Raw genomic sequence first — 72089 nt, 5'->3', positions numbered from 1 at the left:
AAAAGAATGGTAGATAGCTTGTGATGAAAATCCAAATACAAATCAACCGAAGTTTCCTAATCAAATTCAATTATAGTGGAAATCAAGCCTTGAAAGCACATGTCAATGAAAATTCATAGTTGTGACACAAGAGATTTGGCCATTTAAATTTTCATATCCTTAAAGTGTTTCAACAAAAAGGGATGGCATATGGCTTACCAAGAATTGAGGAGAAATATGAAGTTTGTGAAGGTTATGCACTTGGCAAACAACACCGGCAACCATTTCCTAAAGGAGTTGCATGGCGAGCCGAGAAGATTTTGGAATTGGTTCAAACGGATATTTATGGACCTATGAAGACAACTTCTCCAGGAAGTAACAAGTATTTCATCATTTTTATTAATAATTTGAAAAACAAAGTGGCTATAACATCAAGAAGTTGAGGAGTGATCATGGCAAGGACTATGCATTCCAAAAATTTTGTGAAGATGAAGGTTCGAAAAGGCAGCTGACCGTTGGCTACACACCACAACAAAATGGAGTCTCAGAAAGAAAAAAACAAAGCATGATGGAGATGACAAAATTTATGTTACATAACAAAGGCTTGCCAAAGGAATTTTGGGCTAAACCCATTTATACAGCTGTATATTTGCCCAATCGAAATCCTACAAAGGTCGTGTGGAATCAATCTCCAATTGAAGCATGGAGGGGAAGTGCAGACACCAAATTTTTATCAATTTTTGATATTTTCTTGAATTTTTGTCTATTTAGAGGGTCATTTATTTGTATGCATTTGAATGTCTATCTTTCTTGTTTTTGTAGGATTTTTTTGTCTAAAAAAAGAGAGAGAGAGAGAGAGAAAAGAAAGAAAGAAGAAAAAAAATCCATAACAAAATCTACACACTCCCTTCATTTCCTTTTCAACCAATACACTATTAACCCATTTTAACACTCAATCTCCCATTCCTCTTTCTTTTTATTTGGTACAAAATCCATCATTTACCAACCTAATCACACAACAACTCTCAGCCCCTCAACTCCCTCTTTTTCTTTTCCCCTCAAGACAAGACACAACACTAACTCACAAGAAAAAACTCTCCCTCGCCTCCCTTTCTTCTCACTTTCACAACACCCCATCACACACTAACACAAAATCATTCCCTCTCCTCTCTCTCAGACACACCCACACACACAAACACTCATACACACAATTCCACACCACAACTCTCCTCTCTCTGGACTCTCCCTCTTTCTCTCAAAAAAAAAAAGAAGAAAAAAATGTGGAAGAAAGCAAAAGAGAAGTGTTTCACTTCAGGACTTCTTTTCCTCCAAAACTTGGTCCTCACGATTGGAAGTCCCTCACCGTTTCATTGAGGTTTTTTTTCTTCTCTTATGTTCCCATTTTCATATTAAGTCATCTCTCATTGTTCAACTTTCATTTCGTTTGTTTGATAGTGTGTAATGGTTGGAATTTGATTTTATGTTTCTGTTATAAGGACATAAACTAATTGGCTTTTTTTTTCATGCACATGCTTCTATGACCTTGTCCGTTTCCTTTTCGTTTGTCTTTGTTTTTCCTTTTCCCTTTGTCGGCCACGAATATTTTCTGCTTCTTTTCAGCATTCATATTGTGCATGGGTTTTGGTTGAATGGCTTTAGGTTTTTGGAGATTAATTCTGACTAATTGTTTGAAATGGGTTCAAAATCTATTATGCTTAGCACATGTTTGAAAAAATGGCTCAATGAAAACTAAGTCAAAGAAGTGAATTTTGCGTGTATATTTTTGCTAAAATAAATGCTTATAACTGGTTCATGGTCTGAAGACATTTTTTTCTCCAAATTTTGATTTTTTTTAGCCTTAAAAGCACGAAATATTTTTCTTCATTTAGGGCTGTTTTGCCTTAATTTATTGTTTTTTTTGTTGTTTTTTTTTTTGATATACTAAGGCCATAGCTGCACTCTTGAATCCATGAGAAGTGTTTTGGTATAAATTTTATGATTTTTGATGAAGATTTGAGTGATTTAAAAAAAAAACCTGACTGTAATTTGCTATTTTGACCTCTTTTTGTTCTTTTTTTTTTTTGTAAAAAATAAGGGTAGGAATGGATTTTACGTGAAAAATCGAGTGGAGAGGTGTATGTTGGTGATTTTTTGTGAACGGAGAAGTCGCCAGCAACGGCGTTGCTGCCGACGTCCGCCATGGTCGCCGGTGAGAAGTTTGGTCTAGCCAGAGAAGGAGAAGAAGAGAGAAGGGAAGAAGAAGAAGAAAAAGAAAAGAAAGAAAGAAAAAAAAAAGAGAAGGAAGAAAAAGGAAAGAAAATGAGGGTGGCTTGGGAATTTATTTTTTCATTTGAACTTGTGTTGTTATTTCTTATTGGACTTGTGATTGGGCTTTCTTGTTAAACCCAACATTTTCACTATATTTAAGCTTTGCAATTTTATTGGGTTTGCTTGCTTTTTTATGAATTAGCTTGCGTTTTTTCTTGTGGACTAGAGTAGTCCAACCCAATGTACTAAAAATGATGACCCAATTTTGTTTCTTTATATTTTACCCAAATCAGAAATTGAATTTTGTAATTTAGCCCTTAATCTTTTGAGTAATTTTATTATGACTCAAAAATTTTAGATTTTTAATTTTGGTTCTTAATTTAATTGCATTTTGGTTGATAAACTTTATTTTTATTTAATTTTGACCTCCTAATTTTTTTAAAATTAGATTTTGGCCTCAAAAACTTTCTAATTTTTACAATTTAATCCCTAATAGTTTTTGATTCCTCAATTATAATTGTTCCCTTCTTTTAGTTGTTAATTATGCTTCTCTTGCATGCATTTAAATTGTAATTTTGAGTGTTTTGAGTTTGTTTATATTTTTTCAACATAATAATGTGAATCTAGTACATTTTTTATATTTTCAAATAAATTGATGCTCTGATCCTTTCATTGTTTTTGAGTATACATAAGGCATCTTTATCTCATTTAGTCACCACTTCAAAAGAGAACTACTCCTATTATCATTTAAATTTTGATTATGTATTCTTATGTGCTTGTACGTACTCCTATCTGTTTATATGTTTTTACATGATTTTGTTATTTATTTATTTAAAATTTTATTTAATTCTTTATTGTTCGTTTAGTTAATTTTATAATTATTTGAGAGGTATTTAATTACCTCAAGATGTAATAGATAGGTAATATTTTTGCAAAATACTGTAACTAGATAGGCTAATGTAATAGATAGGATAGATAGATTTATTTTATTGTATTTTTCTATTTAAATTGTAGTTAGGTCTCCCATTGTAATAGATAGATTTTGTGTGTTTATGTATCTTACATGCTTATGTGTTTTAACAGCTTTCTTGGGATTTGGCATTTAGATATTATGCTTACATGTAGAGGTGGCAATTTATCTCAAATCCCAATGGGCTACCCATACCCAAAGGGACTTTGGGCGGAATGGGTATTGTAATTTGATATTGGGTTTAAAATGAGACATATTCCAATTGTACCCATTAATTGATGGAAAATGTTAGGAAATACTTGGGTACCCATTGGGCCCAAATATCTTCCCAAAAAATTTTAAAATCCAAAAATTTTAAGCAAACTTCAATAGTCAGCACCCAATGAGCTTGTCCTTTGATGGAGTGGTCTCCAACCCCTCTCAACTTTTCCTTTTTCTTTTGTCATTTGGGCTACAAAATGTAGAAAAGATTAAAATATTCATTCTAAGCCCTCTCAACTTTTCTTTTGGTTTTGTCTAGGCAGAAGATATATTCATTCTTATCAAAATGTTACGTCCTTTTGAAGTAATTGTTGATCGTTCTAGAGTGTAAAATGAATTCATAAAAATAAAAATTCACAATAAGACTAAAAGAAATTTAAGAAATAAAAAATATTAAAGTTATTTAAAAAATAAAAAATGAATTAAAGGAAAAAAAAAATGTAGAAAATAGATTTGGGTATTGGGCGGGAAATCATTTTAGAGTGTAAAATGAATTCATGAAAATACAAATTCACAATAAGACTAAAAGAAATTTAATAAATCAAAAATATTAAAATTATTTTAAAATAAAAAATGAATTAAAGCAAAAAAATATGTAGAAAATAGATTTGGGTATTGGGCGGGATCAATCTAAACCCATCCCAAAGTGATCCGGTCCAAGTTAGTTCCAAAACACATATGGGTAAGGTTGGATCCAAACCCATATGACTCAGTTCAATCTCAAACCCAAGAAAATCCCGCCCATCCCGCCCATTTTGCCACCTCTACTTACATGTAATGTATTCTATATGCTTTTATGTGTTTACTTGCTTTAATTCATACTTTACATACTTTATTATAAATAATGAATGCATGATGTTTCCGCACTAGTCCAATCTTAGTTGTGATTTTTCCTTCCGCTTCCTTACTAGTCTAATGCTAGTGAGAATTTCTAGAAATGGGTTAGTCCAACGCTAGACTCTTAGGTCATCCATACGTTAGATTCATGTATTGTGTGCTTTTTATTCTATTTCATGCATATTTTTCTATTTTTAGGTTCTTTTCTCATTAACATGATATTTTCTCTTATATTATTCCTTTACCCTCTATATATATGAATCATATCATTTAGAATTGCATATCATTTAGGAAATTAGAAAACAAATTAGTTCATTTACTTGTTTAGATTAGAAGAGCCACTTTTCGGATATGGAAAATGGGTGATTATAACTCTTTAACTTAAATATCCCATTAACCTTTTTATAACAAAGAGAATTATATTATGAGTTTTTGTTTCCCATATCTATTATGTTGCATTCCCTTTTCTTTGACCACTTATATCTATGTATATAATTTAATTTTTTTTTCTTTGACTCTCATCTTTGCATACTGGTGACCCCTTCAAGGAATTATTTTGGACTTCGCAATTAATGCGATTAGTACCCATTAAATTTTGAATGGATATTTTGCTCATTTCGACATCTTATTTAAATTTAGGTTTGCATCCATATAAGAAACATTCGAATGTGATAAGTTAAGGGTTATATTAGGAAATTTTTGACTAAATCTCACAACTAACTTAGACTAAATTAAAAGGGTGCCTTAGGTTTGAGCCTATCAAACCTTTGTTTTTCCTTTCTTCAACTGTGATTCTCGAACTTATCTTCTCTCATTTCAAAGATCTGGAGTTGTCGAAAAGGGTTTTATTTTCATTTTATTTTATTTTAATTTTTGTAAAAATTATTTTGAATGACTTGGTACATTTAAACTAGATTCTAAGTAGCGACTCCCTTTTTCTAAAACCCTTTTAGACTAAATTTTGGGTTCAAAGTGTCACATTTTTAAAGTCTCATTTTAGGCCCTTTTCATTTACTTTACTTTTAAATGAAAAAACACATTATTTTGCAAAAACCATTTTCATCGCAAAAAATGGGATGCGACAGAAAAAAAGCCATCGGTGAAACACTTGAAAGTCTTTGGAAGCATTTGCTATGCTCAAATTAAAAAAAAAAAAAAAAGGTACAAGCTTGATAAAGTAAGTGAAAAATGTATTTTTGTTGGTTATCACTCCAAGTCTAAAGGTTATATATTATTTAATTTGAAACCTAACAAAATCATTATTAGTCGAGATGTTGTATTTGATGAAAATGCTACTTGGAATTGGGATGAGAAAAAGATTATGAAGCAGGTTGTTTGGCATCATGAAGAAGAGGAAAATTCAACAAATGAAGAAGAAAATGGTCATGATTCAACACCATCAAGCAGTCCACCATCATCTCTAAGTTCAAGTTCAATTTCTCCAAACTCAACTCCAAAGAAAATGAGGAGTTTGAATGATTGATGTGAACATATGATCCAATAATTCATGTTCAAATCATGCAAGTCGTGGATCCATTGGAGTTCATCAAATCCGGATCCCTTCCAACATTTTAGTTCATTTATGTTAGTTAGTCTTGTCATTGAATCTTGTTGTCGTGTGTTTAATTAATTCCAACAATGGTTTTGATTAACTAGAGTTAGTTGGAGTTAATTGAGTCATTATCTTTAATGGATTAACCGGCTAGGTCACATGGACCAATGTTGGAGCCGAATTAGTGTTAGGTTAGTTGAGCCGAGTTAGTATTTAGAAACTAGTTAATTGTTTCCTTGTTTGACTAGGATTTTTGAATCTTTGTAACGACTATATAAAACCTTCAAGTCCAAACGTTTTTTATGTGACATGATGAATTCTAGCAAACACTTTGTGTTTCGTGAGTCTCTTGTCCAAGAGTTTCAAATTTGAATACTTGAGAGGATTTTTGATTTTTCAATTGACTTATCAATCTAGAAACGCACTAGATTGCGGCATTATTCTATCCTTCTAACACGGTCTCGAGCTATCCTTGATCGTTTAGAATCTGCTATCTCAAACTTTGATACCATAATTTTAGATCCTTGGGCTTGTTTCTTACAGGTTTTATCACGAGGTTGGCGGGGTTCGTATCAGTTGGTATCAAGAGCTAGTCAATGTTTTGAAAATCGGACCGGACCGGCCGGTTCGACCGGTTGAACCGCGAACCGGCCATGGCTCCGGTCCGGTTCAATGACATAGTTGACTTTTTCAAAAAACCGGTCAAGAACCGGTCGAACCGTAAAAACCGGTTTTCAACCTTCCCTTTTTTTTTTCTTTTTTTTTTTTGCAAAATGTAGCTATCAAGATTCGAATTCAAGACCTTTGCAATAGAAAACCAATGTATTAACCGTTGCACCATCACATCTTATTAGTTTTTTTTGATAACTTATTTATATAAAGCAAACACTCATATTTCTTTTTGTCATTTTTACAAAATCTCATCTTCTCATGGCTCTTTCTTTTTAATTTTCAACTCTCTATCCTCTTTTCTTTTGTCACTCCCTTTTTAATCAAACCTCTTTATTTTTAATTTATTGATGTTTTCTTCCATCTTTTAATTTTGTTTTTGTCCATTAAATTGAAAAAAGTTAAAAAAGAATTATTTTTTTAACCCAAATTATTTAATGCCACAACCACTCACTTTTATCTCATTTTTTGTTTCTTATCAAGTTTACATTTTTATTTTCGATTTTCTTGACTTCCTTCGAACTCCAAACTTTCTTTTTTAAATTGCAATCTCTAAATTCCAAAACGTAAATTAAAATTTAAGTTCACAATATCTAAATTCTCATAGACGTGAATTTTGTATAATTTCAAAATATTGTGATATTTTTGGGTTGGATTTAGATATAATTGAAATTGAGATGAAATTTATTTGTTTTAACTTATAATTTAAAAAATTTATTTTTAAAAATCCAAGTTATTAAAAAATAGTAAACTTTTCATCATATAAAGTATTAAATTAGTCCATTACATGTCTTATTTTGTACATATATATATTTATATAAATTATTTTTAAAAAAATTCATTGAACCGAGGTTGAACCGGTCCGACCGGTTGAATCTCGACCCTTTCACTTCACCGATTCAATTAACGGTGCGGTTTTTAAAACATTGGAGCTAGTTGAAAGGTATCAATGTTATATCCTTGTTTTCTTTAAGCTTCTATGGTTTCTTGTTTCTTTGTATTCTTGATTGTTTGTTGTTTTAGGTCTTTCTTGATTCATGTCTTGTTTTCTAGTTTTGATTATTGTTAAAAAAAATTGCTACTGTTCATCGTACCATAGCGATTAATGTTCATTATACTGTAGCGATTACTTTTTATCGCTGCGGTAGCAACTATTATTCATCTCAAAATCACTGTTCATCCAATTCAATTTTCTGGTAGTTGATAATCTTCTTTTGTTCGCTGTTTGTGTTTTGAGTAAAAAAAAACTATTCGTACCTAGGGTTTTTAAGTCGTTGACATAATTTTCTTGAAGAAACCCAAAGCTGTCCTCCTGTGTTCTTGTTGTTCGAGTTGCAAAAGGGAAAAAGTGCACTGACCTTGTAAAAGTTCTTGGAATCTGAAATCAAAACTTGGGTTTCTTCTTCATTGTTCAAAGCCACAATCTTGAAGTTCTTGAAGCTTTATTTGAGAATTCTTGAAGCTTGTTCAACCCCAAATCTGTCTTTTTCAAAACCAAGAAACCGTGGGCTGTTTGGGATAAATCTTCAAACCTTTTTTTCGTCTCTTGAATTTTGGAACATACCTTCTTGAATTCTTGGGAGAATCATGAAGAATTTCTAGGTTTGGGGATCAAAATTTTGTTCAAAATCAAGCTGCAAAATTCCAGCCGCTAAACATCTAGTTCATCGAAATTCTTGGCTATTGTATACAATAAAAAAAATAACACAGCCACGATTTTAATCCATTAAGAGACTAGAATCACACCTTATTTGTTTTGATAGTCTCCAATTCGGCTGAACAAAAAAAGAAAAGGAAACAGCTGCATACACTAATCCAAATCCCATTCGGATTGTAAGTTGCTAAATCTGATAGCTTTTGAGCCAATTCCTTTTGGGAAAATTCATTGATTCCAGCCATATAATCCTTGTTATGTTGGAAAAAGGAGTTTAATTCCAGATTATTCCAAGAATTTCCACTGGTCACTTATTTCCTAATCGCTGCAACATGTTCAAGCGTTGGAAAATTCCTTTGCATTTGTTCTTGAGTCATAACTATTATAGTTTTTTGAGTCATTTGTTTCAACTCATTTTCCAGTAGCTCCAGCCATAAATTTTGTCCTTAAAGTCCAGAATTTAGTGTCCAAATTCCAGCCAAGTACATTCAGGTAGGAGTTTCTAGGTTCCAAAAAAAATTATGCTGAGTTGTGTCTTGCTGTTTCAGCTTCAAATTTGATTTGTCAAGCCATCTATAGCTTGTTTTTGAATCCTCTTTCCAGTTTATATTCGAGTTACATGGTCCAAACACAAGTCCAAATCAGTTTTGGATTACAAGAGCCAATAGGTTTCCTAATTTGAGTCAATAGTTACCTAATTGAGTCTTCCTTGTTCCACGTTGTTCTTGTCTGAATTAAACACCATCCAGACCAGGTTTTTTAGCTTCAATTTCCAGCAATGATTTATGTGTCATTTGTGTCTAAATCAGGTTCAAAACCCGCAACAAATTAGCATCAAATCAGTTCGGTCTTGACCAAATTGCTTAGAGACTCATCGAGTCTTACTAGAGTTATTCTTCCACAAGTGAATCTGTGAAATTTTAGCGTGCTTTTTGTACTTTTGAGTCACTAAAATCGGTTCAATTGGTGTTCAAATCTCAAATCAAAGTGAACCAGATTCATATACATCACTTCCTTGTGCGTTGTTGGCAATAAGTCATTGAACTGCTTGAGAAATTTCTTATTTCTTTAAGTAAGGAAATCAATGACTTAGAGATTTGCTTGGTGAGATTATTAGAGTGTCTCAAACACTTGAGCGATACATGAGTATGAGTGCATACACGTGAGAGTGTGTTATGAGGAAATCTTTTTTTCGTTTTGGTAACCATTTTGCAAGTTAAAGATGTCCACCAAAGGGAGTTTCCAACAAGTTGAATTCAATCTTAGTATGGAGGATATGATGGGTGAATTTAAGCAGATTTTGCATGAATCTTTCGAGCCTCTTCATAGACTCCTTGACCGAATGGTGAATAAGGATGTCAAGAGGAAGGGTTCTATGCAATTTAGTTCCAAAATCCAATCTACCTTTTCAAAGTCAGCATATTCAAGAAGAAAGGAGGAGATTCATTCGACAACTAAGCATGTAAATACATCATCCATAGATGAAGGATTTGGGAGCATATGGGAGACTTATCAACACCTCCTACAACAAAAACTTGAGAAAGAGCAAGTTGAGCGTGGTAATGAGATTGTGAGTGCATATGAGGTGAAAGTTGAAGGAAGTGAAACAGAAAAAACTTTCAAAGAAATTGAGTGAGGAAAGGTCCACGAATGGTTCGACCATAGCAGAAACACAAGAGGGAAAACAAACATCTATTGCAAAATCTGGATGTGAGGAGAGATTCTTATTATACTAACTATCTTAACTTTGCCTTGACTAGTGTTTCTTATTTTGTGCAGGTTAAGTAAAGTGCAATTGCATTGATCTTACATTGTTCCATTTCTACATCAATTGGAGAATTTAAGAGCTTTCAAAGAGTCTGTATCTTAAGTGTGGTACCTTGTTGCTATCAACATATAATCAATCTCTCATCTCAGGCTAGTTTACTTGTTGATAAGCCAAATGCTGTTTCAATGGGTGTAACTACACTTGAGCTTTGTTCTAACCTTCTTTGTTATTTCGCTAATGATATTCCATCTTTTCTTAGTCAATTTTCTGGTTCCTTGCCACCTGATTGTGTTGTTCAATTTGAAGGTTCTCAAGCTACCTATACCGATCTTGTTCCATCCATGCAAGATAGGTCATACCAACGACAACTTGTGGTGAATATTGTAACTTTGCGCAACTAGATTCGAGATTTTTCTAGTCTCATTGAGCATCACTATAAAGATCCTTATCTAGTGAATTCAAATGGTAAGTTGGTGAGTAGTTTTCTACCTATGCTTTCTAATTGTGTGATTTATTGTGTAGGTCTAAATTTGGCATTCCATGACAAAGGCCTGATTAGAAAGCTTTGGGCTACAACCTGGAATTTTCACAAGCTTTATACGATATGTTTCTTGTCTTGGAGGATGTCTTTGTTCAAGAGCATTATGAGGTTGTCCAAATGACATGCAATGTTGCTCGTGGCAATTCAACTACTTCCAACACTGTTGCATTTTCTCCAATCCATCGATTTGTGGGCAAATTGCTTTCAAGAGAAGAGGAATGATGCGAACATAGGATCCAATGATTTATGTTCAAATCATACAAGTGGTGGATCCATTGGAATTCATCAAATCATCCATTGGAGTTCATCAAATCCGGATCCCTTCCAACATTTTAGTTCATTTATGTTAGTTAGCCTTGTCATTGAATCTTGTTGTTATGTGTTTATTAATTCCAGCAATGGTTTTGATTAACTAGAGTTAGTTGGAGTTAATTGAGTCATTACTTGAATGGTTTAATCAGCTAGGTCATGTGGACCAATTTTGGAGCCAAATTAGTGTTAGGTTAGTTGAGCCGAGTTAGGATTTAGAAACTAGTTAATTGTTTCCTAGTTTGATTAGGATTTTTAAATCTTTGTAAAGGCTATATAAAGCCTTCAATTCCAAATATTTTTGATATGACACGATGAATTAAGAAAATTCTAGCAAATACTTTGTGTTTCGCGAGTCTCTTTTCCAAGAGCTCCAAACTTGAATACTTGAGAGAATTCTTAAATTTTTAATTGATTTATTAATCTAGAAACGCACTAGATTGTAACGTCATTCTACCCTTCTAACGCGTTCTCAAGCTATCCTTGATCATTTAGAATCCACTCTCTCAAACTTTGATACTATAATTCTAGATCCTTGGGCTTGTTTCTTACAGGTTTCGTCATGAGGTTGGTGGGGTTCGTATCAGTGATGTTTATGCAAGATGCAATTTTTGCATTCTTGAACCAGAAATTTTTGAAGAAGCACATATAGAAAAGGATTGGAGCAAGGCAAGAAAAGATGAAATTTTATGCAATTGAGAAGAACGAGATTTGGAAACTAGTTGAAAAGCCTCAAGACAAGGAGATCATTGGTCTCAAGTGGATTTACAAAGTCAGCTGAATCCGGATGGTTCAATCCAAAAGAAAAAGGCAAGACTTGTTGCTAAGAGTTATTCACAGTAGCCTGGAATTGACTAAATGAAACATTTGCATCGGTTGTAAGATTTGATACAATTAGAACTCTCATTGTCATGGCAGCCCAAAAAGGTTGGAATCTCTACAATTTGATGTTAAATTTGCCTTTTTGAATGAAGAATTAAAGAGGTATATGTTCAACAGCCTCAAGGTCTTGTCAAAGAAGGACAAGAAGACAAAGTGTATAAGTTGAAGAAAGTATTGTATGGATTGAAACAAGCTCCAAGGGTTTGGTATAGCCAAATTGATTCTTACTTCATGGAGCTAGGATTCAAGAAGAGTAAAAGTGAGCCAACCTTGTATGTGAAAACTCAAGGTAGCTCAAACATTATCATTGTTGCTTTATATGTTGATGATTTGCCTTGCACCAGTAACAATAAGAAGTTGATTGCTGATTTTAAGAAAGACATGATGAAAAGATATGAAATGAATGATATGGGATTGCTACATCATTTTCTTGGTATGGAGATTTGTCAATATGATGATGAAACCTTTATTTGTCAAAAGAGATATGCTGAAAATATTCTTGTAAAATTTGACATGGTTGATTGTAAACCTATGGCCACACCACTTGTTGTGAGTGAAAAACTTGTCAAAGAAGATGGTGAAAAGAAAGTTGATTCTACTTTGTTTAGAAACTTGGCGAGAAATTTGCTTTATCTCATAGCTACAAGGCCAGATATCATGTTTCTTTCAAATTTATTATCAACGTTTATGCACAATTCTAGTCAATTACATCTTGGAGCAGCCAAGAGAGTGTTAAAATACATCAAAGGGACATTCAACTCTGGCATCAAATTTAGCAAAGGCACTACTTTAAATTTGCATGCTTATTGTGATAGTGATTGGGGTGGATGTCTTGATGATATAAAGAGCACACCTCAGGCTATTGTTTTTCTCTTGGTTTTAGAGCATTTTTCTTAGGCATCAAAGAAGCAACAAAACATGACACAATCATCTGCTGAAGTTGAATACTGTCCGCAAATTTGGCAACATCACAAGCCATTTGGTTTAGGAGAATTCTTGAAGACATTTGTGAGAAGCAAAAAGAATCTACAGTGATGTTCTATGACAACAAATTAGCAATTGAAATTGTCAAAAATCCAGTTTATCATAGCAGAACTCACCATATTGCTATCAAGCACCATTTTATTCAAGATGCAATTGAAGATGGTGAAGTTAAGCTGAAATTTTGCAAGAGTGAAGACTAAGTTGCAGACATCTTTACCAAGACACTTCCAAAAGACAAGTTCAACTATTTTTGAGAGATGCTTGGAGTTCAAGAACAGCACATTAAGGGGCCGGGAATTTGTTGAATAATGTACTGAATCAATAAGTTGGGAAGCATGATTAATTACTTAGTAAATGAGATAGTAGGCAAGAGGAATCTTCTCTATGTATCTAGAAGGATGGAAATTAAGAAGGTTGTTGGTAAGTATGGCTGGAAATCTTTCCTATGTATCTAGAATGATCATTTAATACTATAAATTGATCTTGTAAGCTCCAAAGTAAAAGAAGAGTGAAAGAAATGAAAGAAAGAAACGATTGAAACCAGTCTTGTCTCCAAATATTCTTCTCAATTCTTGGCCTAATATCCAACAAAGTGTATCGTGATGAAGTAAGGCCATAGATCTCTTGGCCAATTTAGTGCGACAAAAACAAGTGTGAGATGGCACTTGCTTCTTGCCATGAAACTCAGCTAGATTAGAGTCTCATACTTTGTTCCTGTTTAGAGCTTATGTTTTCACTTCATAAACTTGTTTACTTGTATTGTTAAACGTTAAGTTGGGCTGAATGTTGCTTTTATGTTTCTTCCCCTTGGATTAATTGGTGAAGTTGATATAGTCTTTCTTTGGAAACAAAGAAATACAGATAGCAAAGTTCCAGGAGTTTTGCTTCTCTGATTAATGATATTTTCCTTTCAAAGATTAATGTGTTTGGATGAAAGCTTGTGAGGACAGATTATTTTTCACCTAATGGTCATAGCAATCAACTCATTATCTATTCAACTATTTTCTTTCTGAACAATTGCACTAGATATTCTGATAGTATTTCACCTTACTTTCTTGAGGCTTTGTAGGTAAAAAGCATCATATCATGTTTTAGGCATAACAGATACTTTACAAATCATAATAAACGTGGACTTTGAATTCCATCTACATCTTATGAGTTAAGCTTTACAAATCATAATAAATGTGGACTTTGAATTCCATTTAAATCTTATGAGTAAAGCAAGCAACAAGAAGAAGCGAAATATATACACATGTATACTCGCAAATTGAGAGCAAACAAAGAAACTTTAAGTGAAGGATTAAGACAAAGACGCTCTCCCTAAAACTTTTTAATGTTTGTTCATGTTGTTTAATGAGCAATTTATTAAGTGGTTTATTGTCTTTTGATGGATCATTTCTGAGAAAAGATATCAGAAAAATGCAATTGCCATTGCGAAAAATTCTGACAAGTTCAAGATTAGGTCGGAGAAACTCCTTCTCTCTTTTTTGGCGCAGATTATGGGAGGAGAGAGTTTGGGAAATAATAACTTCATGAGATACAAATTGATTTACCATTTATCATCTGAAGGAGCAATTGGAGAGTAGTCGTATATAGTTGAGCTTTTTCCCTGCATAGTAGCTTGCCATATGTAGATGACTTTTATATCTTGAGCTTTGGACTTGATTTGTGCAATGATGTGTATTGTTTTTGTGGAATTATATTCCCTTGCAATAGAAAAGTAGATATTCTGTATCATATTGCAGAATTGCAATCCGTCAGCCATTCCAATAATTTAGTCTTGATAGAAAGGACCATAACTAGACACCAAGAATATCTGCTGATGCTGACCAGCGTGGGGCATGTATACAAAATTAAGTTCAATCCACAGTCAAATTTTATATTTTTAAATTTCTAAATACCCCACATGTAATTTTCTACAAGTATACTAGTCGAAATTCAATATAGGGTATTAAGAATCGAACCCCCAGGGAAGAATGGATAACTATCGGCACTACTAAAACTCCACTATTATTTAAATAGTCAACAAATTGAAGAAAATAAAACGACACTAAAATTGCAAGAAAATAACAAATGAAAACTCTTTAGGTCATGATATCCCTAATTGCTCATAAAAATGCAATATTTGGATCATTGAACAATACTACCTTTGCTAGTTATAACGTAATTTCCTTATGCATGTGATACCTGCTATCGTAGTGAATCAACTATACTTATAACTAATCCATACATACTCTTGTGGTTATAAAATTAGTTACAAGTACATTACCTATATGAAATTACATGGAACAAAGCCACAAAAGTCACAAAGGTGCATCTCTACTCTCGTGAGCGTACTTTTTAGGTTTAATACTTCCTTGAATTAGTATTAAATTTCAATTATCATTACAAATCTAACACTTTAAAATTATCACAATTAATGGCCAGTTAATCATGATTAAAAAAAGCAAAAGTGTTAAATAATTTGCTCAACACAATACAATCATAGAAAGTTCAACCAAAACTCAAGGCATGAAACTTTAGAAAGACCTAATGAAACACAAATCCAAAACTTGCATACTAACCATACTTAAGAATTCAATACAAAAGATGAAGAATTAGAGAAGAGAGAACCCTTGTCACCTAAGCTTCATCTTCTTCTTTTTCATATCCATCTTTATCTAAATCTAACCAATATACAGAAGTGGATACCACACACATTACCACCTAAACTATACTATAGTATACTAACCTAAAACTAAGAAAGTGTAATAGCTACATTTTTGTGGTGTATTCTTGTACTCTCCAAACTCTCCAAAAAGAAAACACAAGCTCCTATTTATAGAGAAATCTTCACCCCCTTTGTGTCTTTCTTTCAAGTGTGAACATTGGCATCAAACGTCAACATTTTTTGCTTCAAACTAAATCACATCATTATTGAAGAAATAAAATCAAGAATTATTGCTAGAATCTCATCTTTACAGCTGCAAATAAGATGCCAATTGTCCCTCAGAATATGTGAAAAAATGGAGGTGAAAACAAGTTGCGCAAGTGAAAGTCATAAAATTTGACCGGAATCCCTCCAAAATCCAACTAGATTCCTCCCCTATTTATTTTTCAAATTTTGTTTCTTATTCCAACTCACTACCTCGAATTTCTCCAGCAATCCCTCCAAAAATCAGTCAATTTTTTTGGAGGGATTCAAGTCGATTATCTTTTTTGACAAGTTTTTTCATTTTCTTTTTCTTGTGACTCGAACCACCCTTAAAACTCGCCATCCTCACGAACTTTAGGACTCTAACCATGTTTAACACAAACTCAAGATTTTGAAAGTCTCAGGAGCGCTTAGTGGTACGATAAGAAACCTCAGGAGAGGTTCCGAAATTATCCCATTCTAGGGTAGCGTCTTCTATATTGAAAGTTCTAGAGACTACTGTCGCAACAAGGTTTGTAATACTATAAGCCCACTGTCGCAGGCTAGATTAAGGAATGAGAAAGTCCTTTTATGTGCCACTTTATCCTCTTTGAATAGTTGGCTGATGTTGATGCCTACACTCAATATCTAATGTTACCATGATTTTTAGGGGGGATAGTTTCAAAAACCGCCCTTGAGGGTTTTAATAATTTTACTTGGCACTTTCAAATTTTAAAAAATCTCATCTAGCTCCTCTAATTTAAACTTTTTGTAACATTTAAAACCCATTTCAAAATATAATATTAAAAAATTCATTTTGAAAGAAAGAATACAATTTCATTCCAAATTTGTCATTCTCTTGTGACATCTTAATTGCCATTACATATCAAATTTACCTCTTATTTTTTGTAAAATTGATCAATGTAGTTCTTTAATGAAAATTTAAAAGTTATTAACAGGATCAAAAAACTCTTTACTAATTTTTGTGCCATTGGTTCGGATAAGAAATGTTAAATTACTCAAAATTATGAATGATTTATAATACTCTTAAACATAACTTGCAATAATTTACAACCATGATAATATCTTTTTGCACCAGCTTAAAAACAATACAAGAAAGTTTATATAATTTTTAGCATGTTGTATTTTTATTTTTATTTTTTACTTTTCAAGCCATCAATTTGAACCAAAAACATTAGAAAATTCAAAAATATTTAAATGATTTACAGAACTCCTTAAATTAACTTAAAATTTTTTATAGTAACAAAATATTATCTTTGTCATCTATAAAATCTTCAAATAAACTTTCATATATTAACTCTTTTTATTTAAAAAAACACACTATATTTTTTCCAATTAGAATAAACCTTCATACTTTTTATCTTTATTTTTCATTTATTATTATTATACTCATGTGTTTGTAATCAAAGTAAAACAATAAAAGGGCAAATTTGGAATGAAATTATATTTGCTCTCCCAAAATGAATTTTTTAATAATATATTTTAAAATGGGTTTTAAATGATAAAAAATCTTAAAATAAGGGAGGCAAGTGAGAGTTTTTAAAGTTTAAGGGTGTCCAGTGTAACTGTCTAAAACATCATGGGAGGTTTCTAAAATAATTCCTTTTAAAAGAGTTGTTGATTTTATCCTTCTCAAGTCAAGACCGCACTTGGACTTCAAAGGGAACCCTCATTTTTATAGAAATTGCTCAGGCATCAAAATCGGAGTTGTGGCTAGGGATGTAAGCGAGTTGAGCTATTCGCGAGTAGCTTGGTCAATGACTTGGCTTGAACTCGGTCGAGCCGAGTCTCGAGTTACTCGAGTACACATTCGAGTCGAGTTCGAGTCAGAATTTTGCAGCTCGTGGCTCGACGAGTAGCTCGTCGAGCCATATAATTTAAATAATATATATAATTTAAATAATATATATGTATTATAATTATAAAATGACCGTTATGGGTATAATTTATACTGAATTTACAAGTAAGGTATCGAGTCAAAAAGCTTGATTACTCGACTCAATAAAGCTTGACTAAAGGTCGAGCTTTATCGAGTCGAGTCTCGACCTTTTAAAGATTTTCTCGAGTCAAGCTCAAGTTTGAGATTTTTCGACTCGATCGAGTTCGAATCGAGTTCGAGCCAAGTTATTTATAGGTCGAGTCGAGCTCGAGTATAACAATACTCGAGCTCGACTCGGCTCGATTACATACCTAGTTGTGGCAATATCATTTGTCAAACAAGTTAGAGAGCAACAAGGGTGCAGACTGGTTAGCGAACGAAGGAACCCATAGACAACCAGGACCAGGTCGTATCCTAAACCCCCCTGAAGCGCTGAAGGATCTCTTAGGATCGGAGATCATAGGGGTTACCGCCACCCCTAGAATCATCTCTTGTTAGCGGCCTTTGCCCCGCCCTTGCACCAAAAAATAACAAAAAGGGTACTCATTCAAATGCCGCTAACACTGGCTTTGGAGGGTTGCATTTAAAAATGGGGATAATTTCAAAAACCTCCCTTGAGCTTTCAAATAATTTCACTCGGCTCCCTTTAATTTTAAGAAATTATACTTACCTCCCCTGACATAGTGAAGTACCTAAAATGCCCTTTCCTTGGTAGACAAATCTCAATTTAAAGACCCAAAAAAAAATTTCTATTTTTCTATCTCTTGTCTATTTTTGCTCCTTTCTTTTCTAGTTAATATACTATACCTTTTTTTATTATCTTCTATTTTATGAATATTAGCAAATTAAAATTGCAAAATTGACAGAGGGAGCTAATTATGTACCAAACTAGAAGGAAATGAAGAGGCTCGCATTAATAGATAAATAAAAATGAAATTGATTATTGAAATAGAAAGAAGAACCAAAGATGTGAAATTAGTCATATTTTGCTTGTTGTCAAGAAAATTTTTGTAAAATGCCAATAATTGCATGAGGATTTCTTTCATTGGATGAGAAATTTTTTATTATGATTTTATTGTGGAGGTAAAATTTAGTCTCTAGTTTTGAGGTATTAATATTTTTAAGGTTATAAGAGAGTTGTAATAGTGGTTTTAGGCTAGATGAGCTTGTATTAAAAAGGTATTTGGGTATTGAGATTTAATTTTGGGGTATAAAATTGGTTGTCAATGGTATGTTTGTATTTTTATTTTTATTTTTTACATGGCAAGCATCGATGTTGTATATATAATTGAAATCTTTTGGACAGCCACTTAGATTTGGAGCTTATGGTTGGATGGTTACTAGGGATTAGGTTTGTCGATTTGTACAAAGTGTGGAAAAAATGATTGAATATACTATGTTTTTCTTTCTTAGTTTTGTAGAAAAGGGCAATTTAGGATTTTTGAGAGAAAATCTAGCTTGTTGAACCAATATTGTTATATAAATAGTAAAATAGGGGAGGTATATGTAATTTTTAGAACCTAAGGGAAGCTCTCTGCAATTATTAAAAACCTTAGGAGAGGTTTGCGAAATTATGAAGTAGCTCTCCAATTGTGGTGAATTTTAAATTTGGTTATAACTTTGATACCTCCAAATCTTTATTTTCGACGTCAAAGTTTGCAGCTACCCCCCTTCACAAATACACATATTTTTTGTCAAATCACACACTATATGTAGGACCGATATTGGTATGTTCTCGGGGACTGGTAGACCTACAGACAAGTAATTGACAAATAGTCGTTATAAACTACTCCCTCCGTCCCATTTGATAGTCCTGTATTCCTTTTTCATCTGTCCCAAATTGTAGTCCACTTTCCAATTGAAGAATGTAGTTGTATTTTAATTTTCCTAAAATACCCTTATTCAATGTAAGTAGTTGTTACTATAAACCTACCCCATTTAATAAGAGTTGATTCTTTTTTTACCATCAATTCAAGTTCCCATAAAATTGTACCATATTTAATGTGGGGGTATTTTAGGAAAATAGCAATCTAAATTTACTTTTCCAACAAAGTTAACTACTTTTTTTTAAACTGTGTGAAAAAAGAAACAAGACTATCAAAGTGGGACGGAGGGAGTATAATTTAGAATCCTAAAAATCCCAATTCAACAACATAAAGATTAACCAAAAAAAAAAAAACTAAGGCACGTTTTATTGATTTTTAAAAGTTCCTTTTCTAAGTTTCTAAGACAGCTAGGTTTTTCATATTCTTTTGTAATTGTAGTGAAACCAAGTTAAAAATTCAACTGCCTAGGAAGGAGGATTTTTAACTTATTCTTGGAAAGGTTCACAATTTCTTCCTCGGAGACTGAATCTTTTTAAGCTTTCGACCCATCTTCTCCTCCCAAAGTTCAATCAACTCAAGTTGAAATAATGTGTTCGTTGACCGCCGAAAAATGACAACACTAGCTATTGCATGTTCCTGGGTCCACTGGCGGATTTAAGTTGGGGGCACTGGGGACATGGGCCCCATTACTCTCTCTTAAATTCTTATAATATGTATAAAATTTTTATATTATTTTAATTGTGCATCTAAAGTTTTTTTCTGAAATAAGTGAAAGAATTATATGATATTTTAAATTGATTCATGAATTAATATTCTAAAAAGATATGTGGGTCACAAAATTCCAATTGAAATTAGTTCAAAATTTTTTTTTCATTTTAACTTATTGGTGAATATTTTTTTACTTCAAAAACTAACAAAAGAGAAGGAAAAAAAGTTTAGTGTTACTTTTGTCCCCACTGAAAATTTTTTCTTATTTCCACCACTGCTTGGGTCATTTGCCACTCTAATGGTATAGCTTCCAATGTCTTCTTCATAAATAAATACAACTACGAAGGAGACAGAATAAATTCGTAAATATACTGGACAACTTTTATCAATCTTCAACACCAGAAAATAATAATCTTTCCATCGCAAAATCTTGGTCAAGTACAAAAAAAAAAGATTTTTGTGTAAAGACTAGAGACCTTGAAAGCGAAAGATCTTCAATTTAATTTCCCACTTCTGTTTTAACTTTACAACTTATCGCATGAGGACTTGTACTTTTCGGGGCTACCACGTGCTTTACAACATTAATGCCTGAAGATTTGACGGTTTGCATCTTCCAAAAAATTTAAATAAAATAATGTGGTTTTAAATTGGTCTCTAAAATTGTGGTTGTCTTTATATTTGACTCAATAAGCAAGTGTTATAGTTTTTCTTGACTGACTTGCATCTTTATTTTTATTTTTTTTTCCCAAACGATAACATGACGGACTTGCATCTTTATGGTGTTACTTTTTTCTGCTATTTTTTTGTCCACCCTTTCTAACTTTTTATATCCTTATAATAAAGGTTTAAATGGTCCAACCCTACTTAAATAAAAAATGTATCTTCTTATTTAGGTTTTACTCGTAATTATTTGAAATGTTGTGGAAAACCTATCCTCAATTTGAAGTAACGACCATAACTACTCGTTCTACATCTTAACGTTCATAAATTTCTCTACCAAATTATTTTTCTTAGTCTAAATGAACAAGAATTTTTTTGGATAAATTACATATAATCACCCTGTAGTTTTGCATAATGCCAAATGACCGCACAAACATTTCAAAATAGTCACGTAATCCCCTTGTGAGTTTATATAAAGTGAAAAATGGATGGAATGCATAATCAGTTATGGTGATTAGACCACATATGTTCTAAAAGTGCATGTAATGAAATCATAATATCCACTTAACCTCCTATGGTTTGCATAAATATTCACTTCACCTAATGTAGTTTTTTTATTTATTCACATAATCTCCCAATGATTTTGTACAAGTTAATTAAGTCGTCATTTGATTTAGCATTTAAATAAGTGCATTACTAGCATTTCAACTAATGACATTACATAAGTTATTTTCGGTTAAATTTTCAATTTACATAAAATCATAAAAGAGTGAAGTGGATATTTTAAAATGTTAGAAAAGTTTCGTGATAATAAATGAAACCACAGGAGGCTATTAGTAATTTACTCTTTTTTTAAAACAACTTTACACATGGCCTTCTCATACACTCTCTTAATCAATTCTTCTTGAATAAGTTGGCAAGCAGGCAAAGTATGGAATGCAATACTGACTACAGGTTTAGGGATTCAAATCGTTGTACTTTCAGTCAAATCTTAAGGGTGTGCACTACTTTCAGTCAAAAAAGAGAATGTTAGAAAAACAATAAGAAGAACAGTACCCTTGGCCTCCCCACTGCCATACACGGTTATGTCCTCCTTCTCGTGGTCATGTGGACGAAGCAAGTAACTGACAAAATATGCTCCAAAGCAATTTGTAGACACAAAAGTATATGGGATCCCTTCTGCTAATTCAGTGGCTCTCCTTATATTCTTCTTCTTATTTAGGAATTCTTGATAGGAAGGCAACACAGTTACTCTATCTTCTTCACATCCAAAATCTGACGGTAGAAACCTCTGACCACAGGAAACCACTAAGGTCTAGTTTCTTGAGCCCATTTGGATTGCAATAATTTGGGAGCTTTTGTAAAACAAAAAATAATAATAACAATAATAATAATAATAATAATAACAATAATAATAAACACTTTAGAACTTTTTTTAAGTGTGATATATGTAAAGTAAAATAAATGATTAGAAAATGTGTGAAACAAATATTCTCGTGAAAATCCAAAAAAATTATCCACAAAAAATGCAATCCAAAGATTGTGAAGAAATTGACCATAATTTGATGCCTCTACATTCAAACAAGTTAAATAGACAGAGACAAGCATACATATTTACCTATGTGTGTGTCTGAGAAGTTTCGGTAGGCATCGATTAGATGAGACACATACATACCTTGTGCGTGAGACAAGTAGTGGTGTGCTCGTAGCCACAGATGAAATGAGAAACTGACGTTACCTTTATGTTACCAGCAACTTTGATGGCCTCAATAATTTTCAATTGGTCAAGAACTTGAGGGCATGCTAATGCAGAAATCACAATATCAACTTCTTTAAGAACCGACACTAGTTTCTCACGCTCATCCAATGCACCCTTCAACAGTAATGCAAAATTGAAGTCATACTCTCCCGCTATGGTTTGTCTGTATACTGTATAGAGTATACGCATATCTATCAGAGAACAGATATATAATTGGAAGCAAGTCCTCCTAAAAGTGAGAGTTTCTCTCTCTGGGTAAGAGCGCGAGTCTCTCTTTTTTGAGAGTTCAAAACTTTTCAAAACTTTCCGCAAACTTTTACACTCAATCCCAAGAATCAGACAAAGATCAACAACATTATTGCTGATGAAATTAAGAAGTTTGATCTGTAAGTGATGAAATAGCTAAAGCCGAACATCCTGGAAAGATTCTAGCTCCCCATTAGGGGGACAGTTTTTCACTATTAAGGTTCCAGCTCAACGTTGGAAAGTGTCTGCAAGCAGAAGATAGCTCGATAATTCTGGTTCAAGGAAACAGACTCCATGGAAGAAGTTAGGATGCTGACAGGTATCCTCACAGCCATATTTTTCATGGTTCACTCTTGCTTTTGTTACTTTTTTCTTTAAAAGTTTTTGGGGTTTTACCCCGATCAATCTCTTTGTCTCAGGTTGTTTAGGATTTTAAGGTTAAAAGTTATGGTTTTTCCTCTTTTTTGAGTAGTTTGGTTGTTTCTGGTTAGAGTCTTTCTTTTCTTTTAGTGCATCTTTGTCTGCCTAGGTAGTTGTCGTTTTCTTTTTTTCTTAGGCATTGGCCGTCTTGCCTTGGTTTTTCTCAGTAGTGGAAGTAGGTTGCTTTTGGAATTTGTTTATACCCCATGGCGGAGGAACTAGCAGAAGCGATAAGGAAATTTGCTCTTTCTGACAAAGAGCTGGAGGGAACTGACCTGGGAGGAGAAGAGATTGACAAAGGTATTCAAGAATGTCAGTCAAGCTTAGTGGGGAGGATCAAAGGTGAGAAAGTGGTGAATTTTGTTGGAGTTAAGAACTTTGTGAACTCAGCTTGGGGGTATCCAAGGAATCTTAGGATTATAGAGCTGGGTCCAAACTTGTTTCAGTTTTATGTACCAAGCAGGGAGGATAGAGACTGGATAGTAGGGGGAGGACCTTGGGTCATGGACAACCAAATTCTGGTGATAAAACACTGGTTTGAAGGTATTGAGGATGACTCTTCTGCTTTTGATCTTGCACCCCTTTGGGTTCAAGTCTGGAATTTACCTGTGCACTGGATAACAAAAGAAGCAGGATGGAAAATTGGAGCGATATTTCATGAAGTAAAGGATGTTGTGGTGCCTCAAGTAGGAGGAAAGGAAGGTAGACATCTAAAGTTATTAGTGGTTCTGGATACCTCCCTACCTCTCTTAAGGGGAACGACAGTTAAAGTAAATGGAATCTTGAGATGGTTGAACTTCAGATTTGAGAGGTGCCCAGACTTCTGTTACAAATGTGGAGTGATTGGACATGGTGAAAAGAAATGCAAGGAAGTGATACAGGTAAGCAAAGGGAAGCAGGAACATCAGTATGGGCCATGGATGAGAGCCAACATAGGTAAAACATCACCCCAAAAGGAACAACAGAATAAGTATAATTCTGAGATGAATTATTGGGGCTTTAGAGATGGTGAGATGGTACGGTTAAATCCTAAGGCTAAGGAAAGTATGGAACTTGGTCATAAGGACTCTGTGGCAGGAAGGAAGGATGAAACTAGGAAGAGTAATGATGAAAATATGACAGGCAAGGAGAAGTCCAAAAAGGATGAATCGAGGGAGGATCAGCAACTAAGAGGTGAGGCTAGCAGTAAAGAATTGGAAAGGAAAAGCTTAATCCAAAATAGCTGGAACAGGCAGAAGGAGAGTTCTACCTCAGAAGCTACAGAAACTCTCCCAAGGGGAATCAGTAAATGTGTATTAGAGGAAGCAAGTTTGAGTATCCCAGTGGAGGTAGAGATCATTGATAAGAACAAAGGTGCAGTGGAAAGAAATGGTCTTGAACAAATAACACAAGAGCTTATGCAAGTCACAGTAATGGAGGATGATTCTGGCAGCCATGAAACAGCTTTAATGATAATCGATCCAGGAAGTTCTGAGCTGGGTACTATGGCTGCCCAGAAACATAACAGGAAAATGAAGAAGCAGTTGAGATCTCCCAAAATCTCTCGTCAGCCTTTGAGGGATCTGAGTGGGAACAGGATATTGGCTATTCAACAAGGAAAAAGGAAAATTAACTTGATAGATGAGGAGATGGTGGAAGTGCAAGTAACGGAGATTGTTCACAAGAGAAACAAACTGGGAGTTGGGGAAGTGAATCTAGGAGAGAAACAAGAGGGGGAAGGGGCCAACCTTAACTGGCCCCTCAAGTTTCAATGAAGGTTCTGGTGTGGAACTGCCAAGGAGCAGGGAGCCCCTTGACAGTTCCCCAGTTGAGGGAGGCTAATAACCTCCTCTCCCCAAATATTATATTTCTGAGTGAAACCAAAAATAGGTATAATTACATGAAAAGGGTCCAAAAAATTCTGAGGTTTGAGGAAAGTGTGATTGTGGAAGCTATGGATAGGAAAGAAGGTATGGCTTTGTTTTGGAATAAAGATATTGAGGTCAGGGAAGTAGTTACAACAGCTCTCACTATAGAGGCATTGGTTTTTGATCCGGAGCTGCAGATTGATTGGTGGTTTATTGGAGTATATATGAGCTGTGATGCTAATATTAGGAAACAACAGTGGAAAGTTTTGACTGCGAGAAGACAGTTGTGGGGAGATAAATGGCTTCTGGCTGGGGACTTCAATGATATATTAACTAATGAAGAGAAGTGGGGAGGTAATGCAAGAGCAGAGAGGAGTTTCAAGGAGTTTAACAGCTTTATTGAATACAACAATCTTGTGGATTTAGGTTTTACTGGTAATCCCTGGACATGGAGCAACAATTGGGATGGTGAAGGGGAGATTAGGCAAAGACTGGACAGAGGATTAAGTACCATAAACTGGAGCCAATTTTTTGACAAGGCTAAATGTGATCACGTGGAAACTGTTGGGTCAGACCACAGTATGTTGCTCATAGATAATTGGCCTCGAATGGATAAAAAAAGATCAAAATTCTCTTTTGACAAGAGATGGCTCAAGAAGGAAGGGATCAGTCAAGTGGTTGAGCAAGCTTGGAAACAATCAGTGGAAGGAAATAGGATGTATAGGATTACAAGGCAGATTGCTAACTACAGAGTGGCTCTACTCAAATGGAAGAACAATTTCACAGGAAATTCTTTGCTAAAAATTAATCAAGTGAAGCAACAGATTAAGGAGATAAAGGAATCTAAGGAATCAGGAGCTAAGGATAAAATCTCAGAGTTAAAAATTCAGTTAAAAGAGGCCTACACAGAAGAAGAGCAGTTTTGGGCTCAAAAAGCAAGGATTGATTGGCTGAGAGAAGGGGATAAGAACACAAAATTCTTTCATGCTTGTGTGAAGGGGAGAAGAAGGCGAAATAGGATGCTCAACATACAAAGGGATGATGGTTCTTGGACTAAGAGTGAGGAGGAGCTGGGAAAGGAAGTGGCTGAATACTATAGAGTCCTTTTTGCTAGTTCTGGTTGTGAGGGTCTGGGTGAGATTCTAAATGGTATACCTTCCACTATCACTACTGAGATGAATGCAAGGCTAACTCAGGATGTGGAGGAGAAGGAAATTAAATCTGCTCTCTTTTCCATGAATCCAAATAAGGCACCAGGCCAAGATGGCATGAATCCTTTGTTCTTCCAAAAATTTTGGCACATTGTGAAATCTGATTTAATTGCTGCCATTAGGCACTTCTTTTGGTCTAGCAACATGCCTAAGTCCTGGAATCACACTGTCATCTCCCTCATCCCTAAAATCCAGAATCCTACCAACTTGAAGAGCTATAGGCCTATTAGTTTCTGTAATGTTGTTTACAAAGTGATTTCTAAAATTCTGGCCAATAGACTCAAGAATGTTTTAAATCACTGCATTAGCAAAACTCAGGCAGCTTTCATCCCAGGCAGACAAATTCTTGACAATGTCATTCTTTCTCATGAATATTTGCATTACATGAACAATAAGAGACAAGGACAGAATAGACTTATGGCTGTGAAGCTAGATATGTCAAAAGCCTATGATAGAGTGGAGTGGAAATTCGTTGATGCCATGATGGAAAAAATGGGCTACTGCACAGTATGGAGGAAGTGGATTTGGAGCTGCCTCTCCTCAGTTACCTACTCTTTCAATATTAATGGAGTACCACAAGAATTTGTAACTCCAGAAAGAGGAATAAGACAAGGTGACCCACTGTCACCTTATCTTTTCCTTTTGTGCTCAGAAGGTTTCTCCAATTTACTGAAGCAGGCTGAGGGAGATAAAAGGATCACAGGGGTGAAGATATGCAGAAGTGGGCCAAGATTGACTCATTTATTCTTTGCTGACGACTCTTTGATTTTCTGTAATGCTGACAAAGAGGAAGCAAGTGAACTTGTTCAAATTCTGAGGAAGTATGAGAAGGGGTCTGGTCAATCCATAAATCTGGAAAAGTCCTCAGTTTTCTTCAGTCGCAATGTCAGTCATCAGAGGAAAAGGGAAGTGAGACAAAGCCTTGGCACAATCCAGGTAGCTACTCAAGGAAAATATCTGGGGCTCCCTATGGTGATAACTAGATCAAAACAGCAAATTTTTGGTTTTATTAAGGACAGTATCAGCAAGAGAATGAAGAACTGGAAGAACAAGCTACTCAGCCAAGGAGGGAAGGAAGTCTTATTGAAGGCAGTTTCTATGGCATTGCCAGTGTATACAATGTCCTGCTTTAAACTTCCAAACACACTGTGCAAAGAAGTGACTTCCATTTTTGCTAAGTATTGGTGGGAAGAAACCGAAGGGAAAGATAAGATGCACTGGTGCTACTGGGGAAGAATGGCCATGGAGAAAAAAGAGGGAGGTTTAGACTTTAAGGACTTACAGAAGTTTAACAAAGCCTTGCTGGCTAAACAGGTTTGGAGGCTGATTACCAAACCAAACCTCTTAGTCAGCAAGGTTTTGAGGGCAAAGTATTTCCATAGGGATTCTATCTTCAAGTGTAAAGTCCCAAAGTGTGCTTCATGGATCTGGCAAAGTCTGATGAATGTAAGAGTTTTGGTGCAAAAGGGAACTAGAAAGAGGATAGGCAATCGCAAGACAACAAACATTTGGGAGGACAGTTGGATCCCTGGTAATGAGGATGGGAAAGTCACTTCTGCAATGCCCCAGAACTGTAATATCAGAAGAGTGGATGAGTTGATCAGTGGTTTTAGGTGGAATAAACCATTAGTGCTTAGAACTTTCAACCAGAAAGATGCGGTGGAAATCTTGGATATCCCTATCAGTATCTCTGGTAGGGAAGACAGTAACTACTGGGTACATAGTGGTCATGGCAACTACACGGTCAACTCAGGATACAAGGTGCTGTGTAGAGAGAGAACTCAATCCAGGGGAAGTAGAGAAAACGAAGCAGAAACAAGTTCAGCAAATTCCAAAGGGAAACAATGGAAGTGGCTGTGGAAACTGAAGTTAAAAAGCAAGTTAAAACATTTCATTTGGAGGTGTCTAAATGGTATGTTACCAATTAACGACCTTGTTTTCAAAAGAACACACCAAGGTGATCCAATCTGCGATGGTTGTGGTGAACAGGAAGAGTCAACTGAACATATGTTTTTTCATTGCAGCAGAGCTCAAGAGGTTTGGAAGATGGCACCAGTACAGTGGGATGGGTTGTCTGATCAGACAGGGAACTTCACAACCTGGTGGACAGCTATGCTGGATGCCATATGTAGGACAGAGGGCAGGGAACATATAGAATTAACCGTGAACATCCTTTGGCAAATTTGGAAGAGGAGAAATGAGTGGAAGTTTAATGCAAAATGTAAACATCCCTGGAAAACAGTCATAAAGGCTCAACAAGAATGGCATGAGCAAGCAACAGTTTGGAGCAAAGAGAATATGACCCCTGAGATTGCTGCAAGAGATAAAGAGGAAGAAAAACCAGAGGAGGGAGGACGTGATGAAATGCAGATCAGAATCTCAACTCAAGTGCAAGAACCAACTAATAGAATTGGCACAGGAATTATAGCAACTAACGTCAATCATCAACTGGTGGCAGCTTGGGCTCTTATTGATAGGAAAGCAAGGAATCAGGTGCAGAATATTGCTGAAGCTGTGAAGATGGCCATTATAAAGGCCAAACAACAGCAATGGCAGAAAATTACAGTCTACATATCCAGCCCTCAGCTGTTGAAAGGGTTAACGGAAGGAATAGCCAAGGATATCAAAATGGCTACCCTGACTGATGATATTAACAATTTAAGAGCTTTGTTTCAGAAATGCTCCTTTTGTTTAGATAGGAGACTAGACTCCAGATGTGATTTGATTAGTGGTTATGCTTTAGGCCTATTTCAAGATGAGGAATGGATTAATCCTCAGTGTGTCTAACACTTGTGTATAGTACTGCTTGAGCCTTTGCTCATATAAGTGTATATCCTTTTGTCTATTCAATACAAAAACTACCGTTGCTGAAAAAAAAAAAAAAGAACAGATATATACTTCGATGCAACTGATATTGTTACAGTTACCATTTTGATTGTATAACAAAAAGGGACTTTACCTCCTGTGGTTAAGCAATTTCTGACATAAACCCTCTATAGTTTCAAAATCTATGCATAACTCTCTCGTGATTTAAAAATGGCAACATGATGGAAATGATCCTTTATAATGGAATCCACAGAAATGTTGAGAATACTCTTATTTAAAAACTAAAACGGTTAAAGTGATCAAAATATATAAATATAATTTGTATGACACTTTAACACCTTATGATTTGTATTTTACCACACAACCCCCTTATAGTTTAGTGCTTACCATATAATCCCCTTATGATTTTCAAAATATATACATAATCCCCATGTGGTTAATAAATAATTTCAAACTTTACATAGATGTGCTTTTGATATTTTAGTTGACTCCGTTATGGAATGCAAATTTCATCACTTTGACACTTTAGTCCAAATTAAGAGGGGGTCATATATAGTTTTTTAAACCACAGGAGGTCATGTGAAAAAAGCACTAAATTACAAGGAATAAAGTATATTTTACCAACACAAAAATGATAGGGATAATTCCAAAAACTTGAGTTTCTGACAATTTCAGATAGTACCCTTCTATATTAAGTCAATTGTGATAGTGTTCGATTTACTTTTAGAAGGTTAATTCTATAGATAATTGAGTTTGGCGGGTGCATGATTAGTCCCACTATGATGGGAAAATCCTATTCTAGGTTTGCACATGCCTAGATCATATTAATAGGAATGTGACGAGAGAATCACACTAGTGAATGTCAAAATTCCCATTACGTACGTAGTACACGACGATATGCATAATCTACAGTTGCATGTGATGCAAACAACATAATGTGGAATTCCCCTTTAGTTTCCTCATCCTAGATACAGGATTCAGTTTACCCAAATCCGATTGTCGTTCTCCACTTGAACTCCTCGTCCCTTGTTAACAAAGAAAGCATGCAAATCCATCATGTAAAAGAATATTACCTTGAATATTGTGACACCCGAAGAATGGAACTCATTAAGCAAATCTATGTTGGGGGAGGTAGGCCTGGAATAGACATAAGTTGGATATCCCAAATTTGTGCTTGCCTTCGCCATGTAGGGTGAATTCTTAGTTTATGATGGAAAAAAAAAAGGAATTCTACAACGAGGGCGTTTCGCGGAGTGTTTTCTAAAAATGGGGTCTTCGCATTCGGGGAATGCGAGGTCAGTATGGTGACCGAGATCCCACTGACCTCGCATTCGCGGAATGCGAGGTCAGTACGAGGTCACCGACATCCACACTGAGGAGCGCCAACACCCCATTTCGAAAAAAAAAAAGAGAAAAGTGAGTCTGTCGAATAGCAAAACAAAGAAAACAGAGTTATCGAACAGCAAAACAAAGAAAACAGAGCTGGGTTCTGCACATCGAAGCATCCAAACACCGGAGCATCCAAAGACTGGTTCCGCGAGTGCGCTTCCCAAAATTTGCCAGCATTGCCGTCCCATTGTGACTCTCAAACAGCATAAAGGTGAGGCTTTTCCACTTGCAATGCGTCACTTAATACTTGAATTAATACTTGAATACTTGAATCCAAGGGCAAGTTCAGATTTGTTGTGAAATTTGGGTATAAATTTGATGTTGGTTGTGCTTATTTTTGTAATTTTTGTGGTGGATTTGAAGATATACGTTACATTTTTCGAATTCTTGCAATTTTTCTGTTTCCAATTTGTTGCAGTTTATTTGCAGTTTCTGCAATTAGTGCAGAAAAAGCAAGATCCGAGGTCGGATCCGACGCAACACAGACGGATCCGACCTCGGATCCTTTGAGAATCAAAGGCGAAAATGGGTGATACGACCTCGGATCCATAGTTGTTAACTGAGATCCGAGGGCTCGTCTGATCATCTATTGAGACGGATCCAAACCCTGTTGGATCCGAGGGATGCCGGAAATAATCCGAGCTCGGATCCTCGCATTTCATAAATGCGAGATCTGGTTATTTTTTATTTAATTTTTTTTTTTTTGGATTTCGTTGTTCGAAAATTCGAGCTCCGTGAGTTCGCATTTGCTGAATGTGAAGACCCTTTGAACGGAATCCCATGCTCAAAATGTCCCATTTGTAGAATTCTTTTAAAATTCATCATAATTTTAGAAATTTCTATATCATTATAATTTTTTTAAAAATGTCTATTTTTTGCGTTGAAGAAGATAAAACAAAAAAAAAAGAAAAAAGCGTCAAGTTCCATTTAAAATAGAAAATGGGTTCTAATTAAGGGAATTAAACATGAGATGCAAATGAGAAACGAATTTCTCTAGGGCAGCTATGGGTAAATCGTACATTAGAGTTGTGTTTCTAGAGAAGATTTTAGAAAAATAAGGGCCTTGAACTAAAATGGGAAAATAAATTTTTTTGAAATTACAATATATGTTAGCAATTTCCGAAATTTGATGCCGAGCATTGAAGTTGTCTTGGATGCATTTCCGTTGCTTTAACAGTCTTAGCATGCCATTTAATTTTTTGTTATATACATTTAGACACCATTGTCGTACTTTAACAAGTGTATATAAATATATTTGACAAATACTTATTTTTCACTAATGTAGTTATCAAAGTCATTTACAATAATTATACTTTAATACGCCCTGTATAATTTGAAATGATAATAATTACAATAATTAGTACTTTAATATGTCTTGTGTAATTTAAAATGATAATAATTAATCATTTATGACTAGTTTAATGTACAAAATAATTCTCTAAAATGCTAAGCACATAGTAGACAAAGTCTCTAATACTCAATGTGAGGGCAAGGGTTATGTACCAAATTTGGGTGGCAAGTGCCCACTTTTCAGTTTTTGTTTTTAAAATCTATTTCGCAGCTATTATTTTTGGTCGAAACACTATCTACATTGGACATTGTATGTTTTGCAATTGGAGTTTAGAAATTTTATTGACATAATGTAGTTTATAGATTGGAGATTTTGAATTTCATGGATATTTGGATTGTTTGACAGGGAGTTTTAGCCCATTTATAGGGGAGATTCTGTCGAATTTTTTATAGAGTTTTCTTTGTGAGGGCAACTGACTATTACAAGGTTGGTGACACAAGCGTAGAGACCTGGTTTGGGAAGTCCGTCGTCCAAACCATAGAAGTCCACAGAAGTCCAAACCACTATGAAATACGGATTTATTTTATGGCGAATTGATGGATTTAAAGTCAATGACCAACCTTGTAGTATTTTTTGTAATTGGCAAAATCTATAATGCTAAAAAAGTGGCAAAATCAGCTACAGGGAAAAACATTAATTTTATAAGATTCATTGCTAGAATATCACATCATTGTGAATGTGGATCTTGTTATGCGGTGTGAATGTGGAGCCCAAATATATATAACTTCCCGTACATTTCTTATACTTGTACTTTGAAAATTATAAGGTCTCTTGACAATATGTAGTGTGACAAATGTCATTACTACTTCATATAAACCCTGTTTGGATTGGTTGGCAGGGAGTTTTAGTGAAATTTGTGGATTGGTTGGCAGGGAGTTTTAGTCTATTTTTAGGGGAGACTCTGTCCAAATTTTCTAAAAATTTCGTTCGGAGTTTTAGGCTTTTCCTATCGTCATTTATAGCATATTTCATACATATTTTTAATTTTTTCATAAACATTTGGATCGCAATTAGTCTATTTAATAGTTCCAATTTCGACCTAGCGTCCGCCCTCTTTCATTTGTTTGGACCCTTGGACTACTAATTCTAATTTATTGTCCCCAAAATAGGGATTCATTTCACAGACATGTCTGTAAAAAGACCTCTGCGGGTAAACCTATATTGGGGAGGAGAAATACATTACGAGGGTGATTTTGTTTGTTATTTGCCTCGTACTTCCAACCGGACATTCACTTTGAGGTATAGAATTGGATACGGGGAGTTGGTTGACAGGATTTACCACTATATTGGGGTTGATAAAGGGATGTTTAAGCTGAAATTGTTTCTTCGTCAACTGTTGGAGAGTTCCAAATATACTGTTTCCGCAGTGGTGGATGATGAAACTCTTGATGTAATGTACGATCTTTGGATCGAAAGAGCTTCATACATGGCGGAGATTTATATCGAGAAGGAAGAAATCGTCCAAATGCCTGTAGTTAATACCGTATTCACTGGACCAATAGGTAATATTGGTCCCATGATATCGCTTGTACATGCATTCATGGATCCAACAAAGTTTAACTTCGGTTGTAATGTTGGTCCCATGCTTTTTTTGTTATAGTTCAACATGTAATTAAATGGAAATGAAGAATAATATGAGTACTTGTGCTGTTCCGATAGAATAATAATCCAGATTAAGGCTTTGATGGATGAAGCTGTGGTGAAATAATTTCTAGAAGGTCTACGCCAATATGTTTTACTTACTTTTTCACAAAAGCAAAAGAAAGCACAAAGTTAACGGGCATATTCAATGATGCCTGAACTGAGATTGAAGTGATGATCGGAAATGGTTATCCATTGGGATAAATTGCTATATTGCCTGAGTTCCCATTCATCTTGATCAATCCCAACCAGTTGCTTATGTTTCATGTATTGTGCTATTATTAGCCAATCTATTATTATTAGCCAACCAGTTGTTTCATGAAATTGTCCAATTTGAATATTGGGAAGTTTTATTATTTCTTAATAGACAAAATGAAACAACTTTGATTTTATATTTTTTTCAGTTCATATGGCAGCCATATTCGGAGGACGTTCTCGCTTCTCTTCCTGCGTATTGTACTGCGGGTCGGGATATTTGGAGGTCCGTAACGTATCTTATTTGCTGGGATGTAGTAGAGCCGCACCTCCCTCATCGGGTTATGCGGCAGTTTGGGTTTCATCAATCCCTGCCTGATATGAGGTTGACGGATAATCAGGCAGCTGTACATTCTCTAGATCGTCGTGGTAGGGCGAATCAAGACTGGAACACCACGCATAGATAATATATTGATATTTGGACTGATCGACGTGAGCATGTACAAGATGGCACTGTAATTGAAGATACTACATATCCATCGGATGAGTATGTTCAGTGGTATCGGGAGCAGACGGGGATTTATATTTCAAATCCGAGTCGATTTCCCGCTTTCCCAGAGGGCTTTCAGGGTGATAATGCTAGGGCACAGTATCTTGTAAGTTTATTTCCAACCCACTTTTAATAATTACTTTGAGTTTGCTCACTTTTTTAAACTATTTTTTACCACAGTATCTCCTTCTTATTCTCATATTTGTTTCTCCAGAACGATGCCATGTCTCGCATGTATTTCATGGCACAGGACTCTCTTGCAATTAGTGATGAATAATACAGCAGATACTTTCAAGAGTTGACGGACTTTGCATCCACATCTTTGCATCATGTAGGAGAGTCACGCCGACTTGTATTTCGCCCTCCACACGTACCACAGGACATTCCACTACATGCTGATCCATGTCGTGTTCAACAAACTCCTAGAAATACCCACGGAAGTCAGCATGGCGGTAGACGACGTCGCAAACTCCGATCACCAGAACCCGCCACACAAACTGGATTCCATGGAGGTTCAATGGCTACTGAGGACCAAGCTGGCGCATCTACTTTTGTCACCCCTCATACCGAAGTCATGCATGAGAGAGGTGTATCGATTGGGAGTGGTAGGTCCCCTGTGACTTTTTCAGAGTTTACGCCCGATAGGGACTCACATCATCATACTTCTGAGCAATGTGAAGGAGGTGAAGGCACAAGCACTCAAATTCAAGATGCTACACTGTTGACACATATTACTTAGGTCCATACAGTAGTGGCAAACCAACCACGTCGAAGCCAAAAAATACCCAAACCAACAACATGTGGTACTCATGGGAAACTTGGGCAGCATTGATTGCACGCTACTTATATCGTTATTGTATAAATAACCTAACTTATGGATTACATACTTTTTTTTGTGACATTTTGTATATATTCTAAAATTTCACGAATATGAGTGGAACAATGCCATCACGCATATCTTAGTTCTCACTTTATATGAGTACTCTTTTAAACAAAACAAGAAATGTAGGTTATATGAGTTCTCACTTTATATGAGTACTAGGCATGGATTGTACTAACCTCTCCTATAGTTTATACACGGTAAATTAGTTACATGTCGAAACTTCCATCTTGAAGGTGCATTTGAAGAACAAATGTAAAAAAATGGAGGTTTTATAACCTAACTTCGTTCTTCACATTGTTTAGAATTGCCAAGCATACATACAATGTTGAATTTTCAGTATATTCAGGTGAGTTTTGGTGAGAACGTGTTTATAAATGCTCATGGACTCATTTGATGTGCATTAATGCCCAAAAGTGCCATTTTGGTGTAACAATGCAAAAAAATGATCAAAGAACCTCACCCCTCGATTTTCAATGAAGATGTGTTTGATGTGTTTTGAGAAATTGAATATTGTATTTTTGGTATATTACATGTGCGGGAAAGGTTAGAATTGATAAAAAGTTAGTCCAAAGCGTGTTTTGAAATTGACCGGAAAAGGGAGAAAAAGTTTAAAAAATTGCAGTTTCTGCAATTAGTGCAGAGAAATACAGATCCGAGCTCGGATCCTAAAAACCCAGATGGATACGATCTCGAATTTTTTTATCCGAGTTCGGATCCAAGAAATTCCAGACATATCCGACGGCTCGTCTGTGCTTCCGGAGGTGAGGATCCGAGCTCCTGTCGGATCCGAGGGCATTCAGAACGGATCCGACCTCGGATCGTTTCGCGATATGAATGAAATCGCAGGCTAGGTTCCTCACTTTTCAGCGTTCTTCTCCTTCTCTCTCACCGAAACCCTAACCCTCCTTCACCAATCTTCCATTTTGCCCATTAGTCCTCTGAAATTTCACCACAAAAACATCCCAAATACTCTTGTGAGCATTGACCCTGAGTTTTTTGAAATCAAAAACATCAATTTGGTGAGTTTGATCTTCAAAAACTTGAATTGGGGCTGCACTGAACTTCGTCAATTTGGGGGTTAATTTGGGCTGTTTTGGGTTCAATTTTTGCATCATCATCTTCCTTTATCATCACTCTACACATTTGAGGTAACAATTTTCAACTTTCTTTGAAATTTTACATTTCTCAATTAGTAATTTTTTAGTAATTTTCTACAAATTTGGGAAATGCACATATGTTGGATTTTATTACTATAATTTTGCTACATTGTGCTAGTATATGTCATTGGAAATGCTTGTTTGTTTAGAATTGAGAAATTTGTTAATATGGTGATAAATTTTGTATAATTTTTCTCATGAAAGGACATTATACTTTTGTTGACAATTTCTTGGTTCTTTGTATAATTGGCATTTGACAATTTGAAATGAAGTTCATTTTTAGTTTTGGGTTCTAATTTGGGGGCTAATTTGGGCTGTTTTGGGTTCAATTTTTGCATCATCATCTTCCTTTATCATCACTCTACACATTTGAGGTAACAATTTTCAACTTTCTTTGAAATTTTACATTTCTCAATTAGTAATTTTTTAGTAATTTTCTACAAATTTGGGAAATGCACATATGTTGGATTTTATTACTATAATTTTGCTACATTGTGCTAGTATATGTCATTGGAAATGCTTGTTTGTTTAGAATTGAGAAATTTGTTAATATGGTGATAAATTTTGTATAATTTTTCTCATGAAAGGACATTATACTTTTGTTGACAATTTCTTGGTTCTTTGTATAATTGGCATTTGACAATTTGAAATGAAGTTCATTTTTACGCAAGTTTTATGAAAAATTGTAGCAAGTATAGTGGATTGTATGTATTGCATTGAGGGAAATAGACAGAAGCTGAAAAGTGTTTGAATTGAGGATGTTTTTCGTAATGCACAAGGAGATGTTGTGTTCAATTGCTGATTAAGGCTTAATTTAATAGCACATTGTCTTTGATGGTCCATTTTACTTTGAGATAATATTCTATGCTTGCAAATGGTTTTAAACCTCACACATTTGGATTTATCATGCGAGGGTTGATTTCCTTATTGAAGATATATCTTCTAAATGTTAAAAGTGGATTTGAGAATGTGTTAAGCAGAGTATTTGCTTCAATTTGTTGATTGTTGGCAGGGAGTTTCGTCCTTTTATAAGGGGAAACTTTGCCGAAATTTTTCAAATTACTTTTCAACAATATTTTTTGGAATGTATTTTCAAGGAATTTAGGTTGCTTTTAATGTGCATTGATCTTGTTCTTAATATAGGCACAATGGTTCGCACAAGAAGGGCTATTATTCGCACTCCTTCACCCTCTTCAAGCGAGGAGCGCACTCCCTCACATGAAGAGTCACCTAAGGAAGAATCTCCTTCGCCTGAGCCACCACCTCGGTCTCGTCGGAAGACCGCATCCACTAGCCGCGACGAGCCGCTTCCAGATTATGACACCTCTACATTCACGTCACTCGAGAATCAACAGTGGTACGAAGCAAGCTTGGATAAGGAAATTATCATTGAAAAGCACCTGGCACCGGAGGTGGATGCGCACTACCACATCTCTACGACATTCAAGCGACTCGGATGGGAGAACTTCCTTCAATTGCCCAAGCACTACTATCCCAATCTCGTCCGGGAGTTCTACGCCAATGTAGAAAGCAAACAGAGTCACAGTGGCAACCTCATCGTCTCTTGGGTTCGAGGGAAGAGAGTGGCTCTTAACCGGGATACAGTCGCCAAAATCGCCAAACTCAAAGACGAAGGAGTGGATGTTAAATTGACTAAGGAATTCAAGGCACGCGACCCTTGGCAGGTGGGAGAAGCGGTAGCACGTCTAAAGGGTCAATATAGGGAGCGAGGAAGTTCAAAGAAACTCACCGTATATGCCGAATCCTTCGAGTATAGGTACCACTTGATCTTCTATCTCTTCGCCTTCAATGTGGTACCCAAGAGGAGTGAAAAACGGGAGCTCCGCAATAGTGACATCTATTTTTTGGATAAGATGATGCATGGTGTGGGTGAGCAGTTGACTGGTATTCCTTTACCCAGCATCATCATCAGTTACATGCGGACCACAGCTCGCATGAGGGCTGGCGAGACTTGCTTTGGATTCCCTCGGCTGCTATCTCTCATTTTTTAGAAGCTCAAGGTTCCTCTTGCAACCGAACGAGCCATTGTCACTAGGTCCGCCGACGAGGTCAGTGCCTCGATACTCAAATCCTTGAGTATCTCGACAAATTTTGGAGCTGCTCTGGTTCGAGACACTGGAGAAGCTTCGACTTCTGCTCAGCCCCCACCTCACACTCAGCAGGAACCAGAAGCTCAAGAGACAGGGGCACAGCAGACTCTTCCTCCACCCGTTTCGCGACCACCACCTCCGTCGCGATCCAAGTGGCAAGAGCTCCTCAATGCCATATGCTGTATGGAGACACGAGTCGTCGAGCGCATTGACCAGACCGAGACAATGATGACAGAACGACTCGACAGACGTGATCGCTGTCTTCGTGCGATCGAGGATCATTTCCATATCCGCTGGTCACCTACTCTGACGCCTCAGCAGGAGGAGGGGCATATTGGTACATCACAGGGTCCTCATGGAAATGAGGAGGCAGTAGACCCTCGTTCTTAGCAGCCATGAAGATCTTTAGCTGATTACATCTTTTGTTGCTATATTTTTCTTTTATTGTGTTCGGTTTAAACTTTGTAGTTTTCATATTGGATTCTCTTGAGCTACTCATGATTTTTTGTACTCTTTTGTTTCATTGTGAACAAAATTTGGATGATCGTGAGGATTAATGGCTTCAATTTGAATCATCACTTATTTTGAGAGAAGTTTCAGTTTCTATTACCTTGTTCACAATGAGGACATTGTTAAATTCAAGTGTGGGGGAAGGATTACTTTATCTTATGGGGATTGTGTTTTGGAATGCATGATTTGAGTTGTCTATAGCTTAAAAATGTCGGAATTTTATTTGGAAATGTTGTATTGTGGTTAATTTTCTTGAAATTTAGGTTGTTGACAGGGAGTTTTGTCCATTTTATGGGGAAACTCTGTAAAAATTTTTTAAAAAATTTTCCAATATTTCAAGTTAATGGCCAAAATGTTCAATTTTGTGAAATTGTGAGTGGATTAATGCATTAATTTTGTGAAATGTGAGAGATATCGATATATGAAGTTCATGTACTAGTTGAAACAAGTGTAAGGATTATCCAGAGGATAAAGTACACAAGAAATTAGGAGGAAAAATGAAGGAAAAAGGAAAGAAGCGAAAAAACTGAAAATTTAATGGCACGGATCCGAGCTCGGATCCGTGAGAGCAAAGAGAGATCCGATCCCTCGTCTGTACTTCCGGAGGAGTGTATCCAAGGTCAGAAGATCCGACCTCGGATCCATCATGGGAAGTCCTCGGATCCTAAAGATCCGAGCTCAGATCTATATTCAACCCTCGGATCCGAGGCTCGGATCTGCCTATCTCTTCAGCAAGTGGCACAGCCGTTTTCCTTTACCTTTTTCACAACTTTTCCAACTATTTTAAGGGACAGATATCGGTGGCACATGTTTCTGCAACAAAAGAGAAGACCAAATGAGTTGTAGACAAAAGAAAACATCTTATCTTTGGTTCAGCTACTGACTACATTAGATATAGCACTCAGGGTTTGAGGCTTTTAGGATTCAGGGTTTTAGGGTTTTAGAGATCAAGATTTAGTGTTTTAGGAGAATAGCACTTTCGGGTTTAGGGTTGTAGGATTTTAGTTTGACAATAGAGTGTCTTGATTAGGACTTTAGATTTTTAATTAAAATAGTAATCCTATCGTGCCACAAAAATATTTTTTAATGGATTTTAATAAACCCAACAACCTTGATTTAATGTTTTAGGGTTTACAAGGATTTGGTTTCTAAGATTTACGATTTCGTGTTTTACGCCTTCAGCACTTAGGGTTTTAGGATTTTTGCATGACAATAAATTTACCTTGATTATCGCTTTATTTTTTTAATCAAAATAGTAATCCTGCCAATAATTGTAAAAGGTAAAACACGCAAGATTTAATCGCTAGATATTTGATTTAATTTTTTTTTCTTTTCCTTTTCAACTACCAAACAAATAACATGCACTTCATAAAAATAACTTATATAATTTTTTTAAAAAACATTGCGTTATGAAATTTCTAAAATTACAGTTGAAATTGTAACAGATATTAATGACTATTAACTATTAGATTCTTATAACTAATATTCGTCGGTGTCAACGAATAAATACGATTCATTAATAACAAAGGAAAATTAGAATTTGATAAAAAAAAATTATTTGATAAAAAAGGAAAAAAAGTTAGTATTTTATTCATAAAATATAGTCAACGCCTTACATGTTAACAATTTCATTCTATTTTTTCATTGATATATGAAATAGAAAGAACTATGCATGTGTACTTTTTCCACCATTTAAATGTATTATAATAAAATAACGTATTTTCAACCGTACAATTACCAATTTTTTTAATATAAAAGAAATATGATTTTTTTTAGAACACAAATTTGATGACTTTAGGCACGTGCAAGTTTTAAAATAAAAAAAATTTATTCCTCTACTAATTACAGATTTTTAAATAACATTTCTCTAACATTTCTGCGAAATATAAGATTTTAGTAGAGTTTTTAAAATAAGATTTTACTACCGACAGCATTTTAGTAAAGGCAAATTCTACAAAATAAACAACATTTTCTGAAAAAGATACATTTTGGTGGGAGCTCGTAAATTTCATTTTAAATTTTTTTCTCTAGCAAGTTTGAATTTAATTTTCTGAAAGTCATACTTATAAATGCGAAATCTAACAAAAAAAATTAAATACAATTTTTGGAGGTCAAATTTATCAAATGCGAGCTATTTGAAAAATTTTATTTAGGAGCTCGCATTTAGCTCATACTATTTTCTGGAAAAAATTTAATGAGAGCCCAAAAAAAAATTAAATAAATTATACGCTCTATTAATGCGAGCTCTACTGAGCTCGTATTTCGCAAATACGAAGGCCCCCTACGGAATACCCAACCAAAATCACCCCTTTTGTAGAATTTTTTTAAAATTCATCACAAAATTAGAAATTTCTCTCGCTATGTAGCTATCCAGTCCCCTCAAAGATGAGGATTTTAGTACTCTCATTTCTTGCCATTTTCTATCTAGTATTGCTTCAATCCCCAAATTATTTTTTTTCAGAGAGAATACTGCAGGGAGCCACAATCAATTCCGCTAATGCTCATGTAACTTAAAAGAAGGGCTAATTTGAAAATACTGTATCGATTGCAGCTTATTTCACAGGATATGTCCAATGAAAAGACTCACAGATTTCTGGATAGTGGTGCATGAATCCCATGTTTGTCTTGTTAGGTTTATAATTAAAGAATTGTACCCTACATTGATTTGAGAAATGAAAAAATGGCGGTTAATATGTAAATAAGGGCTCATGATCTGATAGTTTAAACCTTTGGATCAAAATTAGGTTCCTGACTTACATATTAGACTTCTTTGATAGATTCTCTCCAGTTTTTTCCGTAACAAGTGGAATCGGTGCTTCTAGTTAAGAGACTTTAATAGCAGTATCACTACCAAAGACAACAATCCCAACATTCTCATTCTCAAGATTCAAGGCTATTCCTCTCACACCGCTGGCAAATTCAACCAAGAGCAAGGGCAGTACTCTGTCTGTCATTGAGTGAACTTACCTTCCTTATTCTTATTCTTCTGCTTGATGGGATCGTTATGATTGATTCAATCCCTTCTTCAGCCTAAGCTTAACCCAAAACATAAGCAAGAGGTCATGAGGCAGACGACCAATGAGGCTGCTTTCCTAAATTCCCCTCAGCTCGGTATCAAATCAAGGAAGATTGTGCACTAAATCAAATCACCAGGTCTGAGCTTAAAGCTCCAAGAAGGATTGGCTCTCCACCTCTCACATCCAAGTAACTAAAAAAGATTTCCGATACAGCACGAGAAAAAAAAGACCCATAAGTCATTGTACCATCTTTCAGGTAGAAAGAAAAAATTCCCAAATGATGGAGTTCAAATCTCAGTCACTAGCTTATGAGTAATATGCTTAACACTAGCTTGTCGAACATACAACTACTTGCTTTAAACTCTCAGTGGAGTCTCTAAGCAACAAGACAATCAATGTAAATACAGACCTCACCACTACTACCGGCAGGCCGTACGAAGGTCTTGGTTTCATAGTCAAAGGTAGGAACTGTGAAAAGAGTTCCAGACTCTCTCCCATACCTCTCTTTATGGGTTTATCTACCTGCCCAAGGGTTAAAGACAGACTGTTCATATCAGTCATTTGGCACCTTTGGAAGTCCAGAAACATGCTCATTTTTGAAGGCCAAGTTTGAAAGGTATAATCTTCCTACTAACAAGGCGAATCCATCAGAAAAAAAAGAAGGAATGGGAAGCATCTAGGTGGTATAGGATGTCACCTGCAAGTGGTCTGGTTGATATTAGACCAATAAGCCAAAATACTGTATCAATTCATGTTCAAACCATAAAAATAATAAATATTTGAAACCTAAGGGGCTACATTGATTGAAACTCAAATGTTAAGGACCCAAAATATAAAGTCAAAACTTTTGACTAATGCCAATTTGATTTTGATGGTTAGCTAATTAATGTGATTTGCAATAAATTGTCCTAAATTTTTTATCACAAACTTTAGGGAACTATATTTATTTGGTCAAAATATTAAGAACTAAATTGATACTGCACGCCAAACACTGGGATGAAATTGCATTTATTCCCTCTTTTCTGTACCTATGTCAGAATTTGCTCGACTTTGGCTCGTCCAATAGCTTTTAAATCAAGGGAAAAAGGGGTTGTTGATACACAAATATTGAGGAGGGAAGAAAATCACTCAATTGAAGTGTTACAAATATATTCTTTTGTTTGATGCACTTCAGAATGTAAGAAGCAAATTCTAAACAAGAATGTAAGAAAAAACCATAGGACATAAGTGTCTCATTCTCTCCTCTGAAGAAAATAAATTTAGATTGTGATTTATCAAAAATAACAAATGTATCTAGAGCATAGTTATTAAATCCGGCCAGAGAGGAACCCAGTAAAAGAGATGGGTGAACGGGTTACTGGCTCAACCAGTAGGTGAGTGGTTCAACTGACGGGTCACTAAATATATTTAAATATTATATTTCATAATTTTTGATATGATTAAAACTATAAAAAAAATTGTGCCATAGTAAATGCTTAATTAGTCTAATTTATTATAGAATCATTAATTCTTATAAGAATTAACAAAACCAAAATTCAATTAGTAACCCATCAAATTTCAAGTATAAAATTTTATCTAAGTGTAATTATCTACTTTATTTATGAATTTTAAGTGCAAAAAATTATTATGAACGATATTAAAATGAATTGTGTGATATGTTATTTTTTAAATCCATTTCATAATTTATAGAGTTTGGGGAGTAATAAAATTTATTAAAAGATTCCAAATAAATTTTGTTTTGAAGAAATAAAATAAGAATAAAAGTTTAATATATAATATAAGAAAGACTAAACAATCATCAAATGAGTTGTTGGCTGGTGGTTGTCAAACTACCAAAAATAAAATTTATATCAATGCCTACTCTCAAAACTAAATGAGTATAGTAGTAAGTAGGGTCGTCTCCTCAGGAACTGGCAGATTTATTACACAGATAATTTGGGGGGCTTTAGGAAGGGACATATAAAGAACAAATTAAAGATGTAAGGATACTGAATTTCCACTTCGTAAATAGTGCAGTAGCTAAAGTATATAATAAACAATTAATTGACACAAGCTAGTCAAGGAAATAATTTCGGCACCGACTCACGCAATTGATCATGGATACCTGGAATAATTCACACGTTCGTAAGTAAATTGGTTTTAACAATTCAGCAACCGCCAAACTACCAATCTCTCCTTAGTTATATGGTAGTCCAGAGATGCTCATAAACTACTCCCTTGTAAAATAGATAACCCCAGAGAAGCTCGTAAGATTTAATCTATTTACAACTTTAAGAATTAGAGAGACCCAATTCTAATTAACAAACACACATGTGGGTTCATTTAAACTAGATTAACTATTCCTACGACACAGATTAAATTGCTTGCGAGGCAATTAAATTGTGCTGTTTGCCACTAATTTTAAGACGAGCAAGTGATACGCACCACCGTCTTAATTGGCAGTATACCATTCAAATGATTGAATAACTGGGCACATTAATCCAATAGATCCAAACAATAATAACCTATTAAAACAAGGAATAATTAAATACCCACGAATGTAGAATTTAAGACAGCGCTAAACAATTAAAAAGATCTCACAATTGTCCATGCACCAGGTCTTGATTATTCCTCGACTAGATAAAGGAACCTAGCCTTGCCTCATGACGATGATGCAATCCCAGGCTTCAATGTAATTTTGTTGATGAAAAAGTAAAAGGTACAGCCGCTAGTTTCTAACTCATGTTAAGAAGGAAAGAAAAAGATCAAAAAAGATAAAAGATCAAAAGATCCAAGGAACCTATTTAAAGTGTTTCCGCCGCCGCCTCCTTAACCAATCAAGTGTTTGTATCTATGAAGGATAGCTTCCCTTATTTTTCTCCTTGAGTTGTTGCCAAAAAGATTCTCTGAAGATGTTTCCTAATTCCACGCAACTTCAAAACACATATCCCAAAAATAGTAGCGAGCTTCCAGAGATAAGTCCCGCGGTCCGTCTTTTTGGACATAAACTCTGCGGTCTCTGATATGGGCACACTCTGGAATGAATAATCTTCAGGAAATTGGTCTCTTTTCACCACTCTTGACACCAATCGCCTGCAATTGAGACAAATACCAACTATGAGCAGGAACCCATTACTTTGCATAATAAGTGGCCAAAATTGAGATCAAATAAAATGCACAATTGTCTCACTATCATTGGTATAGTGGTGATTGCATTTGCTTATATACATAAGGTCGAACCATTGCTCTAACATCTTCTAAAAATTTTTTACCTGTAAACCGGATTCCCTACAAAATCGGACGGTTCATCGGATTGACTGATTGAACCGCCGGTTCGTTGACAAGTCAACGGTTCACTTGCATAAATGATCTAATTAACAACCCGGCTCGACGGTTCGACCGATCACATGTAAACCAAATTCCCTACAAAATCGGACGGTTCACCGGATTGACCGGTTGAATCGTCGGTTCGTTGACAAGTCAACGGTTCACTTGCAGAAACGATCTAATTAACGACCTAGCCCAGCTCATTGGCCGATTCACCTGATTGATCGGTTGAACCGTCGGGTCGAACCGGGTTTAATAACTATGATTTGGAGTTTGTATTGCATGTTGTACCGTTAGAAAGACAAAAAAGAGAAATTTTAACGTGCACTTAAAATCATGGGAAGCTGAGGAAGGTGAAAGCTAGGGCTTGTGCGTGTGTGTTTTTTCCTCCCTTCTTCATGATAGGAATGTAAATGTATGTGGTCAATAATTCAAACCGATTGTATCGTTGAATTTATAAAGGCCCAGACCCGGATGCAAATGCCAATAGGTTTGAATAGAAAAATCATACCCAACCCATATGGTCTTGGTACCCACTGGATTTCCTGGATATTTTTATTGAAAGCTATAAATTTAAAAATTATATGACAATAGATTAATACATGTAACAGAAAATACAGATGAAATCAGATATGCATAAATCTAATCAAATTACCATTTTCCAAAAGCAAAATTAACATTAAAAAGCATTGCAGGTAAGAACTAAGAAATGAAAGTATAAAATCGATTATGGATCTTACAAAAACTTCATCCACAGCCAAACCCTGTCCAAGTGCAATGAAAAAAAAAGTGTTTATTAGTAAAAAAATACACAATAGGACATTATTACCAAATCTATTAAATATGATAAGATAACCCAATTTGAGATGGAAAAAGTTTATGGACAAAAAACGATACACTTATAAAAGTTGAATGACTAATTTGAATTAAAAAAAAAAAGAGTTTCAAATTTCGATGACCAAAATAACATTTTTTTTTAAAGAAAATTCATTGAATACTATGCTCTTTACCCTTTTTTCCCCATATTTTTTAACCCCCATGATGAAGTCCAGACAGCCCCAGAAGCAAAAGTTCAAAAAAGATCAAGCATAGTTAGCAACTAGCAGGTAGCAGGTAGCAGCACCAGTTTCCACTGTATTCGTTCCCGCACAATCTTCAAACGGTACCACCATCAGAAAAATCCCACCAAAAATATTAAAGAAGAAAATATTAAAAAACAAAGAAAAAAGAAAAAGAAGAAGAATAAAGAGCTGAAGAGGGAAGGAGCTTGCTCATGGTTGTTGCTATCGTTGTTGCCGGAACTCATCACCAGGAAGGCACAGTGTGTTTGGGTTGTAGATTATTTGGGATAATTTTGTGAAAAAAAAAATACTTCAACACTTTTTTATATGATATATATGAGATAAAAATGTGATCAAAAAATATGCTGATGATGCAATCAAATAAACTTTGGCAAATAATCTCCCTTCAAACAAATTGAATACTGTGACCCTTCTCTTCTTCCTCGGTTTTGAATTTGATTCTAATCATATTGGAAATATATGTGTGGATTAGTTTTTATTTTCGTTCTTTTTTTTTTCTTCTTTCTTGTCCACTCATGCCCCCTTGTTAATTTTTTTCGACGAATATCATGCCGTTATTATGTGGTAACATGGATTGAATTAACTGCTATTATCCTTCAAAAAAATTAACTGCTATAAGCGTTGCTAAAATCCTTATACTATATAAGATTGAGTTTTGGTCAAAGAATAGGTTGAATTTCAACTGCATAGGTGGGGGCTTTTTGGGAATGTGAAATGTTGTGTATTAGTTTAAAAACTTTAGGTACAAGTTAAGGAAGCATGTATTTGGATATGTTTACTGAAATGACCCCATTTTAATACATTTAAAGTTGTCATTGATGAGCCATCTGGATATTGATGGAATGTGTAATTAGTGTGCAACTGTTTTTGCATTTTGTACAACCCATATATGCTTGTGTGTTGGTGTAATTACCGGAATATCCCTTAACTACCAATAATTCCCCTTTTCAGCCACAGATAACCGTTTGAGATGTTGTTTTGTCTGAAACGTTTGAATGGCAATCGGATTTAGGAAATGAGCCAACGATTTCTCTATCAATGGTAGGAACCCATTTCTCTATCATTTATATTCTGCATTTATGAGCCACAAACATTGGTCAGTTTTATCCCTTTTCAGTTTCAGGAGTTAAGTTTTCCTTTTTTGTCTTTGTCTAGAACGATTTGCCTCATCGTTTTCTCTTCCATCCGAGCTCAACTTTGAAATTACCTATTATTTCGTCATTAATTACACCAAATTCAATTGCCGAACCGTTGGTATGTTAATGCCTAAACGGTTGATTATCAGTTTCTCCCTGTTCGCATTTTAGGATTGAGATAATTCTACCTGGCTTCATACTAATCAACTCAAAATGCTCTTCAGTCCCAGCTACTCCTGGTGGTTCAGCGTGAGATTAGATTTCACCCCCCCCCCCAAATTTTTCAGTTCCTCCCTTAATTTTGTTGGTGTGTTCTTAGTATCTACAATTAGTGACTCTTATCGCGTTGCCTAACTGCAAGATAGCATTTTTCGCGTTGCCTAACCCCAATTGGTCTGGGTTGGTTATAATCTTATAGATTTGGAGCAACAGCAAGAAAAAGCTTTCGGTGGGGATTTTGGAATAAGGTTAGTTTTCTGTGTTGCTCTGCCTTTCTGCATTATCAACGACCTTCAATTTGACACAGTTTTATTGTAACGATGTGTGAATTGATTGATTATATCGTTTATCTTTTCATACTAAATTTTATTTCTTCTCACAATGTACTATTGTTTGTTCAACAAAAAAACCTCCTTCCCACAGGCACCAAACACCCGCGCGGTGCGCAGGCACTCCCCCTAGTGTTATTTTATATTTATTAGATAAAAGTGGAGCTCGTTATAGGCATGGGCAGGGTCTGAATTTCGATTTAAATTCACAAAAAATATGATGGGTTTGGGCAAAACTTGAACTAGTTATGGCTAACGACATGTGGCCCATACCTATTATTTTTTCATTACAGCCATCAAGGTTCTTTTTTGTAACTAGATATTATAGCACTTTAATATCTTATGTTAGAAAATTTTGCTGTAGTGATTAAATTAATTGAATCCATGAATTTGCTAACTTTTTTTGGATGAAAAGACATTTACATCCCTAAATTAATTTTTTTCTCAAAATACTCTTATCCATTAAAAGGGCTCTAAGGTCATCTCAATCCATAATATATTACGAAATTCTTTTGGGTTTCAAGCTGATTTGCATAGTACAACAAAAATATTGATTATCAAGGTACTAACTTACTACAAATTCCAACCCACCCTTATATGGAGGGCCATCAAAGGAGTTCAATTTTTAAAGGGGTTTAAAGTTTTTTTTCCCTTGAAATAGTTGCATAAATAGATGATCGTAGGGCTATAACATTTTTTTAAGTATTTTTTTTATTTTCATAGTGTAAAATTCTCTTAACTTTTCAAATCTGCAGAATCTAATTTTGTTCTTCAGATTTGTTTGTATCTACGTATGATTGTTATAATTTCAGCCATTAGTGTAGATTTAATGAATGACATGTTTTTATCAAGAAAAAAGGCATCAAACAGTTGTTGGGCGACGGAAGTTTGGATTTGATTGTGCTACGAGCAGCAGAACACAAACTTTCTAAAGTTAGAAAACTTTAGCACGTATGAATGTCCAAAGTTGCCGAATTACCCATTACTTCGGCTAATCCGCTTTACTTTGAACTCAAAACTTTAGTAATGAATGCTATCATATCAGACATGGTGAAAATTCCATAAAGATCTGACGAATTGAAACATCCAAATTTGGAATCTTCAGGCTGCAAGACCAGCAGGAACAGAGAAGAATTATGACCAAGGTAAGTTTTTTAATTTATAACAACTAGCAAACTGATGCACTTTCGTGAAATATTTGAAGTTTGCTCAGATTGGAGAGGATCAAAAGTATATCATAGACCCACGTATTTCATAAACTGTCATACTAACTGTATTATAAAGGAAATATTACAGATAATGTGGTATGGTTCAGTGCATGATGAATGTTACATGTGCATGGTATTAAACTTCTTAGCTAGCATTTTGAATAGTAGAAGCCAATGACAGACCTAATTTCTAAATGGTCTAACAAAACTCAAGAAATTTTTGCAACTTGGTAAAACAACATCAAGCTTAAGAACCATTGTGCATAAAATTACGTAAAGGTGAAAGAATGACAGAGAATCCCAGTTGCATAGATGACGTACAATCAGAATATCTGATGAATATTGTCAGAAACAAAGTGGTTGAATAGATGAGATGTTGATTGCTATGAACATTTGATGAAAAACAAACTGTCCTGAAAATCCAATCATCCCACCTCACTTGAATCTTTGAAAGCAAAGTATTGTTAATCTGAAGAGCAAAAGACATGGAACTTAACTTCACTGGTTGGGTAATACTTTCTTTCCAAAGAAAGACAATACCAACTTCTTCAATTAACACAAGGAGAAAGTACATCAGAGCAAGATTCAAAGTTCACACCCCAACTTAAAAATACAAGGAAGCAAGACTATGGAACTAAAACCCAACCTCTCAACAGGAAGAAAATATGAGGTTCTAGTTGTGATCCAGCTGAGATTCCTTGCAGAAACAAATACCTTCTCACCTTGTTCTTCTAGCACACATTTGGCCAAGAGATCCGTGGCCTTATTTTCATCACAACACACTAGCTGAAAAGAAAATTTGACATTATCAAAGATATTGAAACAAAAACAATTCAAAGAGTTTATATAGTATCTGAATGTTGCTGGCCAGAGCTAGGTAGAAGGCTTTATTAAGGCAGAACAGAGAAGAAAACATGAAGAAGATAGATGCTTCAGCACCTCCTTTTTGAGAATTCATTCAAGGGAGCAGAAGACAAAAGCAAGTGAGCATGATATTCTGCAAAACAGGTTAAATTTCAGTTTCACGCATAATGATATTGCTTTAAGAAATAGATTCAATGGTGTCAGTAGAAATGTTTTACTAACCTGTAAGAGAAGCACTTACAGAACATCGTTACTTATCGATCACTTTTCTGGTGGATAAACACTAAGCTTAATTTGTGGCCTTGATTTTTGAATGTCCTTGGCAGATTTAACCAGCCACCTGTTGGTACGCTCTAGGTCAATCCTCTCGAGGTTCTTCATGTGTTCAAAGTCAGATGGCATCTGCTCAAGAGATTTGATACGCTTGAGGATAAGGCATCTCAGTTCTGGGAGATCATCTCCTTCAACCTCCCAATTATCTAAATCTGTATCTCCAATGAACAAAACTTTAAGAGAACGAAAACCCCCTTTTTCTGTCTTCCACTCCGCTCCTACAAAAGCTTTATCCTTCAGCTTGAGAACCTCAAGAGACTGGAGCCCTCCGAGAATACGCATATGAATATTCCATTCCAGACCGGTCTTACGCAGACTCAATGTTTTAAGGTTTTTTGGAAATTTGTCTGGTTGAGGAAGGGCATGCAGCTTGGACTCATCACTGTGTAACTTCAAATTTTCAAGGGAGCTTAGTTTGCAAAGACATTCAAACAAATCAGAATCACCATTGGACTTCACAAGAGTGCCTAAACTCCCACTTATACCAAGCTTCTTGAGTTTCTTAGTCCTTCCAAACACTTCCTTCGTCAGACTGTGAGGTGAAATTGTGGACATAGTTTGTAAGTATTCAATGCTGGAGGATTGATCCTGACACTTCGGCAAGAATGCGGTGGTATTAGTGTGTAGAAGCCTTAGCTTTGTCATCATCCAAATGTCTGCTTGTATATCAAGGGTTGGTTCCGTTGTGTGAACTATTAGGGTTTCCAAGTTATGCAAGCTAGACATGCTCTTGGGTAAGTTTTTGAGGTTGAAATTGATGGCAATGAACTTTAGGAGAACAAGGTTGGGTAGTTTGGTGGGGAAACGACCAGGGAAGTTAATGTATATGGATGAAATATCGAACACTCGGAGTAGTTTGAAGGGCTTAAATATACTTGAGTTGGGATCTTCATTATACTTAGTTTCATCCTGACCAAAGCTCAAGAATGATCGGACTTTATCAGCAGGCTGTCCTCCAAGAATATACTCCGAGAATTGAGAGTTAATGCAACAAAGTCGACGGCTAGAAGATGGATTGGTATTCTTGTGAATTGCTTGGAAAAGATCTTCTGCTTTGGCCGTCTTCTTGCAGAAGTCACGCAGCGTGTCATGAATGCGACAAGTCTTTATCTTACCGCTTAAAGTTCTCTTTCCCACAATCAATAAATTCCTATCAACCAACTCCCTGAAATATTGCTCTGCCATTCTCTCCAGACTTGCTGTCTCATGTTGGGGAATAAACCCTTCAGCAATCCACAATTGTAACACTTTCCAGACTTGGATCTCCAAATTCTCAGGGAAGACACCAAGGTAGAGAAAACACGGTTTGACCTCGTGATGCAAGTTATCATAGCTTAGTCTTATGTAACGATCAATCCGTTCCACTTTTTTTTTATCAACTAATGGAGGAACTTCATCAAGCACATCCTTCCACCAATTTGCATCTTTTGGATTGGCTTTAAGGATACCTCCTGTCACCACTATTGCTAGTGGTAGCCCGTCACACTTTTCCAGAATCAACCTTTCATTGGGTTTCAGTTCGTCTGGACATTTGTTTTCTTCAAAAACCTTCATCCTTAGTAATTCTTCAGCCTCTTGTAATTTCATAAATCGCAATTGGTAGGGTTCACACTTTGGTGAAACAAATTGGGCAACACGCACATCTCGAGTAGTTATTATCACCCGACTACCATTGTTATTGTCTGGGAAAGCACCCTTCAGATTGTCCCAATGTTCATCCTCCCAAACATCATCCACCACAACCAAATACTTGTACTTCAATTCCTCTCGGACCTTATTAACTAAGTCTGCCTCTGACATGTTCTGATCTGAAATACTGATCTTCAATGACCTTAGGATACTAAGAAGCACTTCTTTCTTCTCGTATTTTTTTGTAACACTAACCAATATACGAGTAAGAAATTGAAATTCAATGTTTTGGTCAGTCAAGACCTTATTTGCAAGTGTTGTCTTTCCTAGGCCAAGCATGCCATGAATTGACACTACTTTTAGCTTTGACTCACTTTGTTGTGCTGCCCCGGATGTGCTCTGCTCCTCTGCCTCAGATTTGACGTCAATAAGCTTCAATACGTGATCAGCTGCATCCTCAAAGCCAATGATTCTGTCTGCCTCTGGATAGCCTTCAAGCTAGTAGCATGCATATAAAGAAATTATCTGACAGTTGAATGCAAATGACAAGGTCAAACTAACCTTTAAACACTAATGCATCTACATAACTACTGATATGGAACATTGACCGCCCAGGTCCGAGGCCTGGCATCATATCTCAAGAAAACTACTCAAGAAATTGCTTTGGGTTCTAAATTACAGTAGTTTTCCTAGTCTCGTGTAGTACTTTTTATTATTACTACTATTATTGTTATATTCTAGTTGTGTTCAAGGCATGAGATCATGCGAGAGAAAAGAAACCTGCAGACAAGATTTCAGATGAATCCATGCTGGATTGCATGAGGAGGCACGCTGGATCTTGAATCGGACTAGACCGAGATTTTTTATGTGCTACTGACTCAATTCAGCCCAAAATCTGGCTCTCTTGAGTACTGGATTCGGGGCTGGATCTTATGGCGGCCAGTGTCATAATTTCAAGCTAGTTTTACGTGTTCTAGAGTTATTTGTTTCCTTTTAATCTAGACTACTGTAGCATAGATAGGGGTTTATTGACATCAGACTTTCAACAATTATATGAAATTAACTCCTTGGGCTGTTGGCTTTTACCATGTTTCTTAGGGGTGCTCGAAACTAGGAACCTTATTGCATATTGTATTTTGGGGAAAAATCGTGTATCGCCCTTGAGGTTTAGAAGGAGTTCGTGTACACCTTTCCTAGATCTACGTGTTTGCTCATCATTAGTTAGTAGCAAAGCAAGGTTTCTCTCAGGATGGCCACTGAAAGCTTCACAATAGCCTAGATCATATTGATGATAGCCTAGATCCCTTTGACGCTCATTGTGATCATATGGAACGTGTTCTTCATGAGCTTTTTGAAAAGCTTGAAATTTGTGATTCAAGTGCCTCTTTTTACATCTCTTGAAAATTTATGCGTACACAACAATGTTGCAAATCAATAACTATTAAATTAAACTGAACCATAAGCAAGATATCAGGCAATATACAAAGCACATTCTCTTATGCTAGTACTGTTAAAAATCTGAGTTAAGAAAGTTGAATCAGCAATACTTCTCTGGCATCCACAGTAAAGTTCTGTAAGCTAAGAGTAAATTGGATCAGGTTCAGAATATCATACAATCTAATCCCTTTAACTATGAGTTACAGCAACTTGAAAGTACCTAGATTTCTAAATATTCTGAATTGCAGACTATGGAACAGAAGTTTGTTCAAGACAAATCTAGAATCAAGTGCCTTGTTGAAGGGGATTGAAACATTTCATTTTTTAACAAATCTATTATTCAACATCAAGCTAGAAATAGGATTGCGAAAATTAATGATCAGCATGGTAATGTTTTAACTGATTATGAAGATGTCAAAAGGGTAGCTATTGAGTTTTTTAAATGCCTCTTTACTGATTGTCCTTTGAATGAGTATCACCATATGCTATTACAAACTGTTGTAGCTAAAATGTTGACAGGTAATCAAGTGGCTCTATTAATGGCTCCAGTTACTGAGGAAGAAATCAAGAAAGCATTGTTTAGCATGAAGGAGGGTACTGCTCAAGTGTGGATGGCTAAACTGTCGATTTTTTTTGTGAATAATTGGAGTCCTGTAGAAAGTAAATTTGTGGAGACTGTTCCATTTTGTTTTCAGAATCAGTATATGTAGGATCCTCTCAATTCCACCGTTCTTGTTTTAGTCCCTAAGGTTGAGACTCCTTCATCTATGAAAGATTTTAGGCCTATAGCATGCTGCAATGTACTGTATAAATGCTATTCAAATGTCTTAACAGAGATGTTGAAAGCTGTGTTACCAACTTTGATAAGAGCAAACCACAGTGCCATTATTAAAGGAAGATCAATCACTGAGAATATTTTGCTTGTGCATGAGTTAATGAGAAGACATCATAAGAATGCTGGTAAACCTAGATGGGCTTTGAAGATTGACTTAATGAAGGCATATGATTCTGTCAAATGGGATTTTGTTCTGAGGGTGATGGAATTTATGGGGTTTCCTGATCTTTTTAGAAGTTGGGTATCAAAGTGCTTCACTACAGCTCAATTCTCTTTAAACCTCAATTGTTCATTAGTGGGATTCTTTAAAAGTGAATAAAGAGCTTAGACAAGAGGATCCTATATCCCCTGATCTGTTTTTGCTTGTGATGGAGGTGTTTGCTGCCTTGTTGGATTTCAAAATTAAGGAATATGGTTTCGATTTTCACCCATAATGTTACAAACTGCAACTCTCCCATTTATGTTTTGCTGATGACCTGTTTATCTTATCTGCTGCCACTGATAAGTCCATGAATGTGATAAAATAGGTACTGCATAGTTTTGAAGAACTCTCTGGTTTTAAGCCAAATTTGCAAAAATGTGAGGTTTTTATGACAGGTGTTTCTGAGGATGTTTGCTAGATATGGTTTCACCTCATACTATTGCAGCTTGTGAGAGTTCTTTATCTGCTAAGTATCTTCTATTATTGTCGGTGGCAAGTGGGCATGGCCTGCTGGAAGGAGGAGAAATATTGAGATTAGGAGACTGGTTGAAGCCACTCCTCCTTTTCTCCCTAGAGTTCATATGTCAGATCACATGCCATGTGGTTCTTCTGGTTCCTTTATTGTTGTCTTGGCTTAGCTTTCATTGTAAGGGGGATAGGTTTGTTGATCAAATTATCCAATTGTCTCTTGCAGCTTCTGTCTATCATATTTGGAGAGAGCGCAACATGAGAGTTTTTGCTAGTTGGGAGAAACCTGCTTTCGTCATCCCACAATCCATCATTCCTGAAGTTCAAGCAGCAATAACTTCTTGGAGAAAAAAGATTAAGCCAACAAAGCTTAATTGGGCTATTAGAATATCTTGGAATTTTGATCAGTGCACGTTTCTGGCATGAGTTTTTGTTTTCTTACTTAGTATCATTTGGCATATTGGCTGCAGTTGCTGTAAATAGATGAGAGTCGTGATTGGTAGTCGTATAGTTAGTGCTGCTGGTTTGGCTTTTGCCAACCTTACAGATAGTTACGTCTTGCCAATTAAAAATCTATAAGAACCCAGATAGATATATATGGCTTTGATAAATTTCCAAAACTTCGTATGAATCATTTTTCTTCCAAACAATGAAGGCAGAATTAATTGTGAAATTGTAGTAGTAACCAATTTAAGCTTTTTGCTCCCCCCCCCCCAACCACAAAAAAAAAAAAACAACTAATTTATGCTGTACGTACGTACCTGATTGTCTTTAGAAATCGCATTATTTCTTTTGACCCCTTCTACCAACATAGGGACGTAGCTCCTGTTATCACTCCGCGTTTGCTCGACCCTTTTACTCAGCTCTTGGATGGTTTTCCCGATGCTCTTAAGATCACTTAGGTGTTTTATGCTGCCAACCGCTTTACGGAAGACATTCCTTTTCCTGTACAGTGACTCTTCGACGACGTAGGTTTCCAGAACATCTTCAACTTCGTATACCCGCATCCTGATCTCATCCGCCAGCCCCATCAGGATGTCGTCTTTGTAGTGATCTTCAGTGTACTTAACCATGAACTTATTCAAGAGACGGAGGTTTTTGGACAGATCATCGATTTTGTCGTAATTGCTGCTGATCACCTCCCGATTTTCTTCGATCAGCTGCAGCAAATATGGTATGATACCTTGTAATACAGCTCCTACAACAGCTGCATCCATCTCTCACCAATTTGGTATGATTTCTGTAGAAGAAAATTGGTTCTTTTGATCAATGCATATATGGAGAGGATCTAGCTAGTTGTGAAAAGTTGACTCATATGGACAATACTTTTACTGACTAGATTGACGTGGACTTCATCGATCAAACCGGAGAGCGCACAGCTAAGGTGGGGTCCCACTGTCCCAGTAGCTTTGTCATTTTTGGAGAATTGTTTTTTTAAGAACCACTAGTAATAGGTCGCATGTGATTATAATATCATAAAGTGATAATTTCAGAAACCTCCCTCAAGGTTTCTAACAATTACATTTAAATACCCTTCAATATTAAAAATTACACTCCCCTCCCTTTTTAGATAGATCTGACCAAATGCCACCATCGATCGCTTCCAAATATCTAAATTGGCCTGAAAAAATTGTACGAGAGTATAAGCATTGTTGGGAGCAGGGGAACGGGTGGTTGTTAGTGACAACCGTCCGAAATAATATAAGAATTTTTAAACGGATTGTAATTCAAATTGAATAACTTGTACATCCTTATAACACAGAATATAATATTATGCATGTGACTCATATGAGCAATAACATAATATTACACATTTGTTGTAAGGATGTATGAGCTGCTCAATTTGAATTACCACCCGTTTAAAAATCCTTATATCGTGCTTCCGCATTGTTAGTGTATGGTCTCTAGGCAATCCTCCGTCCTCACCATCTGAACAAGTAGTTTGAGATGGTGTTTTTGTGTTTGGTGGATTGCTTAGCATACATAGTAGTTCTTTTTTGCATTGAACAAGCTACATGTGCAAAGTATTCAGTCCTAACCATCTTTGAAACTGTTGAGATGGTTTTTTTGTGGCTTGAATTGCTTAGTATGCACTTGAATAGGTTATAACTGAACATATTGGCAAATATTGTTGCTTATGCTTTTTAAGGCTACTATTGTACTTATCTTACAGTTTTTTTCTTTTGCTAATTTCATAAAAAAACGATACATGTTTTCTCCTACATATAATGAGGCCAAATTTGGTACAAAATTATGTATTAGCACTTTTTCTCAAATTTTAAGAAAGCTTTTACTGACAGGGACTAAAATAGTTATCAAATATGTCATTCAAGGGGAGGGGAGTGTAATTTTTTAATTGAGTTTTTTAATTTTCTTTTATTTTTTATTTTTTGGGCAAAATCTAACTTAAAGTACAAATGATAAAGATTCTATTGTCCTAAGGGCACCTTGTTTTGGTATCAATAGTAATATTTTTGAAGATTTAAAAATTTAATTAGGCTATAACTAATCAATAATTTTTAATTGAAACAAAAAAAAACTCAAAATAGAATGCAAAAAAACACATTGGTTTGGAGTTATATTTTGTTTATTGTTTTCATAATTCAAATTTAATTAAGATTAAAAAATTTTTCCTAGCTGCTACAATTATTGTTATTATTAAAATACAATAAATCTAATTATTAGGGAGAATGGTACATTGGACAAATAAAAAACTAAGATCAAATCATGTTTAGTCTCTAATGCTTAACGTTCTATCTTGTCATCAACTATTATTTTCTTCTAAATCAATAGACATGATATAATGAATTTTAATCATCATAACAAATTAAAAAGAGCAGAATATGAAACTTCAATCATTAATTAATAAGAGCATAATTTGAATAATAAAAACTAAAATCACAAGAATACTTACACTTACGTTCCAAAATACCAAGACATATGATACTTTTTATATATCTATACACATATATAAGAAGCAGTTGAAGTTTACTGTTTGGCGCACTTTTCGCCTTGCATTTTCATCTACTTTGTAGGTGAGAAAAAATTGAAAATCTAGGGATAAGTAGCTTATTATGCAGAGGGAAGCATCATTTGTTCCTCTGCTCTAGAAAATTCATATAGATAGATGGTACTTTGATGCCATAACCCATTAATATCCTTGTTTTACAGGACTACAGCAATACAGCAATCAAACATTAATATAATCACCTTATTGCCCTTCCAGATGCTTGCTTTTTGTGCATCTAAAGCATCATAGTCATGGGTGCAATTGTACATCTGATATCTTTAAAATCCCATTTGTACCGCCACATTGTTTTTGTGCGTTGCAGGTGGAGCTTTAGTTTTGCGACGTCTGGTTTCTGCTTGTGTCAAAGAAGATAACCCATTCAAATCCTTATTTTACCGGCCTACAGCAATACAGCAATCACAGAATATAATGACTTTATTATCCTTGCAGATGCTTGTTTTCTTTGCAACCAATGCATCATAGTCACGGGTATAATTGTACATTTGATATATAATTTGTGCCACCACTTTCTGTTTGTGCGTTACCGCTCCAGCTATAGTTTCACGAGGTTCTTTTGAAGCAATATAAATATAAACGTTGTTTGTGGTTTCTTTGTTGTTCATCTTGCATTTTCTTCATCATCTTGCATTTTCTTCTTTGTAGCTCTTAAACAATATGCATTTTCTTTCTTTTCTCTATTTCTAGCTTCATTTGCTATTTTTTATTCCTGCGACTTCGTTTGGTACTTCTTATCCGTGCAAAGTTTCTCGTTTCCTGCTTCTTATCTCTGCAACTTCGTTTACTGCTTCTTATCCCTGCAAGTTTCCTCACCAATTTTAGATTTGGTTCTATGCTTTCTTTTTAATATCACGGCTCTTTTATCGTTTGTTAAGAGTGTCTCACTCAGTTCCTCAGCACAACAATATAGAAAAAAAAAAATCCCTCGGCGCCCGCGCATCGCACGGGGATCACCCCTAGTAGTAATAATAAAGATTGGATCTTGGTTCAATGATCATGGAGAACCTGTTTAAAACTCTCATGATATCAGCGGTTCAAATTCCATCTACTGCATCAGACTAGAACTTGGTTCAAGATTTTTAGACATAATCAATCGTTAAATCAACGAATGTCATCAACATATTGTTTTATCATTTTTTACCAAGAAAATATCTTTTTTTAACCTCTTCTTCGGTGAGTTAAGCCAACCACATCTTCACTTCAAGTTGCACAAGATTGCTCAAGAGGAAGAATTTGGCCTCTCTTTACTTTAAATGCTCCTTCTTAATTCTTGGATTTACAGAGAAAATAGAAGATAGAACTTTCTACACAAAAAAAGGAAGAATTTCTAGAACCACAAATACTTATTGTAAGCATAAAATCTGCCTTTGTTGTATATAGGGTGTTAAAAGTGCACCAACTCTTCCTCACTGGCTATTTCATTAATTTGCTGAGAAGAATTTTTCCCTTCAATTTTGTAGCTAAATAATTCTTAGACGCTTGAGGGCATATTGGACAATTCGTGGCATCTAAGGGGGACTCCTGATCCAATCAACCTAACAAGGGAGGTTGATGATATTTTTTAAATCTAAGGGACGTGTTTGACACCAATCCCCAGTGGTTGAAGAGTGAAGGAATTTTGTTTGCTTTCCATTTCTAACCTTCTCTCATTGATGGGAAAATATGCAAGTTTAAAAGCATCTGATCATTTGAAACTACGATTGGGGCCAATGTATTATCTCTTACGCCTAAATATTCATGAGATGGGGAATCTGCTAGCTCTCTCCTGACTCATCTAAATATTAGTGGTAGTCATGCATTATTTGAGCATATTTGCCGAACATATGTAATAATGAGTAAGAGCCACTAGGCCTTTGGCCTGGTGGTTACCACTAGTCCTAGTTTTGGTAGGGTGGGAGGTCAAGAGTTCAATCATTGTCTCCCACTAATTGCCACTTCATGTGGCAGTTTTAATTGACTTTCTTCGATAATTCTATTGTTGCGACAAAAGAAAATGTAATAATGAGTAAGTGGGACCCTTAGCAATATTTAAAGTTCCTCCTTTGAAAAGATGCATCAAGGGTAAAAGTTGAAATGCGTTACAAGATTCTTTGTCAAATTCAATAAGAATTTTTTTACAGATATTTAATAAACTTTAACTACAATAACGTACCCCCAAAATACCCAAAAGCACATTCATTTTCCACTTCGACCACATCCTTCTCTAATCATTTCCACTTCCACTGTCGCCGCCCCTACCTCATCCAACCATTGTTGCAGCCATCTCCGCTGCCTACTACCACTTTCGCCACCTCTACTTTCCCTCTATTCCCCCCTCCTCATTCGTCACCCCCTCTCACAATCACCTACCACCCTCTCTCTTTTTCTTTTCCTTCCTTTCTTCCTCTCTTCTCCTAACTCCCTTCCTCCTTCTTCCTTCCTTCTGCTGCCACCCAACTCATCTCTCACTGCACCCCACCTGCCTCTTCCACCTAGATTTGATTCCGATTTGGTTTCGCAACCAGATCTATTGTTTGAAAAAAGTGAAAGAGATTTGTTGGTGAATATCGGTGATTGTTTGACTGTTCTAATTTTTGGTTAACTTTTTTAGGCATAGGGAATGATTGTTGGCATTTTTCATGTGAATTTGTCCAATTATTAACTTTAGTTCTCCATGTTTGAAGAAATGAAGCTAGCTGCTGTTATCTTTTGTGATATCTTGAGTTATTTTGTTGTCTGGTTGTGAATAAAAGTTGACTGTGCTCCGCTAGTTATTACTGCTGAGTAATCGGGGATTTTCACCAAATGTGTCGATTCTCGCGTCAAAAAATAGTAAATGCTATGCGTACGTGGTCGCGTGGCGGTAGGAGCTGAGTAATCGGACTCTTCCATCTGGCAAATGTTGGAGTTCGCGTCAAAAGGCTCCAATGGCTGGAGACTAAGTCTTGTGTTACTATTAAAAAAAAAAGAAAAAAAAGAGAAAAATAGAAAAAGTGATAAAAAGGTAAAGATTGTGTTAGTGTGTGAAAGAGTCAGCTTGCCGATTTGTGAATTTAATGTTGAGATTTTGGTTAATAGTTGGACCATTTGCTGATAATATTGAGCGATCATTCGTTTTTCTTAGATTAGTTAACCTGAAATTGGAGGAGTTTGTGGCTTTAAAGCTAACCGCGGTGATGGCTCTTGGATCTTGATCACTGATGCTTGATATATTTTTTTCTTGGTATCTTGGCAACATGGGAGATGGAGCAATAGCCATTATCAAATATTGGTGTTTGTTTGCTGTTATCATGCTTGACGGTAAGTATGGTTTAGGTGTGGAGGGAATTGACAGGCTGTAATTTATCGTTTATTTTATAATTAATTTCCCTTATTACCTGACCCAATGTGGATTAATTGTCAGATTCTACTCACTTTTGGAAATTTGCACTTATTACAGGGAGTAGAACAAAAATACCATAACAAGTGCCAATTTGGCAGTCATCAGGAAAGAGTTCAAGTAGCAGGCATCCAGGGATATTTTTGGAATATCAAGACACGACCCTTTTTGGTAATTTGGCCGAAGACAGCATTCAAAAGAAAGGGCTGGAGTCTTCTTCTTCTCCCTGGTGGACGCCGCACAATAGTAGTAGGAACTAGATACTAGATAGCAGACAATTAGCATTACTTGGAGTTGCTGTCTTTGACTTTTCCTTTTGTCTTTTAGTAGTTTTCTTCCCTTGGATGTTAGGACAAAGTGGAAGCATTGAATTTTCCTCTGTAGCTTCGTTTTCCTTGATTGCTCAAACGAATTGAATTTTCCCAAATTTCGAGACAATGGCCGCAACTGATGCTTCACCTTTGTGTGGGTCTTTCGTATCTGGGATGAACTAAATTCCCTTTTCTAATCAAGAAACAACGGAGGCTTTGGTTCACCTAAAAATTGTGAGATCGACTTAATTTTATCTTTTCCTCTTATTTATTGGTATTTGCATATTCCCTGATTGCAGTGCTTATGGTTATTTAATTGATTGATTGTCTTGGATCCGGATAATGAGTTGATTTAATAATTTATTGTCAATTGGGGTATTAAATCCGTAATTGTTTAATTGCCTCGAAATAGTGACAACTGACATGATTAGGTTTGTGTCAGGGGAATACGCAGGCTAATCTAAAATAACCTTGATAGTGCGTTATTTGGTTAGAGTAGGGTTCCTCAACACGTAAGGCAATTGGGAAATTAAATCTTATGGGCATACCTAGGATTATTTCTCAGTTAGAGCAGTGATTAACAGGCGTACCTTAATCACCGATACAGTAAGGAGGGGTTGACTGTCATCCCTTGTTTGGCAGTTATAACCTATTTATTAGTAAATAATTGGAATTGTTTGTGCATCGATGATCAATTAGGTGAACCGTTGCTGAAGTTATTTCTTGGCTAGACCTTTAATTATTATTACTCTGATTTTAGTGAATTGTTGTTTAATTTCTAGTTAGCTATTTATTTTTATTTGAACCCCTTTAATTGTCATCCTTCATACAAAAACACCCTCCGTGTTACTTTGGATTTCAAAAGAGACAAATATTCCCAATCTGTGAAGATACGACCCTACTTGCCTTGTTTACAAATTAATAATTATTTGTGAAAAAGCCATCCCATTCGGGTATATCGGATCAAGCAAACTCTTCGCGAACAGGATGAATCAAGTAACCCATTACACACTTAGAGTCCTTGCTGCAGTACTTGGAATCGGGTTTTGATTATTTTAATTGGCAATTAGGTTTATTTTTATTATTGCACAGACATCGACAACCTGTCAACAATTTTTATTTTTCTTTTATGGATGACCTAAATTTGTATGCTAAGCAAAAGTTAATTATTTGCCAATCGCTGGGGTTGGCTCAATGACTAGGGTAGGGTTCTTAGAGTTATTTTCAGTTCAGAATTCGGATCCTATGTGTAATAGTTGGGGATGGCAAGTGTGTGGGGAGGGGTAGGAAAGAAAAAATAAAATAAAATAAAAATGATTGTTTGTATAAATATTGGTTGCATATTTTACCATTATTAGTTTTCATGTTACGTAAGTTGAATTTGAAATTCTCAATATGAAGTTGTATGCACCATTTTTTAAAAAATGAAGTGATGTACATTCTTTGAAATTGAAATCTTTGTATTATTTTGTATGTTATTTCTGTTAACAGTAGAGTCTAAATGAATCACCATATATAAATTTTTTCCATGTTACTGTTCCATTTTCGAGAATTGAGATTTCATTGGTAGAGATAATTGACTTTTTTTATTTTTTTATTTTTTTGGGCAAAATCTAACTTAAAGTACAAATGATAAAGATTCTATTGTCTTAAGAGCACATTGTTTTGGTATCAATAGTAATATTTTTGAAGATTTAAAAATTTAATTAGGCCATAACCAATCAATAATTTTTAATTGAAATAAAAAAAACTCAAAATAGAATGTAGAAAAAAACACATTGGTTTGGAGTTATATTTTGTTTATTGTTTTCATAATTCAAATTTAATTAAGATTACAATTTTTTTCCTAGCTGCTACAATTATTGTTATTATTAAAATACAATAAGTCTAATTATTAGGGAGAATGGTATATTGGACAAATAAAAAACTAAGATCAAATCATGCTTAGTCTCTAATGCTTAACGTTCTATCTTGTCATCAACTATTATTTTCTTCTAAATCAATAGACATGATATAATGAATTTTAATCATCATAACAAATTAAAAAGAGCATAATATGAAACTTTAATCATTAATTAATAAGAGCATAATGTGAATAATAAAAACCAAAATCACAAGAATACTTACAGTTACAATCCAAAATACCAAGACATATGATACTTTTTATATATAGTAATGATAATGATTGGATTTTGGTTCAATGATCACAGAGAGCCTATTTAAAGCTCTCCTGATATCAGCGGTTCAAATCCCATCTAATGCAGCACACTAGAGGAACTTGGTTCAAGATTTTTAGACATAATCAAGCGTCAAATCAACGAATGTCATCAACGTAGCTTTATCATTTTTTACCAAGAAAATATCTTTTTTTAACCTCTTCTTCGGTGAGTTAAGCCAACCACATCTTCACTTCAAGTTGTACAAGATTGCTCAAGAGGAAGAATTTGGCCTCTCTTTACTTTAAATGCTCCTTCCTAATTCTTGGATTTACAGAGAAAATAGAAAATAGAACTTTCTACACAAAAAAAGGAAAAATTTCTAGAACCACAAATACTTATTGTAAGCATAAAATCAGCCTTTGCTATATATAGGGTGTTAAAAGTGCACCAACTCTTCCTCACTGGCTATTTCATTAATTTGTTGAGAAGAATTTTTCCCTTCAATTTTGTAGCTAAATAATTCTTTGACACTTGAGGGCATATTGGACAATTCGTGGCATCTAAGGGGGACTCCCGGTCCAATCAACCTAATAAGGGAGGTTGATGATATTTTTTAAATCTAAGAGACGGTCTTTGACACCAACCCTTATTTTTATCACCAGTGGTCAAAGAGTGAAGGAATTTTGTTTGCTTTCTATTTCTAACCTTCTCTCATTGATGGGAAAATATGCAAGTTTAAAAGCATCTAATCATTTGAAACTAACGATTGGGGCCAATGTATTATCTCCTACGCCTAAATATTCATGAGATGGGGAATCTGCTGGTTTTCTCCTGACTCGTCTAAATATTAGTGGCAGTCACGCTCTATTTGAGCATATTTGCCGAGCATATGTAATAATGAGTAAGTGGGGCCCTTAGCAATACTTAAAGTTCCTCCTTTGTAAAGATGCATCAAGGGTAAAAGTTGAAATGAGTTACAAGATTCTTTGTCAACTTCAATAAGAGTTTTTTTTACAGATATTTAATGAACAAAGTTTTTTTTTTAAAACTTTAATTACAATAACATGTTAAAACGCTCAAAATTTTATTAAATGATATACCTCAAAATACCCAAAAGCACATTCATTTTCCACTTCTACCACACCCTTCTCTAATCATTTCCACTTCCATCGTCCCTGCCCCCACGCTCATGAACACTGATTATTTGCGCAAGAAATTTTTTTCTGCTCTATCCTACGAACTGATATTAACCACAAAGGGCAACAATCATCTTCTTCGGAAAACAATGATTGATTTGAAGACCTGATGGACTTTGATTACTAATTATTCAATCACTATATATTTTGGTTTATTAGTTCAATTCATTCGATAGCATGACTTTTGTATTATTCAATGACCCAGTATATCCAAAAGAATTGTCGGTTATCCCCCTGAAAAGGAAAAACCTCGAACAATATTGTATGGCGACAATGTAGCTTATATAGCTCAATTAATGGGAGGATATATTAAGGAGATATGACAAAATATGTTTCATCAAAATTTTTCTTTACTCATGATTTGCAAAAGAATTGTGAGATTGATATGCAATAAATTAATCTGATCAAGTGATAATTTGGCACATTTATTTATCAAGGTATTACCAATTGCAATATTTGAGAAATTGGTGAAAACTATTGAAATACATCAGTTAAAAGATCTTAAATAATGTTTGAATCAGGGGAAGAAATTAATACATAAGAATAGTGAACTCTTTTGCTTTCATTAGAATTTCTTCGCTAATTTTTTCCCTATTAAGGTTTTAACGAGCCATATTCTTTGTGTAGTGGACATCCAAGGAGAGGTGTTATGAAAATAACTAAAGGAATTAATGTAGATGTCCACTTGATTCTCCTAGAATATTGATACACGTATAGTTCACATACTTTACACGTGATTATATTAATCCAAATGTAACAACTCTTAGATATGTATACACACACATACATAATACATACACGTATATATATGTATAGTGTAATTTGATTGTTTGGCTTATGATACAATATTTTCTATTTTCAATTTTTTAATCAATTGTTGTTGCAAATCTATCTAGGACTCTTTCATAAAACCTTAGGAGAGAAGGAAAATCTTACCAAGAGTAAAATGTGATGTAAAGGCGTATTCGTGCAATTGTGATGTCATCCATATCTGGGAGTACGTTATGTCCCTCTAATGTTAGTTATTGTTATTGGCATATTGCAATAGTTATAAGCACATCTAAACTTGTAACATGTTTCACAAGCCTTCTATTCAGAAAGTCGTGAGTTTTCTTCTTTCTTATGATATTTGCTATTGAGAGTTGTTGGCATATTAAATTAAGATTAAAAAATAAAAATTTTCATGTTATTATTTAGTAGTAGTATTTTAGTCAAGTCAGATTTTAAATATTTTTATTGGAGTCAAATTATAGTTGTTTTAATATTTAAGAACTAATACTGTGTTATGTAATTTATTGTGATTGCCAAGACTTATTTACCAAGTCATCTAAGCTATGTAGATTTCTTATTATAGTCATAAGTTGAGAACGGTGAGGAGTGAAAGTTCGATAGATTTTTATTCCTCTTCTCTTACACATATTTTCATGTATATATATGTTGCTTCTCCATATATATTGATTTTATGAAATTTATCTCCTATAATTTTTTGATGAAATTTTGGACTCTACATCTGGTATCAGAGCCATAGGTTCGAAAAATTGATTCTGAGGTTTCTACAAACATTGAAGAATTGTCCAACTATGAGATTAATCTTGGATAGTTTCCACTGTCAAAACTAGCACTTACATAAGAAGTAATGGACTTGATTGAATTAGACAATAAAGTTGGTCCTAAAGCATCTAGTCGATGAAAATTTGATCATAAGTTTGATCCGAAAATTATTATAAAGACAGATATTGAAGAAAAATCATGTTGTTAAATTGTGATTATTACAATCGTAGAATGATGAGTTATCAATGGATTAACATCAAATTATACGACAAAAATAGTCTATCTAGAAGTATGTATTATTTTAACGAGAAAAGTTTTTGAAGTTGAAGTAGAAAGTGATGCTGCTAGAATTTGCAAGGAAGATTATTATTCATGATCGTGTTAAAGAGTGCCTAATTTAAGAGAACCAATATTAGCATATATATTAATTAAGTTTACAAAATAAAGTTTCTATGTTATTATTCAGTAGTAATATTTTAGTCAATTCAAGTTTTTAATAAATAGGTTTATTGGAGTCAAATTATTGTAGCTTTATTATTTAGGAACTAATATCGTGTTAGGTAATTTATTGTAATTGTTAAGTTTTGTTTATCAAGTCATCTAGTTTACAAATAGAGAGTTTTATTATTGTTATTTGTTGAGAAGAGTGAGGAGTGAAAGTTTGATAGATTTGTTCTTACAATATTACTGATATTATATTCTTAATTTATTCCTCTACTCCCATACATATTTTTATATGAGTAAATTATTTTTCCATATATATCAATTTTATGAAATTTATCTCTTATAACTTTTTGTTGGAATTTTTGGGTTCTACAAAGGAAACACATTCAATATCAGAAAATGACTTGAAGGAGGCAAGTCAAGTTTGGGCTAAAGGATCCAGGGCATTTGTCTAAGATTCGAATCGTCATAGTGGAGAGGTATTGCATATGACAATGTCACAAGTAGTGAGAATAAATCCTTAAGAATGGTGTTAATCACGTCTCAAAATCATTTATTCAACCCGTAATTGCTTTTTGTACTTGTCAGTAATGCGTGTAGCATTGACGGCAACAATAATATACAACCAACTATAGTGAATGTATGCAACTAGGAAATTTTCAAACACTAATGCGGTAATCAATTTGCTCTTGGCTTTGCCTGGTGCTAACTATTGAAAATACTACACGGTGGGATATGAATTCAGAGGAAAGAATTACTGTAGCACTTTTTGTGATATGATGTATGTGAGATAAAAAGGTGATTGAGAATATAAAAAATTAGGTTGGGAAAGGTGTTTGTGATGCAAGCGAAATATTATTTGGAATAATTTTGATATCCAAACACTCATTTGAAATAATATTCTACACCTGCTGCCAATTCGGTAGTAGATTAAGACTAAACAAAGAAATTTTTACTTAATTATTACCCCATGGCTTATTATTACATTAAGCCGGCCTTTCTGCAGTGGGATACTTAGGGTCCTAGCATATACTATGCAAGTATGCAATTAGCGCCAGCGACATGAGGTGTTTTAAGGGGTTTTCCAAAAAAAATAACTGAAGCCTATAAATTTGGATGTGAAATTGAAAAAATAATTGCAAAATATGTTTACGAAAAACAGTGGAATCCAAGCAAGTGGTACTGGTTTGGAGTCTTCGGACACAAAGTTGCTCATTTTTGGTATATAGCCAGTTTTCTGTTTTATGGGACTGTTCACTAAGACTTGGTAAAAGAGACAGAAATATTTTAAATTCCAAGAAAGAGAAATTAAGCAAAATACAAAATATTTGGCGAAATTTGGGATTGTTCACTAAGGCGAATGGAGAATTCAAAATTTGGCAAAACAATGCGAATGTGACAAGATTTCAAGTGAAAAACTCAAACACCTTCGTGGTATCACAAGTGCGGAGCATGTTGAGCTTATTTCAAAGTTTGTCAAATTTTCAGTTTATAAAATTAAAGGGTATATCCCCTTTATTATGTACTCTTTGAATTTTTTTTTTTTAATAAATAGGTCGGATTTTATGTCTAACCCCCATCACTTTCACGCGCGTGATTTAAAAAAAATGATGAATTCAATTTTGTCAATTGTCTTGTTGAAAGTGAATGAAATTACATACCAAATTTGCTGTTAGTGAAAATTTTAGGGAAACAAAAAAAAAATGTGGGAAAAACAACAAAGTTACGTATAGCATGGCATGGAAGTATCTCCACCATGATCGAGGCCGACAAATACAAACGACATTGCTGCACAGGCACAAGGCTTCAACTGTCCTGTAGGAGAGTTGAAGCATCTCGAATTGAGATCCTTTAAACACCAAGACCAGCAGTAGAAACTGGACGTATGGTCAGTGGAGGCAATATTGTATATCTAAAATGATGCCATTATTATGGAAAGAGAATTTTATTAAAGATATTTTTCTATTATGAGTTTTTTTGTGTAGCGAAATTAATGAATTTATTTCTTATTCAAGTAGTGAATAATTTTGTGTTTTAATAGCTTTAAAATATTTGTATTATAGTAAAGATGTTTCAAAAATTAGTTGTTTAGCAATATCTTTAAAGGGAATGAGAATTTCTCAAAACATAGAAAGACAATGTAAAAAGAGTAAATTTTTTATACACTAATACTGTATATATTAACAGGTTTAGATGCATGTCATATATATAAAATTTGATATTTAAATTTAAATTCAGATGATGTGACATTCATTTAATCCCATCAGTGTATACACTAACAGTATAAGAAAGATTCATTTATATAAAAATATAAATATTTAATTGTTGTAAGACTATTCTTTAAATTTTATGAAGTCCACAAGAACAATTGCCTGCTCTCAACGTAGTGTGGCGCCGCCACTGACCATGACTTTAGTAGCTACATGTAACTATTGTGCTCAAGCATGATTGTTAACAAAGACTAGTGTCTAATCATCACTATCTAAGATAAATTGATAAATCATTATTATATCATATATGTGCACTTGGATAGGAGATTATTTGTTCAAATATATTTACTTACATTACCATTATAATTTTCAATACACTTTTTTATCTTTTCAATTATCTTTTTATCTCACATACATCACATCACAAAAAGTGCTACAGTAAAAATATCTCAAATAATTTACAATCCAAACACACTCGGCCATTTTTTTTAAACTTAATATTTCCTTTTTCTAATTTTACAGAAGCTTTTGTGCATTGAGACAAGGGGTCCAATAAGCTCGATGGGAGCACAGCCACCCCTGTTTTTCCACCCCTATCTTGGGAAGTTTTCTGAAATTTTTGTTTTGGTTTGTCGATTGAATAGGTGGGCAAAAAACAAAAAAGCAAACAAAAAAGAAAGAAAAAACAAGATGAGGGATTTGTTTGTATAATATTTTTCTCGAGTTCCAAGTTGTATACACATTAAATCAATACACATACTTTCTGCTTGAAGTCTATTAATGTGTGCCACACTCTGCATGTATGATTTTGGAAATGTGGAAATTCCACTTCTGGCGTCATTGAATATTCTTACAAGCGCGGCCAAGAGCCAACTACTCCTTTAATTTTTACCTTATTTAATTTCTCAACAACTTGTAGACACAGTCAAATTGAAATATCTTAACCTACTGTTGCTATAGTTGAAAATTATGTCCTTATCTTGGGAATGTGATTTTGGACTAACTGAATAGTGGAATAATGGTTCTTTCCAGTGTTTCTATAAATGTTTATGTCATAAAGACACACACACACACATATATATATAATGCTTTTCTCAGCAAATAGTGCTTAAGGATTTGATTGCTAAGACATCCAAATTATGACATCTATACAATGACCATAAATAAGTAGGGGAAGCATGCAATGACATTTGATGAACAAATTCCAATTAATTTCCATATCCAACAGCTATACATACCAATGGATATTTGAAGAGATAAGCACTTGAATTTTCAAGCTGGTGTTCATCATGTATTGCAAAATTGCATCTTCACAATGAAAAGCAGGTTGGTTGGTGTACAGTGTCAACACTCACAAAAAAGGTTGAAATGGTCCTACTAACCATTGAAAGTTGCCAAACAGATATGTTATTATGTATAACAAAAACTCACGAACTAAAAAATTGTAATACATATCTACTTCTTGTCTACGACATTCTTTCAACTAAATATGGTTATGTACATCAAATTGGTGTAAACATTCACTTCTTATCAATAATTTTTTTTTTTTGGACAATTGCACAATTCTCCACTTCTGCTCACCGTTTACTGACCAAGAATTCGAAAAATTTGTTAATGACATTTTAGACTTGAAAAGCAAGAGGCATTTAAACTTCACAAAAGAATTTCTTTATGAAATGTTACAGTCCATAATTTTGTCTTAGTGGAAGGCTGCGATGACTTGGCTATCTCATCAGTGTCAAGAAAGGGAAAAATTGTCAATTTGGTCTCTCACGTTTTTAGAAAAAACTTTTTTAGTCTATCACATTTAAAATCAGCCAAAATAGTCTCTCAAATATAAAAATTTTGCCTCTTTGGTTCCAAAGCTCATTTTTTGCTTAGTTTTCTGGCAAAAAAAAAAAAAAGAAAGCGTGCCTACTTCATGTGCCTATAATTGCCAAGGTAAAATGAAACTTTCAATTTCCATTTTGGTTGTAGGTGCAATCAGTCTGCTCTTAAGAGTATGACAGAAAGAAATAATAGAAAAAGAACTTCAATATAAAGGCTTTTATCGGTGTGCAAACTGATTGTATACCACCACTAAGAAATAGTACCATAATAGGCGATATTCATCAGACCAAGTACACTCCGTTGAGTAGAAGCTTCCACAGTCGATTGTCCAAAATGAGAATCCTAAATTGCATAAATAATAAGTCTTGTGTATAAAGAGTTTGATGGATGAAAATTTAGAGAAATGGGAGGTTTTTCTTTTTAAGGAGGGAAATGAATTTTGTTCTCATTTTGGCCTTGAAATTATGTGCATGCGAAGAAACATGCGTCTTGTGGCCAGAAAGCTGAGCAAAAATGAGTTTTGACTATTATTTCTTACTTAATTGGTTTGCTCTCTAAATTTAAAGTAATGGAATAATCACGGGTTCCAACATAATTATGAGTTATGCATAAATAACGTGGTGCTTTGTTTCTATTTTCATTTGCATTTTTTGCTTAGAATGTTCCTCTTTAATTTGATGACGCAAATTGTATAACATGCGCGCAGCAATCGTCCAAAGGCTTTTCAAAGAGCATAGTAGATGAACATGTATAGAGGTGGCAAAATGGGCGGGATGGGCGGGATTTGCTTGGGTTTGTGATGGAACCGAGTCATATGGGTTTGGGCCCAACCTTATCCATATGTGTTTTGGGACTAACTTGGGCGGGATCACTTTGGGATGGGTTTAGATTGATCCCGCCCAATACCCAAATCTATTTTCTACATATTTTTTTCCTTTAATTCATTTTTATTTTTTATATAATTTTAATATTTTTGATTTATTAAATTTTTTTTAGTTTTATTACATAAACATGCAAGTGCTTTATACTCAGGATTCCCATAAAAAATTGGATTAACAAATAAAGAAAAAAATAGATATACAGTCATATTCCAACATATATCAAGATGACCAAGGTACTTAAGGTGTTGAATATTTATCCTCATCATTGTCCAAAGATGACAGGTCTAAATTGACTGAAA

At 34.9% G+C, this 72089-nt stretch overlaps 2 protein-coding genes across 3 annotated transcripts; both read right to left on the bottom strand.

The window, feature by feature from the left end:
* Nucleotides 1-19173: 19173 nt before the first annotated feature.
* LOC113750480 (eugenol synthase 1-like) lies at nucleotides 19174-30157 on the bottom strand. The gene is made up of 5 exons (XM_027294446.1): nucleotides 30044-30157; nucleotides 22400-22534; nucleotides 21718-21952; nucleotides 20239-20339; nucleotides 19174-19218 (listed from the first exon to the last, which is right to left on the bottom strand). Exons 1-5 carry the CDS (start codon nucleotides 30155-30157, stop codon nucleotides 19174-19176), a joined length of 630 nt encoding a protein of 209 aa, XP_027150247.1.
* A 19383-nt stretch (nucleotides 30158-49540) lies between these two features.
* On the bottom strand, nucleotides 49541-56194 carry LOC113748843 (putative late blight resistance protein homolog R1A-10). Of its 2 annotated transcripts, XR_003464474.1 has the most exons (4): nucleotides 55584-56194; nucleotides 50141-52378; nucleotides 49994-50051; nucleotides 49541-49840 (listed from the first exon to the last, which is right to left on the bottom strand). XR_003464474.1 is itself a non-coding variant. In XM_027292418.1 (3 exons), the coding sequence occupies exons 1-2, from the start codon at nucleotides 56037-56039 to the stop codon at nucleotides 50180-50182; spliced, it is 2655 nt and encodes an 884-aa protein (XP_027148219.1). In that variant the 5' UTR covers nucleotides 56040-56194; the 3' UTR covers nucleotides 49541-50051; nucleotides 50141-50179. The 2 variants fall into 2 exon arrangements, 1 of the variants encoding a protein (XP_027148219.1); XM_027292418.1 differs by having other exon boundaries at nucleotides 49541-50051.
* Nucleotides 56195-72089: the final 15895 nt, after the last annotated feature.

Source organism: Coffea eugenioides, chromosome 10 (genome assembly GCF_003713205.1).
Source record: "Coffea eugenioides isolate CCC68of chromosome 10, Ceug_1.0, whole genome shotgun sequence".
NCBI classification, from domain to species: domain Eukaryota; kingdom Viridiplantae; phylum Streptophyta; class Magnoliopsida; order Gentianales; family Rubiaceae; genus Coffea; species Coffea eugenioides.
This window is presented reverse-complemented; position numbering and strand designations above follow the sequence as displayed.

Bases quoted from the DNA above. Each gene is read 5' to 3' on its own strand.
- LOC113750480 (XM_027294446.1), bottom strand. From the start codon at position 30,157: ATGGCGAAGGCAAGCACAAATTTGGGATATCCAACTTATGTCTATTCC. The intron at 21,953-22,399 runs GTAACGTCAGTT...TCCTGTGGTCAG, and splicing joins AAGTTGCTGGTAACATAAAG to AGGTTTCTACCGTCAGATTT. The intron at 19,219-20,238 runs GTAACACTAAAC...ACTTGTCTGTAG, and splicing joins AATTTTCAGTGGGGACAAAA to GTCTACCAGTCCCCGAGAAC.
- LOC113748843 (XM_027292418.1), bottom strand. From the start codon at position 56,039: ATGGATGCAGCTGTTGTAGGAGCTGTATTACAAGGTATCATACCATAT. The intron at 52,379-55,583 runs GTACGTACGTAC...GCATGCTACTAG, and splicing joins CGATTTCTAAAGACAATCAG to CTTGAAGGCTATCCAGAGGC.